The sequence below is a fragment of the Perognathus longimembris genome, chromosome 4, assembly GCF_023159225.1.
Source record: "Perognathus longimembris pacificus isolate PPM17 chromosome 4, ASM2315922v1, whole genome shotgun sequence".
NCBI lineage: Eukaryota > Metazoa > Chordata > Mammalia > Rodentia > Heteromyidae > Perognathus > Perognathus longimembris.
Genome location: NC_063164.1, coordinates 55,727,969 through 55,800,057, shown reverse-complemented (window position 1 = coordinate 55,800,057; position 72,089 = coordinate 55,727,969). Strand labels below are relative to the sequence as shown.

Below are 72,089 nucleotides of genomic sequence, written 5' to 3'. Positions count from 1 at the left end.
ATTGATCAAGTTATAGTTATGCTACTTACATGTCTATAGTTTACTCAATATCAGTTTGATTTCAATAAAAGCATAAAACAATTGAAGGGATATATACCTTCTTTCTTTTTATCTGTTTCTGTTTCTTTCAAGACCACATACAATTCCATGCATTATTTACCTGTCCACATTTTTCAAGTTCTGACTTTGTCAGTTGGATGACATAGAACACAAAGATATTGTCATTTTTCAGCAGTGACAAATTGTGACTCTTTCTCCTTTTGGGGAGTCAATAGTTTGTATTCTGCCATCACACAATAATTCCATAAAGTAAGAAAATGTTGTGCAGAGCCACTGCCCCAGTGCAGTCTCTAACTTATCTCGCTACTGTTAAGCAGAGTTCTCTGAAGAAAGAAACCCATCCATTATGAGAAATATCAGAAAGATAGATTTAATAAAATAGGGATTTTGGTATAATAATTTCTCAGTTTAATTCTTATTGTGTACCAGTAAGATGTCAAGGCTATAATCTGATTTTTTAGAGAGCAAATAACAAACAATGTCTAAATTATCTATTGTAGTAGCACACATTCCTTATTTGGCAAATGACTTTTAATATGCTCATATATGTCTAGCTGGCTTCCAAAATTTTGTTTGTTTTAAATTCTCATATATGAAGCAAAAAAATCCTTTAGATATACTAAGGAGAAATCATTTGAAGAATCTCACACTATTGAAATTCATGTTATTTAATAATGATATAGTATAGCACCTAGGAAGCCATCTTTAGAGACAGGTTGGTTGGACATTAAGAACAGTCGAGATAGTAAGCATCCTGTTAATATCTAAGCTTGATTTAGAAAACAGAAGAATTAATACACCTTGCAGTTACAGTACTGTATATGTCATGAGACAAGTTGAACGTTCCAGGCACCCCATAGACAAATTCAATTATTGCATATCATAATGTCATAGCAATTCATGCTTGTAAAACATATTCTTCCCTGTAATAAGGTGCTGATTAAAGGTATTCATCTCTGTCCTGAAAATGCTAGTAATAAATAACAACTACCATTTCCCAAGACATTCAGATGTCATGCTACTGAAATCACAAAGTGTGTAATCATAGACTGGGAATTAATCATGATTATAACAAACTATTTCATGCAAACCATTGATGCAGTCATGGCCATTTTCGAAATTGTGAAAACATGATATATGTGGGAAATAAGCCCACCTATTATAGACTTGCCATATGTAGTCGCTCCATTGTTTAACATATACATTGATTACTTTCAGTATATGAAGCACCATTCTAAAATCTGGAATATTGCAGTCAAGTCTCTATTTTCAGTTGCCCTTAAAATAGAGATATTATAATTAACAGCTCTGGTTTATCTTTTAAAAGGGACGTGACTCATATTAATGAGAGAGATTCAGAGTTGCAATGTGATGTCATGGGAGGAAAACTCTTCACTGAAGACAAAGAGCTCCATGTCCTGGACCATAGGGATCTTTCAGAGCTAAGAGACATAACTCTGTCTTAAAGGTGAAAGGAAGTGGACTAAACAAAAACTCACCTCAGTTTACCCGGATTTTCAGCATATTTCGAAAAAAAAAGGAATCCATCTATGCCATACCTGGATTTTAACATGTATAAAACTATAGGAGCTATTAAGTTTGCTTCAAATTTCACACAGTAATAGAAAACTAAAATAATATACAACAAGTTGTTTTACTGTGTACTAGAAGCAATTATTTATAAAATGAACAGTTAAGAAATAATCTGTTCATAATAGGATCGATAATGAATACTTGGCAATAAAGTGAATAGAATAGGCATAATATCTCCAAAATGAATAATTAATAACAGCCAGTATTGTGGAGAGAAACCAGAGGTAAACAAATGAATGTGCATATATATTTTGGAATTTACAAGACATATTATTAGAATATGATTATTAGTTTATAATTTCATTGTGATAATAACTAATATCTCCACCGGATTTTGTGTGTGTGTGTGTGTGTGTGTGTGTGTATGTGTGCAATTAAGCAACTTTATTAACAGAGTTACACTCACAGTGAAAAGGATAGAGTATTCACATCAATAATCAAAACAATGGGAAAGTCAAACAATTTTATTTCAAGTTTAGAATATAACTGCTATTTAAACAACATCTTGTTGGTATAAGCATGAAGAAGGTTATCAAATAGAAAGATGGAGAGGTATACAAGCATACCTTGACATAAATAATTTTCAACAAAGCTCGCCAAATAGTTCAACAGAAAGGAACATCTTTTGCTAATGAATGAACTGGATTAAAAAAATATATAATACATCTCCACTCCTGTCTCTCAGACACTGATTTGGTATGATCATTGATAAAAAGTAGAAATTCAAAGCAATTTTTCCCCTCAAGGAACCAAGACGTATGAACAATAAAATAATATCATAAACAAGACTGCACAAAAGTTATCCAACCAGCTTCTCAAAAATACATGAGAAGCAATGAACACTGGGAGGATGTATTTTCAGTGCATATTTAAAAGACTTGTATTCAGGATACATAAAGAATCCTGCCAAGCAATTTTTAAATGATAAATGTAATTTTAATCAGCAAACAAACAAATTTCTCATAGAAGATACGCAAATGTCTACCCCTCATGAAAACCGTAGTCAATGCAACCGCCCATTGAAGAACTTCAAATTAAAGAGAAAATGATTTGCTGTATTACATTTTCTCATGTGGCTGAAACTCAATATCAGATTTTGGTACAAATGCTGAGTATCTTAAACTCTTGCTCATTACTGATGAACAACTGTGATAGTGAGTAAATATTTGAAAAACATTTTAGCAATCGTTTGTGAATTCAAACATCAATTTATCATTTGATTTAGTGATATCATTTGTAGGTGTTTAATACATGAAAATAACATATGTATGTATTGAAAAACAATATAATTCTTAACTCTCCCCTACCTGAAAGTAACACAAATGTAAAAATGACTTGAAAATGAATCAACAAATTGATACAACCAGCAGAATAATATTCAGCACTGAATAAAAAGAGTATAGAAATCTGCATTGGTAAACCACCAGAATATTTTATGGAAAAGAAATAAGATACTTAAGAAAATATATATTGTATCAATTTTATAAAGTTCAAGTAACTTAAAATCGCCTATCACAACAAAAATAGCCACAGAAGAATATTAATTAGAGATGACAGTAGCGAATTTTCTGGAGTGATAGAAATAAAAATATCCCGAACTTTGCTAAAATGTTTGCATGATTACATGCATTACTAGAGCTCATCAAATTAACACTTTCAATCTGGGCAAATCAAAGCATGTGAAACATATTTTAATTAGAACATGCTGCTACTAGGAATTTTAATTAGTGTTCATAGTATTTGTAAAATATTTTTTAAACTTATCTTAAGCTTATATATGAGAAAATTTTATCAGAAAACTATTGATCTTTAATGTGTCTTTAAATGAGTTTTAATATGAATAAGTGTTTCTTTTCAAGTTATACACAATTAAGTGATTAGGAGGGCTTTAGATAGTACCACTCTCTCTGCCGGTCCAGACAAGTTAGCTCAAGTCATTTCAGTCTAGCAGACTAATTTTATTTATGGCTTTATAATTAATTAGGACACTTAAGCCAATATAAATAAGCTTAATTTACACAGTCAATTGACATTTAATTACTAAATCTCAACTTTATTTCTAGGAAACTTTCTTTATACCAATGTAACATGCTATCAAGTTGTTATTTTCTTAAGTATTTACAAGTTCACAGATCAGAGACGTTGACCTACCTTGAACTAATGTAAAAAAAAAATAAAGTTCTTTTTCTAAAAGAAGGTTAAACTACCATGTATCAGAGACAGAGTTCAAATTAAGATCTTCTTCTGTTTCTGTGCTTACCATTAAATCTAACACACACATCTGACCAGTGGATTAAACTCAGATTATTTGTGGGGAAATTCATAAAAGTTAGAAGAGAAAAAAAGTATTTGTGTTTCTATGGAGCATAAGTAAATGTTCAAACTTAAGTTATTAAACAAACAAAATATTTGAGAAAATTTTTGGATGATTTTAATAGAAAAGGTCTTTAGAACAAAATTGCTTGAATGCAAACTATGAAACTTATATCAGAACTAGAGCAATTATGCTTAAGAATGTGCCCAGTTTGCTACAGAATTTCCCTGGTCAGCTGCCTTCAGGCTATTTACAATCTCTATATGGCAACTGTAATGTATGGCTAGATCAAAATAAGCTGGATGAAAATAACAAATACCTCTATATCATGGAAGAAAACTTCAAATGACATGAAAGTGTTTCTAAAAGATGATCTTTTAAAAGATGAAGCTTTTCACAAGCAGAGGACTAAGTATTTCACAAATATAAGCATATATATGTATATGTATGTATATATACTATATATATACACTCATACATACACACACATTCTTCAAAGAAACTATGAGGGAATAGGGATTGCAAATCACTTGGTCAATGAAAAAAAATCTAACATTTTTATTTCAGTTTAAATTTTTAAGCATTTCATGGGCATAGTTCTCAGCTTCCTGAAAGGAATTTCTCAGTATCTCTTGCATCTTTCTCAATATCTTTTGCCAAGTAACCATTTCAAAATTACAGCTCAATTAAAGGGCCTGCCTTTTATTTTTTGTATACTGGAACTCCAATCTTCCCTTAAGAGAGTTTTGAGCTTATGCAATGAGGCATGGCACTTAATTTCATTTGCAGTTTCTGCTGTCCTGCTTTCTACAAATTAAATGCGATCATTCACTGCTTTCTCTGAGGCTAATGCAACTTACATTGTACACTCAGATTTAGTGTTCTGATAGCTTGGTTTCATAATAGAAGGTTTAATAATTAGTCAATAGTGCAACTGAATATACTTTAAAAATAAATTCTTCTTTCTATTGCTGAGACTTTTTCTATCTCAGAGATTTGCACAGCTAGATGCTTTCACGGGTCAATAAAGCTATAAATGTATTAAATAAACTTGAGATAAGAAAACAGACTAGATTTTGCCTAACATGACCTGAAGACAAAGTTCTCTTATTTCATAGAATGACAGCATGAAGAAAATTTAAGTAGGACACACAAATAATATTACAGATAAAATTTGTTCTATAGTATCCCTAGTTTACAAGCTTACTCTTTTGAATTCAAATAACATTGAACACAATAATTTAATCAATTGCCAAACTCATTTATAATCAATAAAATAGTGCCAGAAAATCTATACCAACACAGTCTCTGGGTAGGTTACTGAAACTCATTGTGGGCAGAAAGAGGAAAGGAATATGAATGTTCAAATAGTAGAAAGCTCATAGTACTCAACACTAAATCAACAAATTGAGTAATCTAAAGCTGATCATATTAGTAGGGTTCAGTAGGAAAGCAAGTATATTTTATAGATTAAACTAAGAAAGAATTGTGAACTATAAAAGAGAGTACAAAACAATTTGGGACATACAAATAAACTGACAATTATGGTATTGGTTTTTCTGTTTTAGCTTAAGGCAGACATGACATCTTCAAATAATCCAAGCAAAACTCAAACTGGACAATAACGATTATATTTATATACTGCATGTGGCTTTAGAAATTAGTTGGAGTACAGTGTTGCTTTTAAATTCAAAATTCAGAAAGGAAAACATACAAATTGAATTATTATAAGCAGTGAACATAATTAAGAGATACAGGGAAAGCCATGATTTTTATATCAGCTTTCTATATCCTACGAAAAAGAGGGGTCAAATACAAGCATGTTACCTCATGTGTGCTTTAAAAATCAAATCCTAGAAATGTAATAGTTTTATACCACCGGATGACTTAATGTAGATAACTTTTCTGTTGTAAGGCTATACTAATTCTTGTATTTAATATAAAGGAAAATATACTAATATTGCATATGATGTTGTTTTCAAGTGCTGGTATCATCTAGAGCTAAAAATATAGCTCTGAGGGCAGAACTCCGTTCATAGTGCTACAATTTGTCATTGCTAAAACATGGAACTGACCCAGATGCCCCTCAGTAGATGAGTGGATTAAGAAAATGTGGTACATATACACAATGAAATTCTATACCTCTATCAGAAAGAATGACACTTCCCCATTCATATGGAAATGGAAGGACTTGGAAAAAAATCATACTAAGAGAAGTGAGCCAGACCCAAAGAAACATGGACTCCATGGTTTCCTTCATAAGGAATAATTAGTATATGTGTAGAATTGTCCTAGCAGAAGATCACAATAGCTCAATAGCTATGCCCATATGAACATATAAGATGATGCTAAGCGAAATAAACTTCAAGTTATGGAAAAAAGTGGTATATCACAGTTGTAGTTATTTTCAACATGCTATGTGAAACCGTGTCCTTTTTGTTTGTTTGTTTGTTTTTCATTTCCCTTCATGTGGTTTTATCCCTGATATAACGGTAACTCATTTTAGTACCCTGGATATTGTATATATGTGTATTGGAACTAGGGAAGGGAAATGGACTACCAAAATCGAGAGACAAAGGATAAAAAGACAACCAATGCAGCAGCAATACTTACAAAACTATGTGGTGTAAACCAACTGTACATCTCATGGGAGAAGAGGGAAATGGGGAGGGGAGAGGCAGGAGACAAATGAGGGAGGAGGTAGCAAGTTGGATAAGAAATGTACACACTGCCTTAGGTATGAAACTAACCCCTCTACTTTACTTTGACAATAAAGAGGAAAAAAGAAGGAAAGAAAGAAAAATACAGCTCTGAGTAAGTTATTATATTGTCCATAAATGATCAATTCCCTACAGATTAATGATTCTTTCCCCTCCTGGCTCTTCTATTTCTTCAATGATTAAGCATTTATGAAGCAATTTAGATGGCTAACATTACATTCCAATTTTTATGTTTACAATTTTTTAACTCCAGGAGATATTGTGAACCATGAGTTTCTTGCTGCCCAATAAAGCCATTTTATTGAAAGAAAAAGTAGACTAGACAAATTCTTTCAGATCCAACATTGCAAAGCTTTCTGGTGTCAGAATTATTATATGATTGAAGATTGTAGCATTGGAAGAAAAATTTTAGAGTAAATTAAAGAAAGCAATGAAGAATAGAGCTTTTACCTATACTTGCTGCTGCATTGGTTGTCTTTTTATCCTTTGTCTCTCGATTTTGGTAGTCCATTTCCCTTCCCTAGTTCCAATACACATATATACAATATCCAGGGTACTAAAATGAGTTACCGTTATATTAGGGATAAAACCACATGAAGGGAAATGAACACTTTATGCTAGGCAGTTAAGAATGAAAGAATTAAGTAGACATGAAGTCATTAGTCACATGATTAGTCTCCTTCCACAAAAAGGAGAACAAAATGATGTAACCCAGGAGCAAACTCCTGACACTAGGTTGAAAATGCGCCTCAAAATGCGAGATCTTTGCAGGTTTTTCATATATCTGATAGCATGAATAGTGGAAAACAAATATTTAGGTCATGTACTTAGTATCTGCATTTTTATTTACATAATATTTATTGTCTTTAAGTTGTTCAAAGGAGTTGTACAAAGGGGTTTCAATTAAACATTCCAGTTTATGAGTATAGGGCAGCTTGTTCAATGTTATCCCTTCCATATTTTTCTACATCTCTTCCAAACCTACCATCCCCTTAAGTATCTACATACCAATATTTAGTAAACCAAAAACAAACCAAACATCAGTGACAAGAATTACCTCCAACAGTGCAAACCTTGGAGGATAAAAGATGGCACTGAGACAAATTCTGATGCTAAGTATCCCAATTTGAACTCAGATAAAATTTCTGGTGATTCACGGTTCTGGCAACACAGTACTTGCATGCCAAGGTGATCCTCTAGGTCAACTCTGTTCTGTTCACTTGATGAGTTGATCACTTTATTTACTGATCAGCTAAACATTGCCTGATGAGCTAGCACCTTGAAAACTGATTTATCTAGCCCCACACATATTCAAAGAATTTTCCCATAATATACTCTACAAATCTACCTTGAAGAAAGTGTAGAACGTAATCAAGTAACAAATTGTGAATATAGTTATCCATCATTTAAATCTCCTCAAAATATTGTACTTAAAATGTTACATTGAAGCCAAGTGACCCATAATGGCTAACGTAAGCTCTCCCCATGAAAGTAAGAGCAATTTGCTTGTTCTGGTACTTATGTGCTTCATCGTAAAGTCACTGAAATGAAGTCAATTTTTTTTCTCTTTTTTTATTTTATTATCACATTGAATTACAGGGAGGTAATAGTTTCATACCTTAGGCATTGGATACATTTCTTGTACGGTTTGTTACCTTTTCCCTCTTTCTCCCTCTCCCCTCCTCCTTACCCTTACCCTCCCCCCATGAGTTGTTCAGTTCATTTACACCAAACAGTTTTGCAAGTGTTGCTTTTGTAGTTTTTTTTTTTAACCCTGTGTCTCTCGAATTTGGTATTCCCTTTCAATTTCCTAGTTCTAACACCAGTATACACAGTTTCCAATATACTCACATAAGATGCAGAGGTAGTGTAATATAACAGTCATTTCCATAACATGGAGTTCATTTCACTTAGCATCATCTTATGTGTTCATAAGGGTATAACTATTGGGCTCTTGTGATCCTCTGCTGTGTCTTGCCTCAACATGTGCTAATTATTCCCTATAAGGGAGACCATAGAGTCCATGTTTCTTTGGGTCTGGCTCACTTCACTTAGTATAACTTTTTCCAAGTCCTTCCATTTCCTTACATATGGGGAAATGTCATTCTTTCTGATAGAGGCATAAAATTCCATTTTGTATATGTACCACATTTTCCTGATCCATTCGTCTACTAAGGGGCATCTGGGTTGGTTCCAAACCTCCCATGCTCCTGGATTGGGAGGATTAATATAATCAAAATGGCAATGTTGCCAAAGGCTATCTACACATTCAATGCAATACCCATTATTATCCCAACACCATTTTTTAATGAAATAGAGGAAGCAATCCAGAAATTCATATGGAACAATAAAAGACCCAGAATAGCAAAAACAATCCTAAGCAGAAAGAACAGTTCTGGAGGAATTACAATACCCAACTTCAAGCTGTATTATAAAGCTATAGTAATAAAAACAGCTTGGTATTGGCACCGGAACTGGCCTGAATACCAGTGGAACAGAATTGAAGACCCAGAAATGAACCCACAGAATTACACCTATTTAATCTTTGATAAAGGAGCTGAAACAATAGTTTGGAAGAAAAATATCCTCTTTAACAAATGGTGCTGGCAAAATTGGTTCAACACCTGCAACAAACTAAAACTAGATCCTTATATATCACCCTGCACCAAAATCAATTCCAAATGGATTAAAGACCTCAAAATCAAATAGGACACCCTGAAAACACTAAAGGAAGGAATAGGAAAAACACTTGGGCTCCTTGGCACAGGATGGAACTTCCTTAACAAAGACCCAGAAAGGCTACAAATCAAAGAAAGGTTGGACAAATGGGAGTACATCAAAGTGCAGAGCTTCTGCAGGGCAAAGGAGATAGCACGCAAGATAAAGAGAAAGCCCACAGATTGGGAGAAGATCTTTACTGACCATTCAACAGACAAAGGCCTCATATCTAAAATATATGCAGAACTAAAAAAAAAAAATTACCTTCACAAACAGTACAAGAAATGTGTCCAATGCTTAACGTATGAAACTGTAACCTCTCTGTACATCAGTTTTATAATAAAAGCTTTAAAAGAAAAGTGAAATGAAAAACAAAATTACCTTCATCCAAAACAAAACCACAAAGAACCAATAACCCCTCATCAAGTGGGCTAAAGACTTAAAAAGAGACTTCTCTGATGAAATGAGAATGGCCAAGAGACATATGAAAAAGTGCTTTACATCACTGACCATAAAAGAAATGCAAATTAAAACAACATTGAGATTCCATCTCACCCCAGTATGAATGTCCTATGTCAAGAAAACTAACAATAACAATTGTTGGAGGGGATGTGGCCAAAAGGGAACCCTACTTCATTGTTGGTGGGAATGTAAACTGGTTCAGCCACTCTGACAAGCAGTATGGAGATTCCTCAGAAGGCTAAATATAGAACTCCCCTATGACCCAGCAGCCCCACTTTTGGGTATCTATCCAAAAGACCACAAACAAAATCATACTAAAACCACCAGCACAACAATGTTCATCACAGCACAATTTGTAATAGCTAGAATCTAAAGTCAATTTTTAAATGACAAGTCAATTAAAGTTTTTCTGAGTATTGCTATACATTTTTCCTACACATTGGATAGCTTCTTTAAAAAATATTTACTTATTTATTATCCAAGTGATGTACAGAGTGGTTACAGTTTCATACATAAGGCAGTGAGTACATTTCTTTTCAATTTGTTACCTCTTCCCTCATTTTTCTAACACCTCCTCCCTCCTTTCCCTCTCCCCCTGAGGAGCTGTACAGAAGGTTTACACCAAATGGTTTTGTAAGTATTGCTTTTGGAGCCATTTATCATTTTATCCTTTGTCTCTCGATTTTGATATTCCCTTTCCCTTCCCTAGTTCTAATACAAGTATATACAGTATACAGGGTACTCAGATGAGATACAGTGATAGCAGGGCTACAACCACAGGAAGGGAATACAAGAGAAACAGAAAAGAGCTACAGTTTCAAATGGCTTGTTGAAAATAATTAGAACAATGATATAACACTTGTTTCCACAACATGGAGTTCATTTCGCTTAATATCATCTTATGGGTTCATAAGGGTATAGCTATTATGCTCTTATGATCCTCTGCTGTGACTAGCCTAAAACCATGCTAATTATTCCCCAGGAGGGAAACCATAGAGTCCATGTTTCTTTGGGTCTGGCTCACTTCACTTAGTACATTTTTTTCCAAGTCCTTTCATTTCCTTATGAGTGGGGCAATGTTGTTCTTTCTGATAGAGGCATAGAATTCCATTGTGTATATGTACCACATTTTCCTGATCCACTTGTCTACTGAAGGCATCTGAGTCAGTTCCATATTTTAGCAATGACAAATTTTGCTGCAATGAACATTGTTTTGCTGGTGGCCTTAGTGTGTTCTTGCTTTTAATCTTTTGGGTTAATGCCCAAGTGTGGGGCTGCAGGGTCTTAGGGGAGCTCTATGTTTAACCTTCTGAGGAACCTCCATACCGCTTTCCAGAGTGGTTGAACAAGTTTACATTCCCACCAACAATGTAGTAGGGATCACTTTTGGTCACATCCCCTCCAGCATTTGTTATTGTTAGTTTTCCTGATAATGGACATTCTTACTAGGGTGAGGTGGAATCTCAATGTTGTTTTGATTTGCATTTCTTTTATGGTCAGGGATGTAGAGCACTTCTTCATGTGTCTCTTGGCCATTCTCATTTCTTCTTCAGATAAATCTCTTTTTAGGTCTTTAGCCCACTTATTGAGGGGGCTGTTGGTTCTTTGATGTTTTGTTTTAGAGGAAGTTAATTTTTTTAGTTCTGCATATATTTTAGATATGAGGCCTTTGTCCATTTTATGGCTAGTAAATATCTTCTCCCAATCTGTGGGCTTTCTGTTTATCTTGCAAACTATGTCCTTTGCCCTGCTGAAGCTTTGCAGTTTGATGCAGTCCCATTTGTCCAACCTTTCTTTGATTTGTTGCATTTCTGAGCTTTTATTAAGGAAGTTTCATCCTGTGCCAAGGAGTCCACGTGTTTCTCCTATTCTTTCTTGTAGTGTTTTCAGGGTATCTGATTTTACTTTGAGGTCTTTGATCCATTTGGAATTGACTTTGGAATTGATCCTACATAAGGATCTAGTTTTAATTTTGTTGCAGGTGTTGAACCAGTTCTGCCAGCACCTTTTGTTGAAGAGGCTGTCTTTCTTCCATGCTATATTTTTAGCTCCTTTATCAAAAATTAAGTAGGCATACTTCTGGGTCATTTCTGGGTCTTCATATCTCTTCCATTGGTCCTCTGGCCTGTTCTTATGCCAATACCAAGCTGTTTTTTTTACTACAATAGCTTTGTAATACAATTTGAAGTTTCGTATTGTGATTCCTCCAGCACTGTTCTTTCTAAACTTTGGGTAGCTTCTTAACAGGCTGTCTAATAACTACAGTGAATCCATCAATATTTTCTTCAAATTGTAGTAAGTACATTTTATAGACAAACAAATTTCATATTGATACATATCTGACTTTCTAAACCACAAGTTTCTAAATCCTGTTATTTTAGTTAGATATTAAGGTACATAGACATATTATATAACATTATTAACTAGGTTTCCTAGAATAATCTTTAAATATCAATAGAGTTAACGGGGTAAATCAGGATACAGGCTATACAAAAATCAATTAATTTTTTAATCTTTATTGAAAAGGTGATGAGCAGGTGGGTTACAGTTATCTAAGTAAGATAATGATTAAATTTGTTTTTGAACATGGTTACTCCATCCTTCATTTTCTCCCACTTAACGCCTACTTACTCCCTGCTCCCGACGTTGTAAGATTGATATCAACCTGGTGTCAAGTTAGTGTCATTATTGCATTAGGTAAACCTTTGACCTGCTGTTTCTGTGATTCCCTTTCCCTCCCCTAGTTGAAAAATCTCATATACAAGACACAAGGTAAAGACAATTAAGAGAAATGAAAGGCAAATATATTACATAAATTTAAAAAAAAACTCTGTACAGGATATAATAAGAACCTCTTGTTTCCAAATCTTGGAGTTCATGTTAATGCACTTCATTATATGTGATCCTATGTATTAAGCATTCGGGTAGTTGTGATCCCTTGTTAAGAATGTAATACACATATTATAATCCTTATAAATGAGGGAAAACATGCAACCTATTTTTCTTTGGGTTTGGCTTACTTCACTCAAAATATATTTTTTTTCCTAGATCTTTCCATTTCCTTATTAATGGGACAATGTCATTCTTTCTGATGAAGGCCTACAATTCCATTGTGTGTATATACCACATCTTTTTGAGCTATTCTTCTACTGAAAAGCATTTGGGTTGATTTCAATCTTGGCTCTGGTAAATAATGCTGCAGTGAACATGGTTGTGCTGGTAACATTAGTATGGCCTTGTTTGTGGTTATTTGGTAAATGCCCAGAAGTGGGATTGCTAGATCATAAGAGAGCTCTATGTTTAGCGTTTTGATGAATCTCCATACTGATTTCTATAATGATTTTTTGTATAAAGCCTGAAAAAATATTTGCTAATATCTATCTATCTGCCTTTTATCTATCAATATAGATATCTATATCTATCTAGATTTTAATCTCTCAATAAAGGTATCTATATATAAGTGTTTTACTTGTTCTTTATTTTTCAATGGTCTCCATAATAATCTTAAATATCACATTGAGAGCCCAATCATACCTTATTTTCAGTGATATCTGACTGTAATCATGGCTCGTATATTTTTTGGATTTTTGTAGTATGGTATAAAAACAAAGATTATATTTATATTGTTATAAAGGCTATTATTATGATATAATACTGATATAAGGAAAATAAACAAGAGACCCAAAAAGAGGGAATTTATACATAGGAAATATAGTTCTTTAGATAACCGTTTTATTATTATTATTTTATCTATTGTCAAAGTGATGTACAGAGAGGTTACAGTTTCATACATTAGGCCTTGGGTACATTTCTTGTACTGATTGTTACCTCCTCCCTCATTCCCCCCTCCCCTCTTCCTCTTCCCCTCTCCCCTCATCAGTTGTTCCGTTGTTTTATACCAAATGGTTTTGCAAGTATTGCTTTTGGAGATGTTTGTCTTTTTATCCTTTCTCTCGTAATTTTGATATGCCCTTTAACTTCCCTAGTTCTAATACTAGTATATACAGTTTCCAGTGTACTCAAATAAGATACAGTGATAGTGTGGGTACAACCACAGGAAGGGGATACAAGAGGATCATCAACAATAGAAGGTACGGTTTCACATGGCATGTTGAAAGTAATTACAACAGTGATATAACAGTCATTTCCATAACATGGAGTTCATTTCACTTAGCATCATCTTATGTGTTCATATTGGGCTGTTGTGATCCTCTGCTATGACTAGCCTAAACCTGAGCTAATTATTCCCTATGAGGGAAACCATAGAGTCCATGTTTCTTTGGGTCTGGCTCACTTCACTTAGTATAATTTTTTTCCAAGTCCTTCCATTTCCTTACAAATAGGGCAATGTCATTCTTTCTGATAGAGGCATAAAATTCCATTATGTATATGTACCACATTTTCCTGATCCTTTCATATACTGAGGGGCATCTGGGTTGGTTCCATATTTTAGCTATGACAAATTGTGCTGCGATGAACATTGTTGTGCTGGTGGCTTTAGTGTGTTCTTGTTTTTGGTCTTTTGGGTAGATTCCCCAAAGTGGGGCTGCTGCCTCATAGGGGAGCTCTATGTTTAGCCTTTTGAGGAATCTCCATACTGATTTCTATAATGATTTTTTGTATAAAGCTTGAAAAAATTTGGGCTAATATCTATCTCCCTTTTATCTATCAATGTAGATATCTATATTTATCTAGTTTTTAATCTCTCAATAAAGATATCTATATATAAGTATTTTGTTTATTCTTTATTTTTCAGTGTTCTCCATAATAATCTGAAATATCACACTGAGAGCCCAATCATACCTCATTTTCAATGATATCTGACTGTAATCATGGCTCTTATATTCTTTGGATTTTATAGTATGGTATAAAAACAAAGATTATATGTATATTGTTATAAAGGTATTACTATTATATAATATTGATATATAGAAAATAAACAAGAGACCCATAAAGAATTCATACATAGGAAATATAGTTCTTTAGATAACCTTTTTACTTTAACATGGGTGGAGTATAAGAATTGTTTTCTGATTTCCTAGTAAACATCAAACTTCCTTATATTTTGGAAAGTAAAATGTGAATGTAGACAATAAGAACATTCTCAATATAAACCAAAATAATGGGATACATTGTAAGTAAAATGAAATACCCAAATGAATAGCTTTAACTTAAAGGAAACAATGTGTCTGAATTCCAGTAAGTCTGGCAAACAAGAGAACTCTAACCATCTCAGCCATAAGAGTTCACAAGCCTTTACACTAATGATCTGCCATTACCTCAGGTAGCAACTTATTAGGTTTCTGTTTATCTTAGTTCAAATTCTCAAAGGGGAATCTGATTAATTCAGATTAGATTATAGATTTGTTCCTATGGGGTTGGATAGCTACTCTTGGCTCAATAAGATATGTCAGGGGACTGACATTGTTAATTAAGGCAGAACAAGAAATGTTATTTTTTAGTAGAGATATTTGTGATGTATAGGTACATATTTATTTACATGAAAATTTACAGTAGAAAATAGGCATTGTGGATATTAATGAAATGTTATTAAATGGTTTTAGGAAAACATATTTAAGTGTTAATTGTTCTGAATCCTGCATGTCTAATATCAATAAATGGCAAGACAAAAATAGCTTCAATTAACTCCAGTATTTTTATTAACTTTCATGACACATGGAGTTAATCACCAATTTCTAGGCCTTGTAAACCTTAAACAATATATTTCGGTGGCATCACCCACTAAATCAAATCTTTTACATTAGGTCAAGATAACAGAAGCATGATGCTTGCCTTTTTTATCTTTCAAATCCATCACTGTGCTTGTCACCATTAACCCTGGCTGATGCATCAATTCCATCTTATGAAACCCTATAGACAGAAACTTAGGTAAACTGGGACCACTGGGGGAAAAAGAAGTATGATGTTTAACTGTTATTTTATACTTTAAACTACATGGTGCTATTGATATGAAATGATATTTAATACAGCTAATATATTTTTCTTTCTATATAAAATTGTAAGTATAATTCATGATGAGATCTTGTGTTACATTGTGAAATTTTGGGTTTAATTTCTGCAACAGTGTAGTAATCATGTGATGTATGCCTCACATGGTAGGAGGAATTAGAAGAAGGGTGATTCCAGATCTTTACAACTTTTCTTTTGGTTTTCCTTCCTTGACTCTCAGCCGCTGCCTGGGAAAGATGTAATTAACCTTGGAATGGATTTGAATCTTAGAGTCTCCACAAACCACATTTTGAATAAGAACTACAAACAAAAACCATAAAATACTTGATTATATTATTGCAGCAATAAGAAAGGCTTATATCAGACTAATTTCTGCATGTAGTTTGTGCTACAGACAATGACTGTGAACATATTTATAAATATCTAAACCCATTGTTAATTAGATATTTTAAAACCAAAATATTATTAAGTTTTATAATCATGATAGAACAGAATACAAAAAAATACTAGCCTACCTTACCTCGCCGAAATTTTTCAGTATTTTTTCAATAATTCCTAACAATGTGACTTTAAAGTTTTAAGTATTTATACAAAATCTTCAAAAGTTGCAAGCTATTACATAATAAAACTAAGATCATTATATTATTATTGAACAGTATATAATGTTTAACCAAAATTTTAAAATAGCATTGTTGTTCTTCTGTACTGACAAATGTCATTATTTCATACAAAATTGTCACTGACTACCATAGTGTCCATTTTTGTTAACTGATTTTAATTTATTTAAGAAATTAATATCTGAAAATCTAATTGAAAACAAGATGGAGCATAGAATTTAAAAAGCAAAGCATCATTATTTAGTTGTGTAATTGCTATTACTCTAATGCTTTGTTTAATATAATTTAATAAAACATGTACTATTAGATTTTCTGATTCTATAAAAAGTATATTTGAAATATATAGAAATATTTCATGATGAAAGTCTCAGATATTTGTACAACAATGTTTGGTAACTTAATAACTACTTGTTTGGTGAATTGAGTTTATGTTTGACTAATATTATAATTGACTTCAGTTAAATGAACATAGAATTTTAGTTATAATTACAGTGGAATTCATCATTAAACTGACTATAACCAAAAGGATTTTTAATAATACATATATAATATACATTTATCTTATATCATAATATGTTATACATTTATACCATATACCTTATATTATACACCCTGTATACATATACATACATATATACCATATACTATTATGCCACATACATTATATACATTATACCATATATATATTATATTAACATACACACATACATATAGTTTTATATGTAGTTATGCATACATATGTACACATATATATGTGTATGTATAGATATAGATAGAAAGATAGATAGATAGATAGATAGATAGATAGATAGATAGATAGACAGACAGACAGAGAGATGTTCATTCAGAACTGTGAAACACAAAATGGGTATCAGGTTAATTTCCAAAAAAAAAAAACCTTCATCTTGGGCTTACTCTGACTTGTCAATAATAAGATTTTCCGTATTCCTCAAAACTCCCTAGAATGAAATAAAAAACCGAGTACTACTAAGATACATACTTACTAATGCTTGAGTGCTTGTATTTGCAAACATTGACCTAACAGTGCACAATAAGTTATATGCAGGTTGTAAGTAAAGATTATGGGTGATAAAAATGAAATAAGCTTTAAGCTTATTAAAATGAGGAAGATGAATAAAATATCAGAACAGGATTTTCTAAGTTAAAAATTAATTGGACATAAAAAAACATGTAGATATTAATAGTATTTGAAACTAATTTTAAAAAATAATTGTCTTGCCAAGGCTGAAGTCCTGCATAGGAATTCTATGTATATAAACCACACACATAGCCAGGGCATATCGACCAGATGGCAGCTAAATGAGACACTTATACAGGGCTTTAGAGATTCAATTTCTGATTTTTTCTTTCCTCATCTCATAAAGTAGACTGATATGGCTGCATTCCACCACTCTCCACAACAATGTAAATATAAGCACTTAAAATGGCATTTTCTAAGAATATAGAACAGTCATGTAGCAGAATGATAACATTTTGAATTTAAAACAACAAATTGTACCTCAAAAGTCCTCTGTAATTATGTAGAATGAGTTATGTATGATTCCAAACCAAAATATATTATGTACATATGACTTTTTAAACATAGATCTATTAGATTTACTATTAGAACCAGGTGGAGATATATAAGTACTTGGGAATTTTTTAAGAATTTTTTATGCAATTAAACCTCTTTTGTTATTATTATGGATTGTTACCTAGAAGATATGTAAGTATATGTATTTTGTCATAAATAAATATTTTCAGTATGAGGAAAAGAGTGAAATTAGTAATTATTTAGAGTGAAAAAAGAGAAAAGAAAGATGGAAGAGATAAGTTTGATTAGGGTACAATCTAGTCATATGTGGAAATGTCATTGAATTCCGTGCTTGCACAATATTTTTATGCTAATAAAAATATTTTCAAAAAGATTAGCACAGGTTTAGGCAAGTCACAGCAGAGGATCACAGGAGCCCAATAGCTATACCCTTATGAACACATAAGATAATGCTAAGTGAAATGAACTCCATGTTATGGAAATGATTGTTATATCACAGTTGTAAATACTTTCAACGTGCCATATGTAACTGTAGCCTCTATTATTGATGATATTCCTGTATCAACTTCCTGTGGTTGTACCTACACTATCTCTGTATCTTATCTGAGTATATTGGAAACCGTGTATACTGGTATTAGAACCAGGAAATTGGAAGGGAATACCAAAATCCAGAGACACGGTAAAAAAAAGACGAACAACTACAAAAGCAATACTTACAAACTGTTTGGTGAAAATGAACTGAACAACTGAACAAGTCATGGGGGAGAGGGGGAATGAGGGACGAGGTAACAAACTGTACAAGAAATGTATCCAATGCCTAATGTATGAAACTGTAACCTCTCTGTAATTCAGTTTGATAATAAACATATATATTAAAAAAGAAAATTGAAGAAAAAAAAATCTGTAGTAGTAGAAATATCAATAACCCATGTGCATTTTAAAGAAAAAAGCATCTTATACATCTTATCATTTTGCACATAAAGGTGTACTAGACACCTGATATTTAGTAAATTTAAATCTAATTCACAACCCCTACTCCTTGATTACCTTCCCTTCCCCCAATTCTGGGGCTTGAACTCAAGGTCTGGTCACTGTCTCTGAGCTTCTTTTTGCACAAGGCTAGCACACTACCACTTGAGCCACAGCATCACTTCTGGCCTTTTCTGTTTATGTGGTACTGAGGAATTAAACCCAGGGTCATGCTGGTCAAGCGCTCAATCCACTGAGCCACATCCCAAGGTCCAATTACATTTTTATTAACATTTTTACTATTACTTTTAAATACTTGTACAAAGGATTAGCATTTAATGGAGCTGTTACTAGAAATCATTGTAGTGCTTTGGGAAAGTGGAAACCCAAGACTCAATCAATATAGAAATAGTAAATCTAAGGTTTCTTGCATGGCACAACAGGAAGTAAACTTCAGTGGTTAAAAGTGTAATTTCAAGGGGCTGGGAATATGGCCTAGTGGCAAGAATGCTTGCCTCATATACATGAAGCCCTGGGTTCGATTCCCCAGCACCACATATATAGAAAACGGCCAGAAGTGGCGCTGTGGCTCAAGTGGCAGAGTGCTAGCCTTGAGTAAAAAGAAGCCAGGGACAGTGCTCAGGCCTTGAGTCCAAGGCCCAGGACTGGCCAAAAAAAAAAAAAAAGGGTAATTTCAAGAGGACAAACAGTCCTGTTAAAGAGATGCTTAATGCCCAGATTTTGAACATGTGAACATACAAATGGACAAAGCTGTTGCAGAAATTGGATGAGTTCATAAAGAAAAGATAAACACACTTGAATAAAGTAAGTTGTCTTTCTCTTGAGTATTATTACTTTTATTTATATTACGGAGTCTTTTGGGTATTTTACTTTATCTTTGATTCTGAATAGAAAGCCCCCAGGTAGCTGAACTACTCCTACAAATCTATTTCTGAAAATCAGCAGAAACAAGATGATACACTTTCTGCCGACATCTTGCTGAAAGCTTCGACCTCAGGATTATGCCAATCAGGATAAAAGTGATACTTTCACAAATACAAATTATTTCAAATACTCAAAGGCTATATGGACAAGTGTCAGCAAAAATAGGAAAGAACCATTTGTATCCTAAGAACGTTTATAGAACACACACAACAGCAAATATGAGTACACAAAAACTACCATATCTCACAGACCCATTTTTTATGTAACTCAATGCCTAGAAATAGAAACTGTTCTAATGGAAACTTAATGATATAGAGTAAATCTCAGAGGCAATAATTCCAATTTCAATTTAGGAAATTCATAGTCTCTCCTTTTACAGGCACTGGATGGGTTGATATGGTAATGAACAAAAATTAGAAAAAGGAGAGTTGGGATAGTGAAGAGAGTTAGGTAGAAAGGTAATGAATCACATTTGAAGTAATAGATGTAAAGTTCAAATTATTAGCAATTGTATTGAATTGTGGGTGATAAGAAGACACAAGTTAAAGGTAACAACTATTAATAAAAAATTTTAACAATATGTGGTAATAGAGATAAAAATAATTTCCCAAAGATGACCCTGATTCAAAACTGTCAGTACACTGATTTACATGGCAAAGGGAAAGTTGAAGATAAGTTGATGATAAAAATATTGAGGCAGAGAGATTATCTTGGATTCTGCAAAGGTATCCAAGGCAATCACAAGAGTCTATACAAGAGTCTTTCAGGAGACTCAGCATCAGAAAGGACAAGCCAGGAGAATCCAGTAAAAATAAGAGAATTGTGGAAGCTGAAAGGGCATAATTTATGCTGTGATATGAAGGCTGAGAGCCTCAGATTTTTCTTTTAAGGTCTTGAACTGGCAGAATATGACTCATCCTCATTATAGACATAAATCTGCTTTACTCAATGATTGATTTAAATGCTAGTCATATATTTTAAATACCAATAGAGCTACTTGAGTTTTGTTCTGATGGTTAATAGATGGAAAATTTTGAGAAACTGTACTTGTCTAATTTTTCTTTATTCTGAGTTCTTATTTGAATGCTTTGCTAAATATTTTCTTTACTCTAAAGTTTTATGTCCTATAACTCAGTAATAGATTTCCAGTTCTTTATTTTCTTTATCCATACACTTTCATCCTGTGAAAAGCAATAGGGAAAATTCAAGACTTAAAATAATGTTTACCAAAAAGTTTGCTGGTCATATATATATACATATACATGTAGATGTATGTGCTTGTATTTATTTCCCATTGTCCTGTTTCTTTGGCAAACTATCATGAATATTTATTTTTCTTGGGTAAATATTTTGGAAAAGTAGGAACACATGTTTATATCTCAGAGAGGGCCTTGGTGTAAGTAGTGTAGATACTATTTATTAATTAGGATTTTTATTATGTTCTTAAGTAGTATAAAAGAGTTGCTATTTAACCAAGCAGTTTATGAATACAATGAATCTTGATCAACATCACCTGTTTCAACAATCTCATTACTATTACCCTATCCCTTCTCACATTCTTCTAAATTTTGTGAGATTATACACTAAAGACTTGACTGCATTTTCACCCTCCTCTCCTCCTCATTTGTCTACCACTTTACTCTTGTTTCCAGGCCACCTCATTCAAGTATACACCCTCTGATGTTTATTTTTCTTAAGCTTTGACTATGCCCTTGTAAGGAATTACACTATTTGAGTTTTCCCTTGAATCTACTATATTTGAGTTAATTCGTGTATATGGTTGCATACCATTCAACATATCCACTTGTAAGCTAGACCTATCATCCATGTAAAAGAGAAATATTATTGTATGCATTCTAGGGTGAGTGATGGTGGTTCACACCCATACTTCCAGCTACTAAAAAGATTGAAATCTCAAAATCACAGTTCAAATCCAGTCTGGGAAAGAAAATCTGTGAGACTCAATCTCCAGTTAACCACCAGGAGCCATAAGTGGAGGTATGGCTCAAGTGAGCAAAGCCTTAGTAAAGGACAGTGCTTAATTCTGGAGTTTAAGTCCCAGTAGTACACATGCACATATACACACCCACACCCCTTACACATCCCCCCACATACAAATAGTATTAGTAATAAAAATGTTAATGTAGAATTTTTTCACCCAAGTGAATCATTGCCAATTTGTAGAAAACAGAGTCTCAGGGTTCAGATAAGAGTTTTTAAGCAAAACTGCAATTTTGAGCAGGTGACTGGTTTGTATCAGGTTACTTTCTATAGTATGAGTAAAAGCAAGAGAACCTTCCTATAATGGGCTGTATCTACTTGACTATGGTGACTGTAGGTTGAATCTGATTTGTTGGAACCTACTGCTAGAGGCTACTCCAAGTAACACCTCCCATAATCTCAGAGTGCAGGAAAGGACTCTAACAAATTAGTTTATCCATGATCCCTAAACTTGTTTTAATTCCTGGTGTCTGAACAGTTTCTGATATTGCACTTTTCAGTTAGAATTAAGACTCTAGATATAGAGATATTTTTCTCTATTATCTTGGTGAACCTTGAATGCAATAAGAAATATCGTCCACGAAAGAAGTACCAGAGGATGTTACCAGAGAGAGTAGACAGAGTCTAGGAGAAAACATTATACTGCTTGCTGGCCTTCAATGCACCAAAATCAAAGGAATAAAAGGATGCAGGTATTGAAGCTGAGAAAGACCAGAGAACACATTCTCTCTAACAGCCCAAGCCTGATGACACTTTGCTTTAGCTTTCTAAGGTGAATTTTGCAATTCTGTTCTTCACACCAGTAAAAAAAAAAAAAGTGAAGTTTAGGTTTTTTAAATCAGAGAAATTTGCTCCTCCAGGAATATTAGCTGTTTCAGCAATACACATCTTGTATATCTTACAATAACACAAAAATGCTCATCTTCCTATCATAAAGGGATCAGACTGTGGGTACCACAGAATAAAGACTGATTGCTTATGTGGAGGGGCAGGGCTTATGTGAGAGACAAACAAGCTCCTCTAGGGCTTTTATTGACTAGGGAGTCTCAATTTATACTGAGTAATAAGGAGATTATGTTTTTTACATGTAAATTAGCTAAAGGGTATTCTGGGGTGTATATTTTTCTGATATCAGGAAGAAAATAAAAGGAGAACAGAAGTATTTGGTAGGTAGCTTTGTGAAATTATGTGTAATATGATAAAGATTTGGGTATTAGAAGAAATATGGTAGAAAAAAATGACTGTTATATGCAATTAACTGAAGTAGGAGTTCTCATAATGGAATGTCCCTCTTGTGGGAGTAGCATTTCGATAAAATGTTTAAAATGACTACAAAATGTTGAAAACTGAAGATTAGCAGAACATTACACTGAGAAGAAGCAGTAACTTCCGGGAGAAAAGAAAAATGGGAAAGCTGTTCTAGCGGAGTAGACCAAATGAACCCTGAGTTGAATTAGGCATTCAACATCGAGAGGCCCAACAGAAACAAATCTGATACTGTCATTTTGGTGAATAAGTAACCAGACGGATATGTCTGTGTGGTGGAATTCCAGATGAGAGATGAATTGTCCTAGAACATGATAATGAAAAGAAAAATAGGTTAGAAAAATGATGCGGAAGATAAGAGGGGGACAGAGAGCAGTTACATAAATAGCACAGAAAACTTCCAGAAATGTGATTGCTATTTCACTTTCAAAGTATAGACAAACATAGGATTTCTTCGAGTAAGGAATAGGAATTTTAGAAAAAGAAAAAAAAATGGGGTGGAATTTCTGTGTGTATCTTGTTTAGAACTCATTCTACTGTCACAAAACTTTTGAATTTCTTTTCTGAACTTCATGGTCTGCAGAATTTCTTTGTCTGGGAAGAGTCTCTGATACACTGGTCTCCATATCTGTTGGTGATGAACTAAAATTTAAATCCTTGCTGATTATTGGATCGATTACCTAGGTTTGGAAAACCAAACAATTTACCCTTTTCTTTTTTTGCCTAGTTCCCTATATCCAGACCTGTAAGAAGAGATCACCATAAATTCTGAGTGCTGCATCTCCCCCATATCTTTGTATTTTGTTGGGATAAGAAAAAGTGCCTTTTGAACTTAATTTTGGCTTGAAATCCCCAATTCAAGCAGACAAAATGAGCACATTTTTACATAAATTCTCTTTATTTCTTGTCCTACCCTTTTTCTTTTATTTGTTCTCTTGCTTACTTTTGTTTCATGGAGGAAAGAAAAAGTAACCTCCCCAACTTACTCAAGCAATATTACATGGCTTGGTACATGGGGCTTCCCTTTGAGGGGGATTTCAGATCTCCTGGTATCAATGGAAGAGGGAGTGATGCTCCATTGACCATCATTCCATCTGCCCAAATAACAATTTCATTTTAATTGTGAAGCTACCAGTCTTGAGTAAGGTGTAAAGCGAATCACCATGTAGTTTATTTAGCATGTTTTTGCATTTTTCTGCTAGAGCAAAAATAGAACAACAGATGGGCATAAATTCAGTAAAACTTAATGAGTTGGCAAGTTATGACACACACTAAGTTAACAGAGAGTGTCTTAAATGTCTAGTAACAAAGGAGGAGAAATCTTCCAGAATATTGGTTTAGAAAATAATGCATGTTGTGATTTATACCTTCTGTTTTCTTTTAACCTTCGTTTTCTTTCTTTGCGCATAAATTCTTTTTTATTGTTGTTATAATGATGATGTGCAGAGGAGTTATAGTTACATAAGTCAGGTATGAGTACATTTCCATTTGAAAACTGCCATAACAAAATGCCATAGTCTGCATGGCTTAAGTCATAGAGATCTGTTTTCTGACAAGTCTTGTCTCTTGAAGTTCAAGATCTAGGTGTAGGAATGATATTCTGGTGAGGGCTCTCTTCCTGGCTTCCAACAGTCTGCATTCTGTGACTGAACACACTCCACATATCTCTTCCTCTGCATCCTATGGTTTCTAGATATGGGTTATTCAACTGAAGCCCCAGTCTTCTGACCTCACATAGGTTTCATCATCACCTTATATCCCTGTTTCCACATTCAGTCACCTTAGGTATTGGAATATTAACCTATAGATTTTGAGATGAAAATATTCTGTTTATAGCAATTACAAATCAGAGTCGCTGTTAATGAAATATTGTGATTTGAATATTCAAGGGAATTTTGAGAAAAAATATTGTGCAATTTTCAAGGGAAACTTCATAGAATGTAATTTACAGTAGATAAAGAAAATGGTAGCTGTCTTTGTTTTCCTTTTTTTTTTTTAAATGCAGTTAACTCTAGTTACCAACTGGAAGAGATATTGCTTTGTATTTTTAAGGGTTAGAAAACAATTTGGATAGGCTTAGTAATGCATCCTGTGATCTTACCACTTTGGAGGAAAGTTAAGAAGGATTATAGTTAAGAACAGCCTCAACAAAGCATTACCAAGTTGACCTCTCTCTATATTTTTCTTTTCTTTTTTTTTTGTGCTAGTACTGAGGCCTCATTTACTGGTTTTTCCTCTCACTTCACTCACAGATGGTGCTCTATCACATGAGACATACTTCTAATTCTGGCTTTTGGAAAGTCAATTGGAGAATGATTTTCTGGGATTTGTCTGCCTGAATTGGACTGAAACTATGATCTCAGATTTCAGCTTCCTGATTAGCTAGAATTTTAGGTGTGAGCCATATCTTCTATGGTTTAATCACACTAAAAATGAAGACACATGAACATAGATTTTAAAGGCAATTGTAAAATTAAATAGCAAAATATTGCTACTGGTCACTTGGGTTTCATAAAAAGTTAAATTTGTATAATGAAAATGTGTCAGTATCAGCTGCATCACAAATGGGCCTTGGCAATTATCAGTATTACATCTAACCTGTCACCTTACCTATCTAATATTACAATAGACGAATCCAAGAATTAGGTTAGGTGTCCAACTGATGAATAGACAAAGGAACTGCAGCCAATACATAAACTGGAGTACTGTCAGACTATATAAAAGAAAAGCATAATTTTTTGGAAAATGGATAATACTCTTTTTAAGGAAAATAAGTCAGTATCACAAACAAGTATCAGAAAGGTAAAGGAATGGAGATGGAAGAGGGAGGAAAACAAAGCATAATAAAAGGGGTAAATAAAATTAAATCACATGTATTATATAAGAAAATACCATGGCTGGGAATATAGCCTAGTGGCAAGAGTGCTTGCCTCGCATACATGAAGCCCTGGGTTCAATTCCCCTGCACCACATATACAGAAAATGGCCAGAAGTGGCACTGTGGCTCAAGTGGCAGAGTGCTAGCCTTGAACAAAAAGAAGCCAGGGACAGTGCTCAGGCCCTGAGTCCAAGGCCCAGGACTGGAAAAAAAAAGAAAATACCATGAAGAAACCCCTTACTATATGAAATATAATATGTGCAAATAAATAAAATATACACAAAAATATAATGACAAAAGGATTGACAGGAGAGTAGATCAAGTGATACTGTGTTTGCAAGACCCTCAGTTCAATTTCCAATACTGGAAATACATCCCCTTCCATTATATTTTCTCTGTTAGGTGTAATTGTCTAATGTTCCTACCTAAATCAGGAGATATGTTGTCTATCACACTGTATCTACAGTTGTTACAACTGTATCACAAAAGGAAATTAAATTGATTTGACAAGATTAACTATTTTAAATGTTGAATAATTGGGTAGTGGTGTTTCATGCCTGTAATCTTAGCTACTCAGGAGGCTGTGATCTATGTATAATGATTCAAAGCAGGTATGGACAGGAAAGTCCATAAGACTCCTATAAACTACTAAAAAGGCCAAATATGGATCTGTGGCTCAAGGGGTAGAGTGCTATCCTTGAGCAAAAGAAGCTCAAGACAGTGTCCAAGTCTTGAACCAAAGCTCCAGGATCAGCAAAAAAATGAATACATAAATAAAACACTGAGTAAATTTTATTAAATATCCTATTATGCCCTACATGCTTGCAAACTGACTTTTTATTGATAGGTCTTTGTATATTTCTAACTATAGTACTGGTGACAGGTCTAATTTCTAGATTTGTTACTGATTTCATCTTTTCAAGATGGATAAAGAAATACTCTACGGCACTGAGTTTTTCTAATTGTGGAGGTTGCTTAAGCTTTTTAAAAAAATTCCAATATGTTTATTTAAGGTTCTCTGTTGACTTCGGGAAACATTTAAAAATACTGTTTAAGTCACCAGAATGTGCAGCTCTGGATATGACTTGTGATCATGTCAGCCTTAAAGAAAAATCTTCAGACTTCCGGGAAGATGGGAGAGGAACAGCAGAGCCCTAGCTGAGCTCCCTCTGACATAGAAACTTTTACTCCTAGAAAGACAGCCAGAGTAAGTTCTAACAGTACAGGGATTCTGGACAGGAAGGAAAAATCGACTTTGCTCATCTGAAAACACAGATTTGGGCTCTGGGCGGCATCCGGCCGCCGCGCCAGTGCCGGTGACGGCACAGCACCCAGCACAGCAACCCACACTCCTTGCAGCTAAAGCACACAGCGTAGACCAGGGAGAAATCCACAAGACAGCCTCTGAGCATGAACGACCTGAAATCGCAGAGAAAGCTTGAGTACCCAACGAAAGATATTCTCACTCGCGCCCACAGAGCAGCTTCTGGAAGGCAGCCTTTCCCCCACCGCCAGAGCAAAGTGCCATCTTTGCCACTGGCATAGGGTCAGACCAGATTGGAACTAAAGCGGGCCCGGGGAAAGCAAGGTCAAAGGAGCCATCTTTGAAAAGGGCAAGAGGGACCGACCAGTGAGAGCCAGCTCTGCCCAGGAGAATGCCCCCTGCCCAGGAGAGAGGCGTGTCCTGGGCCTCGGCTGAGCCAGAGGTGCCCTCCCTGCCCACCGGAATTTCTAAATTTAAAGCGAAAGTGGCGAGCAGCTCCCAGCGTCACAGAAACACCAGAAAGGGGAACAAACAGTTCCTGAGACAGTTACACGGTCCCGTCACAGAGGAAGCCCAATTCCCAGCATGAAAAAGAGCTGCATTCCATAGCCACCTCTGCCAAGGAAGCCACCCTGCCCAGGAGGGAGGAGCCTCCCCCAGGCAAGCAACTCTCAGCTGGGTAAAACAGGCCAGAGGTGCCCCGCCCTGCTGAGTCCACAGCCTATTCAAAGCCAGGAGTTAAAGGCAGCGGCCCCACAGCAGACAGAGGAGCCAGGGTTCCCGAGACTGCTCAAGTCCCCATCTACAGAGGACGCCCAAGGCCTACCTGCAAGCAGTGCGAACCACAGTGACCCAGGATCGCACCAACAGGGGAGAAGGGTCAGATCAAATCCACCCCCTGCAAACTGAAATCAAGTCAAACCCAGCCAGTCAGGAAAATAGACTGCAGACCATCGCAAGGAAACCAGACACTGGGGAAACACCACCCAAACAAGGAGGACTCCATTTTTTTTTTTTTCAAACATTTTTTAAACTTTAAAAAATTTTTTTTTTTCACTTCTGAAATGTTGTTGGGTTTTTTTTTGTTTTCCATTTTTACCTGTTTGTTTTATCAAGTTTTTTTCTTTTTTATTTTTCCTTTGGGTTGTTCCTTTTCTGTTTTTTTTTTCCTTTTTTTTTTCTTTTTTAAATAATTTTTCTCTGTTTTGTGCATCTGTCTTCCACTATTTTTACTTTATTTCTCTCTTTGCATTCTCATTCTTTAAAAATTACTTTCCTATGAATAACACCTCCACTTTTTCTGCTAACTCTCCATTGTCTATCATTTTAACCTTGTTCTATCTAATGATTCTACTATTCTCCACATTTCCACATCACTGAAACTAAACCAAAATCACCCCCTGCCCAATACATTTTACTCTATTCTCTTTACTACCTCCAACTTACTCTCCTGACTTACTGCCTGGACGTCCAGTTCCCACTGACTCCTGTTTATTGGACAGAGGGTATCCCAGCTTATTCCGAGTGAATCAAAGGGGTTCATAGAGAAAGCCAGTCCTAAAAGAACTTAATATAAAAACAAGAATTGCTTATAGGGTTGTAACAGTAAATAAGTAACTACTGAATACAGGTCCCAGGATCGGTTGTTATATTGAAATTGTATTCTTTAAGAACACCAAATCTAATTTTATAGACAGGTATACAAGGTATCTGTATATAATTGTGAAATTGTACGATTTACACAACAGTGCTTGGTAAGGGCTGCTTTGGGTCTTAAACGGTGCTCACAGGTGCTGGTAGACTGGCATTCTCAATCCAAATGGGCAGAAGAAACACAAGAAAGATGGCAAACAATGAAGTCTTATCCCCCACTCAAAACAAGCAGGAAGCAGAGCAGTCAATCAAAGACATAGAAGAGAACCCCCAAAATGCTCTAGAAAATCTACTGATAAACATGATAAATGAAAAGTTTGAATCTCTTCAGGCAATTATTCTAGAGTGTGAGGAGGCAAGGCAAAAATTAATGGAGACTTTCATGGCATCCACAAATAGAAAGATAAATGAACTTCAAGAGTCAAATTAAAAGATAGCTAACCAGCTTAAAGATTTGAGAGAGAACACTCAAGACCAAAGTAATGAAGTTAATGAAGTAAAGAAGTCCATACAAGACCTAAGAAATGACATGGAAATCATCAGGAAAGACCAGTCAGAAGGAAAAGAGATTCAAAATCAAGTTGCTAGCCTACAGTCCTGACTAACTGAAGCAGAGGATTGAATTACAGGAGCTGAAGATTCCTTAGATTCTATGGAGAAAGATCAAAAATCAATACAAATCCAGTCCAATCTACAAAACAGATCGCTACAGGAGATTCAAGACACGATGAGGAAGCCCAATTTAAGGATAATAGGTATTGAGGAAAACTTGGAGAAAAAGGTTAATGGGATAGGCAACCTATTTAACAGAATATTAGCTGAGAGCTTCCCAAATATCCAGAAGGAAAGGCCTATACAGATACAAGAAGCATTTAGAACCCCAAACCGACCAGACCAGAATAAGACATCCCACCAACACATTTTGATCAAAACAGGATCAGTAGAGTACAAGGAAAGAATCCTTAAAGCTGTAAGGGAGAAGAAAACAATCAAATATAAACGAAAAGCAATCAGAATTACCCCAGACATCTCAGCAAAGACCATGAAAGCAAGGAGAGCCTGGAATGAAGTATACTAAACACTAAATAAAAATAACTACCAACCAAGAATAATGTACCCAGCCAAACCCTCATTCACAGCCGATGGTCAAATAAAAGTCTTCCACAGTAAGGAAAAACTGAAACAATATATCTCCACCAAACCAGCTGTACAGAAAATCCTCAAAGATGTACTATATAGGGAAAATAATCAAGATCCCAATACAGACAGAGAAATGAACCCTAATTAGTAAACATCAGATCAAGAAATGGGAAGACACAGCTTTAAACAAGATAGTGATAATGAAAGGAACAAACGATCATCTCTCAATCCTAACTCTCAAAATTAATGGACTTAATTCTCCAATCAAACGACATAGGCTCATAAGTTGGATCAAAAATCAAGATCCATCTTTCTTCTGCCTCCAAGAGACACATCTATCCAGCAAAAGTAAACATCTTCTAAGAGTGAAAGGCTGGAATCAAATCTATCAAGCAAATGGCCCCCATAAGCAGGCTAGAGTTGTAATCCTAGTATCAGACAAAATTGACTTCAAATTAAAAAAGGTAAGAAGAGACAAAGAAGGTTGCTACATACTAGTAAAGGGATCGCTCCTACAGTAAGATATAACCATTCGAAATATCTACACACCAAATGCAGGAGCACCCAACTTCATCAAACAAACACTACTGACTATAAAAACACTCATTGACCCAAACACATTGATAGTTGGGGACTTTAACACTCCACTATCACCTCTGGACAGATCAACATGCCAAAAACTGAACAAAGAAACCACAGAGTTAAATAATTGCATAGACCAACTAGACTTAACCGACATCTACAGAATATTCCACCCAGCAAGGACAGAATACCCATTCTTCTCCGCAGCACATGGAACATTCTCCAAAATAGGTCACATCTTAGGGCACAAAGAAACTCTGTACAAATTCAGAAGTCACAAAACCAATCCCTGCATTCTCTCAGACCACAATGGAATAAAATTAGAGCTCAACTCAAACAGTCACCACAGAAAATCCTACAATTCATGGAGACTAAACGACACACTGCAGAACCATCAGTGGGTCATTGAAGAAATTAAAATGGAAATTCAGAAGTTTAAGGAATTCAACCAAGTTGAGGACACCAAGTACCAGTTCCTTTGGGACACAGCAAAGGCAGTACTCAGAGGAAAATTTATATCTCTGAGTGCATGCATCAACAAACTGGAGAAACAGGAACTCAATAATTTAAGGAAGCACCTTAATTTCCTTGAGAGAGAACAACAAGCTAAACCCCAAGTCAATAGATGGAAGCAAATAATTAAAATCAAATCAGAATTAAAACAATTAGAGAAAAAAAACATCGAAAGAATTAACAAAACAAACAGTTGGTTGTTTGAAAAAATCAACAAGATAGACAGACCCCTGGCAAACCTGACCAAAAAACGAAGACAGCACACTCAAATAAACAAGATAACAGATGAAACAGGTAACATCACCACAGAAATAACCGAAATTCAGAAAATAATAAGGGACTATTTTGCAAACCTTTATGTCAACAAATTCGATAACTTGGAAGAAATGGATGATTTCCTAGAAAAAATTCATATCCCCAAACTTAACCATGATGATTTAAACCTTCTAAACAGACCCATATCCATTATTGAAATAGAAACGGCAATAATTGATCTCCCATCCAAGAAAAGCCCAGGTCCAGATGGATTCACTGCAGAATTCTACAAGGCCTTCAAAACAGAACTCATACCAATATTTCTCAAACTCTTCAATGAAATGCAAATCAAAACAACATTGAGATTCCATCTCATCCCAGTAAGAATGTCCTATATCCAGAAAACTAACAATAACTATTGTTGGAGGGGATGTGGCCAAAAGGGAACTCTACTTCATTATTGGTGGGAATGTAAACTGGTTCAGCCACTCTGGCAAACAGTATGGAGATTGCTAAGAAGGCTAAATATAGAACTCCCCTATGACCCAGCAGCCCCACTTTTGGTTATCTATCCAAAAGACCACAAACAAAATCACAGTAATGCCACCCAGCACAACAATGTTCATCTCAGCACAATTTGTCATAACTAGAATCCGGAACCAACCCAGATGCCCCTCAGTAGACGAATGGATCAGGAAAATGTGGTACATATACACAATGGAATTTTATGCCTCTTTCAGAAAGAATGACATTGCCCCATTTGTAAGGAAATGGAAGGACTTGGAAAAAATTATACTAAGTGAAGTGAGCCAGACCCAAAGAAACATGGACTCTATGTTCTCCCTTATTGGGAATAATTAGCACAGGTTTAGGCAATTTATAGCGGAGCATCACAAGAGCCCAATAGCTATACCCTTATGAACACATAAGATGATGCTAAGTGAAATGAACTCCATGTTATGGAAATGATTGTTATATCACAGTTGTAACTACTTTTAACGTCCCATCTGTATCTTTAGCCTCTATTATTGATGAAATTCTTGTATCACCTTCCTGTGGTTGTACCTACACTATCTCTGTACTCTTATCTAAGTATATTGGAAATCGTGTATAGTGGTATTGGAACTAGGAATTTGAAAGGGAATACCAAAATTGAGAGACACAGGGTAAAAAAAGACAAACAACTACAAAAGCAATACTTGCAAAACTGTTTGGTGTAAGTGAACTGAACACCTCAGGGGGGGAAAGGGTAAGGGGGAGGAGGGAGGGAGGTATGAGGGACAAGGTAACAAACAGTACAAGAAATGTATCCAGTGCTTAACGTATGAAACTGTAACCCCTCTGTACATCAGTTTGACAATAAAAAATTGGAAAAAAAAGAAATGTATCCAATGCTAACGTATGAAACTGTAACCTCTCTGTACATCAGTTTGATAATAAAAATTTGAAGAAAAAAAAAAGAAAAATCCTTGTATTACACCTGTATCTTCTTCCAACACCTTAGCTAAGCTGACCTGTAATTTTCAGCATTCAAGTAAGACTTCAGGAACTTACATTTTGAAGTCTTACTGAGCTTCTCAAATATTTATATTATTTATAGTTTTTCAGTTATAACTACTCTTATCTAAATGTGTAAAATTTAAGAAACCATCCTAGTTTAATTTAAGCCACTAGATTTGTTTATGCAAAAAAGGAGGAAGTGTTATCTTTTTTTTTTTTTTTTTTTTTTTTTGGCCAGTCCTGGGCCTTGGACTCAGGGCCTGAGCACTGTCCCTGGCTTCTTCCCGCTCAAGGCTAGCACTCTGCCACTTGAGCCACAGCGCCACTTCTGGCCATTTTCTGTATATGTGGTGCTGGGGAATCAAACCTAGGGCCTCGTGTATCCGAGGCAGGCACTCTTGCCACTAGGCTATAACCCCAGCCCAGGAAGTGTTATCTTAAGTGGTATATAACCAGAACAATTATATATTAGAACTCTCAAACTGCCATAAATTACTATTTAAAGATGATACAAGTTGAGGCTGTGTGTATAGCTCAGTAGTAATGCCTTTGCCTAGCGGGTATAAGCATCTGAGTTATATTCCTAGAACTGAAAAGAAATCGAAGAATGTAATGTTTAGTTGTACTTTATGATAATACTCGATTTGTTTTATCAAACTTATTTAAATTATAGAAAGTTTAAAACATATTAAAAATAATATTTCTCACCAACTATGATTTTTTATGATTTGTAAAGTGAGAAACTTATTTCTAACCATGTTTTGGGTACTAATCACTATGTTTAAAAGCTTTTAGTAAAAGGCAATATCTATTGAACACTTATTCCATACTAAGCACTGTGCTAAATTCTTTATTAATGTGATTTCATTTGCATGTTTCATTATGCCAGGGTTCTGATGAGAGGTACTATTATCTCAATTTTCAAGTGAAGAAACTGGCATTTAATTTCCCTCAGTAATGCGTCTGAGGTTTTATAAGCACTCATGTTTAAGCAGAACTTGAATTCAGTTGGTGTGACTCTGGACTTCATGTGTCTATTCATTCCACTATAACACCAAATCCTTAAACTTAGAGGGACTTTGAGTTTTATATTGATTTATCTTTATTACTGGATCCTAATACTGAATTTAAACTAATATGTAGCTTAGTTATTGAGATCATAAATGTCAAGGAATCAAATTTGTGAAAAGTGAAGAAAAATAAAATAGCATTCTATCAGAAAGTATCTACAAAGAAGTATTTATCTAAGGAGATCTCCATTTCCTAGAAAATTTTTTCAACTGTCCCAATATCTGTGATATATTCATTTTGTCTGTTTATGGATCTCTTAGGTTATTATGAGTCTTTATTGATAATCAACTTACTAGCATCTACTAATTTATCTGCTGAAGATCAAACTGGCTAATTCCAAAATAATGAACAGAATCTGATTCTGATGATCACAAAGTTTCTTAGAACTCATGCCTTTCTCTGTAGTGTACTTATGAAAGTGGGGGTACTTAGAGTGGCCCACTAGCATCTTGCATAAGTGAGAGAGACCCTTCCATAGAGCTAAAAACATGCAGGAAAGGTGGGATATGTCTAGGACAACTGTGTCTCTTTTAGTATTTTTATATCTTTGTGTAGGTAGACAGACAGAGACATGGATAGAAAGAGAGAGAAAGAGAGAGATACTCACCTTTATTTCCTTTCTTTGTTCACTATAAATAAAATGCATAAAATTAGTATAGATGTTGCATCAAAAACTTATTTGGAATAGAACCACTTCTTGATTGACACTCGAAGTCCCATTTAAATATTCACTTTTCTTTATTATGTGAGACATGATTTTATTTGGAGTAGATAGGTGCCCAGGGGAAAACTATATTTCATTTCTCAGACTCCCGTGCAGATTAAGTTAGCTATGTGGCACAATCCTGGCCCTTAAGGAATAGGCAGGGGTTTCTAAAACCAAAATCTGAACAGACATCATTAACAGAAAGCATTGGCCCTTGTACTTTATTTTATCTTAAAACACAGATGCAAATTTTACTGTCATGGTTTCTCCCTTATGTACTAGAGGATGAAAGCTGAGAATATTAAAGAAAGTCTGATAATATAACCTGTCTTGTACTTTCACTTCATCTGAACATGAACCATGCAGAGTACAAATTCTCTTGAAGTCATTTTGCAGAATATTCTGTAATTGGTGGTCACATGAATCATTAACTTGACTCTTCCATGATACTCAGTGACATTGTTTCCCTATTATTTTCATTTGGTGATAGCATCTCAATATCCTTCAATAATGTTATTTTTATCCTAATAAGAACTCTTCAAATTATGTTTATAGACATTTTCAGTATAAAATGGTTGAAAATGTTACTTCTCTCAAGGGGAAGAACTTGGCCTTCCACTCTAAGCAATCCCAAGTCTTTTTTTTTTTTTCCCCACTACTAAACAAGACACGTAAACAAGATTTTTATTGTTTTCTGAAAGCCAGAAAGAGGGGAAGTCACTAACTAGAACCTGAAGAACATCTCTAACACAACAACATTTTGATTTATTTTATACATAAAAGAACATACAAACTCCTTGTGTCTCTTGCAGGAGTGGGGAATGCCTAGTGTACAAGCGATATGAGGCCTGGGAACTCACTTGTTACATACCCATACACATTTACTTTTGGTATCCTTCTCCTCAGGGACAATCTGCTTATACTGATAATTTTCATATGACTTTCAAATTGTGCTTAAAGGACCAGAAAACAGGGAAAAAGGCCTGGTGAAAGTCAATGGTATAGGACCCAAGATACTTTGTAGTAAATGTCAAGAAAATTTACATTCCAGTTGTAAATTAGAAAACTTCTAAGGTACAAAAGAAATTTTGATAAACTGTACTTGCAAGAAGCTGTTTTGCCCAACAGCATCGTAAGAGCTCGTTAATTTGACAATTCATTTTCCTTCGAAAGACTAGACGACTTTGAATGGACCTGTGGCTATCTTTGCGGTTCTCCTCTTGTAGAAGTTTTATGGGCACAGACAAAGATACACAGATTCTACTGTGCTTCTACTCATCTTCAGTGCCCACTGGCAATTCTTATTAGAGGGAAATATTGTTTCTTTGTGTTAGACAAGCTGTAGGTATATCACAATATAGATGAGAAACTCATTAGGAGAACCTTGGGAATATCTAAAAGCTGTGTATGTAGGGCCTGGAATTCAAGACGTGAAGTTTGATGATTGAAAAAGTAAACCAGTATACCTCAAGATGTGGAGAACTCAGAGAAGGAAGACAGTGATCCTAAACTCCATGGAACCATTTTGCTAAAACTAGTCCTGAAGTAACACCTACAGGGCACCTTTTATGTTGGGAAGTGTCTTGGTGTAGAAACATCTTGTTCAACTGAAAGCAATTTGAGGGAATTAGCTTCCCTCAAAGCATTGCTATGAATGTATGTCAGCCTGAACCTTATTTGAGACCTGAGCATAGAACACTACCTGCCACTGAACTCTCAACTCTAGACACACCACTGTGGGCAGCTTTGACCACAGGATAAGTAAGATGCCTTTCCTTCTTCATGTGTCTTTTATATAAAAGATTTTTCTGTCTGTATTATCATCTTGGACACTTTATACTCTCCCAAGGAGTGCTTATATCACATTACCAAAATCAGTGCTCAAAGTAGAGGTGAAAATTTTGAAGTGTTTGAGGAAGTCACACTGGTCTATACTTCCTTCTATTACCATTACACTCATGGAATAACCTGAGATAATTTCTTTGGATGCCACCTTGTTAAAAATAATCTCCCTCAATTTACCTAAGTATGAAGTATGAACCAAGGCCCAGAGAGAATAAATGACCATATTTCAGAATCTTGAAGAGCAATATGCCACTCAGAAGAGTCTCTCAACATTTCTGGGAGTTTCTATGAAAATAATGAACTATCTTATTCCAATTTCATCACTTGCTTTTGCAGTTTCCACAACTAAGTCTGTCCTTAATAGATCATTTATTTTGACTAGAAATTCAGTCTCAAACAAGTTTTAATTGACCTAATAATTATAACTACTTATTCAGTACAGAGTGATGTTTTTAGTAAATGTATAAACTTTGTGACTTTCAAATTAGTATAATTAGCATATCTGTCAACTCAAATATTGATCATTTCTTTGTGGTAAAATTTATTTAATCATGTCAATGGAAAATTAATTTACAACCTTTTAAATAAAATTTTTATGTACTTTGATTGCTATTAGTGGATGAAAATTAGTATATTTCTCAAAAGAAATATTTCTTCTGGTAGTACATAAAGAGATTATTTTGCTCTTGTGAAAGAGTATCACATGCTCACATATTCCTATAAGGAATCTGAAAGGATATGTCCCAGCCATACCAGGAGACCATGTAGAGATAGTCACAGACAGGAGAAGAAGGTGTATAAGGAGGTTTATTAGTGGAACCATATCTCCCATGGGAGAGGGAGCCAGGGCTAAAGGGGAAGTCGGTAGCTGTTAATAGTGAGTAGGAGTGGTCCATTAGGTATGAGTGGATCTGGGGGCTATTGGTAGGAGCTGAGGACCTAAGGCAGAGGAAATGCTAACAGAAGTAATACTCTAATGTTGAGCCAAGAAGACAGTATGAACCAAATTTATCCTCAAGATAATTAAAAATTAAGGCTATGTGGTGGCAGCAGAGCAAACATTTGCAAACCTTGATGTGGTTCAGAATCTGACACCCAGTTTAGATCCCTTTGCTAGCTCAATATTAGCAGGCTGCCCAGATCACATCAACTTAACCTCACCCTCAACCTATTCACTTACTGAATAAGAAGATGGTTTTAATTTTTATTTGTTCATCACTACCGAAGAGAAAAAAAAATATTTTCCAAGAACAAAAATCTTATCTATTCCTTCACTTCCATACTTACAGAATTTTAGCATTAATCCGATTCCATCTACTGTCATGCTTCAGATAAGCTAACATTTGTATTATGTAAGGAATAATCAGGTTTTAATTTTCTTTTGGATTGTGGATGCTTGTGGATGAGAGAAGTGGTATGCTTCCCAATATCATAGGAGGAAAAGTAGCTTTCCTAGAAGGGCTACTTTTTTTTTCTCTTATCATATAAGTAATTTCCAAAAGTTATATTCTATACTATTTATTTATTTATTTGTTTCTACTGGTTCTGGGGCTTGAACTTTAGGGACCTGGGCACTGTCGCTGAGACAAAGACTAGTATTCTACCACCTGTGATACAGTGCCACTTCAGGCTTTATTACAGATAAAAGTCTGATGGACTTTTCTTCCTGGGCTGGCTTCAAACTGTGATCTACTTAGATCTCAGCTTTTTGATTAGCTAAGATTACAGGCATGAGTCACCAGTACCTTGTTTATTCTATACTTTTTTGATCACTGTTTGTTTTTTTAATAATATGGCATGACGTTGTTTTATTTTGGAAAGTTGTACATATAACATGAAATTTTTTGCTTGGATAATTTCTAAGCTTACAGATAAGTAGCATGAAGCACATTTTTATTGCTGTTTAGGCAGCTCAAAACTTATCTCTAGAATTTCTTGATCATGTCACATGGAAATGCTGTACCCATTAAAAGTAGTTGGTGTACCCCTCCTCTTAGCCCCTGGTAACTGCTATTCACTATTCCAGCTTTATGAATTTCAGTGTTCTAGATACCTCAAAGAAGTGGAATCAGTTAACATTTCTCATCTTATTTGCTTGTTGAGATGAAAATTTAAATGTGCATCCATATTTAATCAAATTTTCTTTCTGTGTAAGGCTGAATGTTCATTTCTCCACTTACATGTTTGTCAGGATGATAGGTTCTAGTTACATCTATGTTGTAACAGAATTTTCATATATACTCATATATATGCATACATATATAGAGAGAAAGAGACTCAAGTATATGGGCAATGAACGTTTGTGGATTTTTTTTACATTTTGTCTACTGTGAAGTATTCTGTTATAAGCATTGCTGCACCACATCTGACCACATTCCTAAATTTAACCCTTTTAAGTGTGTTTACAGAAGCAGTATTGTTGTGTCTCTTAGTAGTTAAATGTTTAACTCCTTGAGTATCTTCCATATCATCTTCCAAAGGAGCCACACTTTGCTGAATTTTATTAATGAATCTTATTTCTTTCTATCTTGTCTATTTTTGTCTGGGTAGCAAAGCAACCTGGCTTTCCCCAAATAGGGTGACAGGACTCTATATTGTTCACAACTCACGGGATGGTGATATATAAGAAGAGTACAGGTAATAACAGTGCCTCTCACCAGCCTGTAGGCCTAGTAACTTGGGACTTAAATTTCCTAACAGGTTGGTAGCTTTCCACAATAGCTAAAATTTTGTGCAATTCCTTTTAGCCCTAATATTGAGATTCACATTAAAAACTTTGAGGAAGCAAACTTGAACTGCTGCTTCCCTACAAATGGGTTCTCCATATTACTGTGGTGGAAGCTTCCCATAAGAGAGAGCTTCAGCTTCTGTCTGCATTTCAGGCATTGTTTGGTACACAGGTTGCCCTGGGTAATCCATGAAACATTTAACAAATACCTTCCTTTGTTAAATCCTAATTACCCACATCCTGAAGACAGGTTCCTGAGACCCATTTTGAGATGAGCCAGTTTACTGAGGATTGGTTATTGTTCTATAGAATTTGAAAACAAAAGCTGCTTCAATCAGCTTTTAACAGGTTAAACTTGTAAGCTGAGTACCCAGCACAAGCAGGGGTTATGGTCTATGGTGCACTTCTCTCTTCCACAACTTACTAAATAATGTAGCTCCCAGAGTTGGCTATGAGAGATTTGGTGTCTGGTAACTGTTATCTAGCAACGTATGTCCATCATGCTTCATGTTCATTAGTTAGATGAGATCAGTGAGTTAAAGAACTGTTAAATTTTTGTGTTCCTTTAATGGATACATGACTGTGGCAGCTGAGTCACAGGACAGAAACTTGACAGAAAAGGACATGGAGGTAAGACAAGCTTATTAAAAAATGAAACTTCATAATTTTTTTAATGGTTTGTGCTAGCAAGGTGATTAAGACAATTCACTTAATAAATGTAAGGGGATAAAAGAAAGGAAAAATAAAACAAATGCATCATTCCTATCTTTTTCTTTATGTGTATGAATGATGCATACATCTTATTAGTGGCAAATAAAGCAATGTACTGTTGGGTACATTTTTAGCAGGAAACTAATTGAAAAATCTGTTTTGATGAGCCTCAAACAGCCAGAAAAATTAGTGGAAATTCAAACTTCCAATTTTAAAGCTATAAGTGGCTTTTCCTTAATATTGAAAGTGCCATTTCTTTGAAACTCAATTCATTTCTCTTATATCCTTCTCAGGTTTATGTTCAGCAACGAGCTGATGATATTAATTTCTACCTCCATATCAGCTAATTATTTTTTGAACCAATAATTTTAGTTGTTGCCATTAGAAAAATGTTTCTTTGAAAAAATAATACTGTGTGAGAATATTTCTCCATCACAACAAAAATACTAAATGATTGGTAGCAGAAAATAAAAAGAAATATACATTGCTTTAAAATTAGCATTCTATACTTAACCTTTTGAATTCTTAGCCTTCTGTGTAGGCGCTAATTCGATGTTTTTCACTAACCCTTATTAGAGTTCTACAGCTGTAAGACTAAGGTTTTCCTTGACAGAGAGTTTGGCTTAGTGACAACGTGAATTTGGCAGGTCCATGGAAACCTTTTGTTTTGTAGTTTGAAACTGCAGATTGCTAATACTGATACACCTCAAGGTCTTCTAATGTTCTGTCATTTTGTTGAGATCATTAGCCGATGTTTTAAAGGAACTTAAAACTCTTTTCACTTAAGCTGAAAAGCTGAATAAAAAGCTTTATCCCATAACAGGTTTTCATTACATTTGGATGTTTTCCTTTTTCAGTTTTCATATTGGCAGGGCCTTCATTTTGATAAGAAGGTGTCCTGATTTTATTAGGTATGAAAATTGTTCAATTTGATGGATGAACAAAAATAATTGCAGTCATAGTTAAAGGTCCTCAGGAGAGACGCTCTGATTCCTGTGCAATGGGCAGCAAGATGTGTGTGTGTGTGTGTTTTGGGAAAATGAGAGCTGACAGAAACCACTAGAAACAATGAGAATGACAAGTGACATTTCTTGTTCTTTCTTGAAAAAAAAAAAAGGAAAAAGATTTATGATTGAAATTATTCTGCAAAACAGTGCTGGCATGCGACCCAGGCACCCTGTGCCATACTATGTTCTCAAACTTCAAAGTCAACTTTAAATTATTGCAGAGAGCAAAGCAGCGTTTAACAACCTCCTGCAGAACTCTACCTGCCTACATCTGAGGAAGGCTTCCTGTAAATTTCAGTAACTGGCTAATCATTCATGTCCCCAGAGCAAATATTTTGTGATGGCTTCTTAAGTTCCTCAAGCTATAATATATTCTTCTTCAGTATAAATTCCGTTTAGTAACTTGGCATAGAATACCATATTTTTAGACAATGATACTGACAAAACATGAAGTCTGACTTACGTATCCCCTCACAGAAGTAGGAAAAAGTGAGAGGGGGCAGTGCATGCTACTTCAGGAGGAGGTTTGTTGGTGTTGTAATTTAAAACGGAGATGATTGCAGTAAACTGACTCTTGGGCTTAAATTACCTCCAATGGCCGGCCATTCAATGGCCATTCCCTGCTCACTGAAAAATGAGAATATTAGAATTTGAGTAGTTGAGTAGTTGAGTAGTTGATGAGAATTTTAAAAATATACCAGAAAAGACTAAAATTGTTTTAAAATGTTTTTCTCTCATTGGTAGAATTGCATGATTTAAACTAACACTACTGAAGAAATTACTTATTTTTCTTTAAAAGTATAGAAAATAATTCTTAAATCCCAATACACCATCAGAGTTATCTTCTTTTTCTAAAATACTTTCAATTCTTGGGCATGTATGCATGTATTTTAGTTTAGTTTAGTTTTTAATTTGGCTCTCCTATGGAAATCACACTTTCCTTTTAGCTCTGGTGCCTGTTTTTACAACATCTCAGGACTCCCAAGAACAAGCATTCCATGTTGTCTGCTTGTTGGGAAGTAGGGTCACTGGGAAGGTTTGCTCTGCTGTAGAATGCTCTTCTGCTCAGATTCTTTTGACCTAATTAACACTCAGTTCTGAAAGTCTATCTCTCCCTTCTATCAGACACACACAGATGCCTATTCTCTTAGAAGCCAAGGTCAGCGTAGACAGAGTGGAGTTTCCATTGCTGCCCCAAATCCTCTCTAGGTGTTTGTTGTTCAAGGATAGCTCAGTGAATTTCTTTCTTTTTTTTTTTTTGGCCAGTCCTAGGCCGTGAACTCAGGGCCTGAGCACTGTCCCTGGCTTCTTTTTTGCTCAAGGCTTGCACTCTGCCACTTGAGCCACAGCACCACTTCTGGCCATTTTCTGTATATGTGGTGCTGAGGAATCGAACCCAGGGCCTCATGTATATGAGGCAAGCACTCTTGCCACTAGGCCATATTCCCAGCCCTTTTTTTTTTTTTTTTTTGCCAGTCCTGGGGCTTGGACTCAGGGCCTGAGCACTGTCCCTGGCTTCTTTTTGCTCAAGGTTGGCACTCTGCCACTTGAGCCACAGTGCCACTTCTGGCCTTTTCTATATATGTGGTGCTGAGGAATCGAATCCAGGGCTTTATGTATACGAGGGAAGCACTCTTGTGACTAGGCCATATTCCCAGCCCAGCTTAGTGAAGTTCTATGTAGGGCCTAGAGATGACTTGTCCTACAAGAAGTGATGAGCCTGGAGGCAAGGGCCTGGTGTGTGCTAGTGAGGAGAGAACCCAGCTTCCCCTGCATGATGGACCAGCTGCAGGAAGATGAAAGGATGAGTTGGGTAGAAAAAACTAGGTCTCCATGTGGACAGACAGAACATGATGGAATTAGGCATAAAGAATATGTAGCTCCAAATGAATGAATTTTGATAACATAAAATGCATACTCTGTTGAGCATTTCTCCCAATTGATATGCCTTATTTTCATTTCAATATTTATAAGTCATTTTTATATTTGCCAACTCAAATGACTATAAAATTTCAGTGTGTGTGGTGAGATCATAACTTACCAAAACATTCCTTTTAGTTTGAAATTTAAGATTTTATTTCATAATTGTTATATGTCACAAGGCATATAAACAAAGTTGTTCTATTAGGCTGCTCCTTCAACGTAAGTATTCTATTTTAGAAATATACATGAAAAGCATCAGAGCTTTTGGTATTCTTGCATTCAGCACATGGTTTAAAACATTTCACTCATTATCATTTTGCAATAATCATGCATTTCTTAGATTTGGAAATACATTTCCACTTCATAAATAACTATGCTTTCAATTTGAAACACTTTCAGTATAGAAAAATATTCCAAAGTATGTCTTCCAACACAAAAGCAAGATTTAGGATTTGTAAGAAGCCTTAGTAAATCAAGCATATGAGACTATTTACAAAGCTTGCTAACAATTAGATGCTAGGGAGTATTAGAAAAATAAGAAAACATTTTAAAATGTTTCTTTTGTCAAAAAACATATTGAAAATCAAGTTAGGTGTTTATGGTTGGTTTTGTTGTTGTTGTTGTTGTTTTGTTTTGTTTTTGAGCAAACTGTGTTGGACAAGGCAAATCTTTGTTCCTGTTTTGTGCAAAAGTCTCCAAGTCTAACACTATAACAATGATTAGAAATGTGTTCAATGTTACACTTGATTCAGGAATTGAATCTTACAATAAGAAATCATAAGACATAAGAGACTTCTGGAAGAATCCAGTCTTCAACACACTTTCACCTTCATTTTGAACAAGGTTACCCTTCCCTTACCTAAAAATTCTCCCTATATATACCTGGTACTCTTTCCCACAAGGTCACAGATAATCTGGCAATGGCATGAAATACAGCCTTTAGAAACTTCTGATGAGCTATGTCCTTTGCCCTGCAGAAGCTCTGCAGTTTGATGCAGTCCCATTTGTCCAATCTTTCTTTGATTTGTAGCCTCTCTGGGTCTTCGTTAAGGAAGTTCCGTCCTGCGCCAAGGAGCCCAAGTGTTTCTCCTACTCCTTCCTTTAGTGTTTTCAGGGTATCTGTTTTGATTTCGAGGTCTTTGATCCATTTAGAATTGATTCTGGTGCAGGGTGATATATAAGGATCTAGTTTTAGTTTGTTGCAGGTGTTGAACCAGTTTTGCCAGCACCATTTGTTAAAGAGGCTATGTTTCTTCCAGACTATTGTTTTAGCTCCTTTATCAAAGATGAAGTAGGCCTAATTCTGTGGGTTCATTTCTGGGTCTTCAATTCTATTCCATTTGTCTTCAGGCCTGTTCTGTTGCCAGTACCAAGCTGTTTTTATTACTATAGCTTTATAACATAGCATGAAGTTGGGTATTATAATTCCTCCAGCACTGTTCTTTCTGCTTAGGATTGTTTTTGCTATTCTGGGTCTTTTATTGTTCCATATGAATTTCTGGATTGCTTCCTTTATTTCATTAAAAAATGGTATTGGGATATTAAGGGGCATTGCATTGAATTTATAGATAGCCTTTGGCAACATAGCCATTTTGATTATATTAATCCTCCCAATCCAGGAGCATGGGAGATTTTTCCATTTCCTTAGTTCTGACTTAATTTCATTTTTTATGTGCTTAAAGTTCTCATCATAGAGGTCTTTCACTTCTTTGGTTAAGGTTATTCCTAGGTATTTTCTTTGGTTAAGGTTATTCCTAGGTATTTTAAGTTTTTTAAGGCTATTGCAAAAGGAGTTGCTTTCCTGATTTCAGGCTCGGCCTCCGGGTCATTAGCATATAGAAAGGCCATTGATTTTTGAGGGTTTATTTTATATCCTGCTACTTTGCCAAAGTTTTGGATCAGCTGTAGTAGCTTGGGGGTAGAGTCAATGGGGATCTTTAGGTATAGGATCATGTCATCTGCAAAGAGAGAAAGTTTAACTTCATCTTTTCCTATTTGGATCCCTTTTATATTTTCTTCTTGCCTAATTGCTCTGGCTAGGAATTCTAGTACTATGTTGAAGAGCAGGGGAGAGAGCGGACATCCCTGTCTTGCTCCTGATTTTAAAGGGAATGGCTTTAGTTTTTCACCTTTAGAGTTATGCTTGCTGTTGGTTTGTCATAGACTGCCTTGATTATATTCAGGAATGTTCCCTGGAATTGCAGTTTTTCCAGGGCTTTTATGATAAATATGTGCTGGATTTTATCGAACGCTTTTTCTGTATCCAAAGATAAAACCATGTGGTTCTTTACCTTGCTCCGGTTGATGTGGTGGATTACATTAATTGAATTGTGTATATTGAACCAACTTTGCATCTCTTGGATGAATCCAGTTTGATCGTGGTGTATGATTTTTTTTTTTTGATGACCTGTTGGTGTCGATTGGCCAGAATTTTATTGAGAATTTTTGTGTCTATGTTCATCAGGGAAATCTGTTCCCTATAGTTCTCTTTCCATGATGAGTCCCTGCCTGGTTTTGGGATGAGGGTTATACTGGCTTCATAGAATGTGTCTAGTAGTGAATGTTCTCTTTCAACTTCATTGAAGAGTTTGAGAAAAATTGGTGTTAGTTCTGTTTTGAAGGCCTTGTAGAATTCTGCTGTGAATCCGTCTGGACCTGGGCTTTTCTTGGAAGGGAGATCACTTATTGCCGTATCTATTTCAATGATGTATACGGGTCTGTTTAGAAGGTTTAAATCTTCATGGCTGAGTTTGGGGCTATGGATTTTTTCTAGGAAATAATCTATTTCTTCCAAGTTCTCGAATTTGTTGGCATAAAGGTTTGCAAAATAGTCCCTTCTTGTGTTCTGAATTTTGTTTTTTTTCTGTGGTGATGTTACCTGTTTCATCTCTTATTTTGTTTATTTGAGTGTGCTGTCTTCGTTTTTTGGTCAGGTTTGCTAGGGGTCTATCTATCTTGTTGATTTTTTTCAAAGAACCAACTCTGTGTTTTTTTAATTCTTTCGATGTTTCTTTTTTGTCTCTAATTGATTCAATTTTGATTTGATTTTAATTATTTGCTTCCGTCTATTGATTTGGGGTTTGTCTTGTTGTTCTCTTTCAAGGAAATTAAGGTGCTTCCTTAAATTATTGAGTTGCTGTTTCTCCAGTTTGTTGGTGAATGCACTCAGAGATATAAATTTTCCTCTGAATACTGCCTTTGCTGTGTCCCAAAAGGAGTTGGTACTTTGTGTCCTCATCTTGGTTGAGTTCCATAAACAGTTGAATTTCCGTTTTAATTTATTCAATGACCCACTGATGGTTCAGCAGTGTGTTGTTTAGTCTCTGTGAATTGTAGGATTTTCTGTGGTGGCTGTTTGAGTTGAGCTCTACTTTTATTCCATTGTGGTCTGAGAGAATGCAGGTAATCGTTTTGGTACTTCTGAATTTGTACAGATTTTCTTTATGCCCTATGATATGATCTATGTTGGAGAATATTCCATGTGCTGCTGAAAAAAATGTGTATTCTGTTGTTGCTCGATGGAATATTCTGTAGATGTCATTTAAGTCTAGTTAGTTTTGGGTATCTATGCAAAAGACCACAAACAAAATCACACTAAAGCTACCAGCACAACAATGTTCATCACAGCACAATTTGTCATAGCTAGAATCTGGAACCAACCCACATGCCCTTCAGTAGACGAATGGATCAGGTAAATGTGGTACATATACACAATGGAATTTTATGCCTCTATCAGAAAAAATGACATTGCCCCATATGTAAGGAAATGGAAGGACTTGGAAAAAATTATACTAAGTGAAGTGAGCCAGACCCAAAGAAACATGGACTCTATGGTCTCCCTCATAGGGAATAATTAGGAAAGTTTTAGGCAAGTCACAGCAGAGGATCACAAAAGCCCAATAGCTATACTCTTATGAGCACATAAGATGATCCTAAGTGAAATGAATTCCATGTCATGGAATCAATTGTTATATCACTGTTGTAACTACTTTCAACATGCTATGTGTAACTGTAGCTTCGATTTGTTGATCTTCTTGTATCCCCTTCCAGTGATTGTACCTACAGTATCTCTGTATTTTATCTGAGTATATTGGAAACCATGTATACTGGTATTAGAACAAGGATATTGAAATGGAATACCAAAATCGAGGGACACAGGGTAAAAAAAGACAAACAACTACAAAATCAATACTTGCAAAACTGTTTGGTGTAAACCAACTGAACAACTCATAGGGGTGAAGGGAAAGGGGAAAGGGTCTGGGGGGAATGAGGGATGAGTTAACAAACAGTACAAGAAATGTGTCAAATGCCTAACGTATGAAACTGTAACCTCCCTGTACATCAGTTTGATAATAAAAATTTTTTTAAAAGGAACCTCTGATGAAAGCGTCGACTCACATGTAATTCCTAAATCCTGACAGATTTTATCCATGTAATTCTATGTAAGCCATTTGTGTTTCTCAACGTGTGGATTTCAGACCACATTTCTTCAAGTCACCATAGATGGTTATTTATTAAAATGTACTTAATTGATCCCTGTCAAACACTTAAATTTAAGTTTATTATAGCAGAAACATTGCATTGAATACAGCCTAGATCATGATCACACCTCTACCTTGCTCCTTTTTTTCCCTTCTCAAATTTCTCCCATCAAGTTTCTTTGTTTCATTTTCACACATGCATATAAAGAATGTTGTGTATGTTTGTCCTCCTTACCACTCCCCATTTATCAACTAATACCAAAACAGAGAGACAAAGGATAAAAAGACAAATGATTCTAAAAGCAGTACTTACAAAACCATTTTGTAGAAACCAACTGTACAACTCATTGGCGGGGGGAAGGGAAAAATGGAAGAGGGAGAGGCAGGGGTGGGATGCAGGAGGAGGTAACAAGTTTGATAAAAAAAAAATATATATATATATATATACTTACTGCCTTATATATGAAACTGTAACCCCTCTGTACTTCACTTTGACAATAAAGGAAAAAGCCTGAGAATAAAAAAATGTTACATATAGTATAGGATATTCATAGGAAAAACTTAAATATTTAACTTTGGATCCCTACTCTGCTAAATATTTATTGAGCCCCAATTTGTGCAAGGCAGTGACAGAGCATAAAGATCAACTGCTGAATGATGAGACAATTACATCACTTTAATAGAATATGCAAATTAAGTTAGGAAATGGACATTAACAGAATAGCAGCACAAACAAATTCAAACCTGTAACTGTGATAATCTATATCATGAAGATCATATTGCGAGAGAGATCAAATACTGACATTCTACAGCCTTAGCAGGATGGTTCTCTGAGGGAATAATGCCTAAACTGAGAAGAGAAGTATGATCAGCAATAACCGAGATTCCAGGAGTGAGAGGAGTATTCAGGCAAAAGAAACCTCATTAATGTTCTGTGGATAAGCCAAGCTCATACGTATATTAGAACTATTGAAGGGAAAGGGAATACCAAAATTGAGAAACAAAGGATAAAAAGACAAATGATACTAAAAGCAGTACTTACAAAACCATTTATTGTGGTGCTGGCAAAACTGGCTCAACACATGCAACAAACTAAAACTAGATCCTTATATATCACCCTGCACCAAAATCAATTCCAAACGGATTAAAGACCTCGAAATCAAAACAGACACCCTGAAAACACTAAAGGAAGGAGTAGGAGAAACACTTGGGCTCCTTGGCACAGATTGGAACTTCCTTAACAAAGACCCAGAAAGGCTACAAATCAAAGAAAGGTTGGACAAATGGGACTGCATCCAACTGCAGAGATTCTGCACGGCAAAGGACATAGCTCGCAAGATAAACAGAAAACCCACAGACTGGGAGAAGATCTTTACGGGCCAATCAATGACAAAGACCTCATATCTAAAATATATGCAGAACTAAAAAAATTACCTTCTTCCAAAACACAACTGCAAAGAACCAATAGCCCCCTCATCAAGTGGGCTAAAGACTTACAAAGAGACTCCTCTGATGAGGAAATGAGAATGGCCAAGAGGCATATGAAAAAGTGCTCTACATCACTGGCCATAAAAGAAATGCAAATCAAAAAAACATTGAGATTCCATCTCACCCCAGTAAGAATGTCCTATATCAAGAAAACTAACAATAACAATTGTTGGAGGGGATGTGGCCAAAAGGGAACCTTACTTCATTGTTGGTGGGAATGTAAACTGGTTCAGCCACTCTGGCAAGCAGTATGGAGATTCCTCAGAAGGCTAAATATAGAACTCCCCTATGACCCAGCAGCCCCACTTTTGGGTATCTATCCAAAAGACCACAAACAAAATCACAGTAATGCCACCAGCACAACAATGTTCATCGCAGCACAATTTGTCATAGCTAGAATCTGGAACCAACCCAGATGCCCCTTAGTAGATGAATGGATCAGGAAAATGTGGTACATATACACAATGGAATTTTATGCCTCTATCAGAAAGAATGACATTGTCCCATTTGTAAGGAAATGGAAGGACTTGGAAAAAATTATACTAAGTGAAGTGAGCCAGACCCAAAGAAACATGGACTCTATGGTCTCCCTTATTGGGAATAATTAGTACAGGTTTAGGCAAGTCATAGCAGAGCATCCCAAGGCCCAATAGCTATACCCTTATGAACACATAAGATGATGCTAAATGAAATGAACTCCATGTTATGGAGACAATTGTTATATCACAGTTGTAACTACTTTCAATGTCCCATGTGTATATGTAGCTTCTATTACTGATGATGTTCTTGTGTCACCTTCCTGTGATTGTACCTACACTATCTCTGTAATCTTATCTGAGTATATTGGAAACCATGTATACTGGTATTGGAACTAGGAAATTGAAATGGAATACCAAAATTGAGAGACATAGGGTAAAAAAAGACAACTACAAAATCAATACTTGCAAAACTGTTTGGTGTAAGTGAACTGAACACCTCAGGGGGGGGAAAAGGAAAGGAGGAGGGGAGAGGGGGGTATGAGGGACAAGGTAAAAAACAGTACAAGACATGTATCCAATGCCTAACTATGAAACTGTAACCTCTCCGTACACGAGTTTGATAATAAAAATTTGAAAAAACAACAACAACAAAAAACATTTGTTGTAAACCAACTTTACAACTCATAGGGAAAGAGGGAGGGGGAAGGCGGGTGGGGGGATGAGGTAGAAGGTAACAAGTTTGACAAGACATGTACTTACTACCTTATGTACATAACTGTAACCCTTCTGTACTTCACTTTGACAATAAAGGAAAAAGAAAAACAAAAGTCATGATTTCCCTCATACATGGTGTCAGATCCAAAATATAAATATATATGCAGGCACATAAAAGATTGTGTGTGGGTGTGCGTGGGTGTGATCAATCTGACTGATTTATTGTTGTATATGCATTTGGAAGACACTATGATAAAAAAACTTTTGAACAATTACCATGTAGTCAACATAAAAGCATATCACTAAGTTGAAACAAGTCTTGTCTGGGCATTAGTTGAAGGGGTCAGATTAATGGAGAGTGGGAAGGAGGACAAACATACACAACATTCTTTATATACATGTGTGAAAATGGAACAAAGCAACTTGATGAGAGTAATTTGGAAAGGGGAAGAAAGGAGCATGGTAGAGGTGTGATCATCATCTAGAAGCTTTGTGTACATAACTGGACTTGTCCAACTAATTTGTTTTAATTTAAAAGGAAAGCTTGGTAGGAAAACAGGAAATTAGAAGAAATAGGGAGACTAAAAGAACAGAGATTCACTATTCTGAGAAGGGAATCTGGTTAAATGAGCTATCCTTCAAATTACCCAAACCATTGCCTGACAAGAAAAAAATCAGGAATCTACTATTACCATACTTTAGAAATACCTTGTTAAAAGGAAAAAAAAACCCACAGATATCATTTACTTCCAACAAACCATTTTGTATGTCTTATGTGACACTCCAGGAGAGGTCATTTTCCTATTGTGTTATATACCCAGGTACTTTCTTTTTGTATTAAACTTGGAGTTTCTACCAAGATTCATCCTACATCTGTTTATATTTGCACAGCCTCAGATTCAGTGTCTGAACATATTAGAGCAAAACTTTATGGAAGACAACGAAATATCAATTTTCAAAATTCCTGAACTCAACTTGTTCTTGAACCATATTGACCAGGTAGCTACATAAAGTGCCCAACAGGCCACAGCTACTCGGTCACAGTTGTTCTGAACACCTGTGTAGCCACTTCAAACAGATTCTCATTTTGTTTGTTTTCAAATTTCTTTTGGAATATATGTTAAAAGATACACCTACATGAGTTAAATATTCAAACACATCCAGAAATTAAATATGTCAGGTAATCCTTTGAATGATGGGAACATCTCATTTTATTCATAACTTGCAATTTATCGTGTCAGCTTTTAGCAAATGCTGAAATACTTGATAGAATAAAACTATCAAACATAATGTAATGAGGATTAACATAAACACATTCAAAGAACTTGCCAAATTTTTGACTGAGTCAATTTTGAGTAATCAATATATAATTGGTTGGTTACATACATAATATATATTACACATATGTGTATATCATATATATGTGTATATATATTTCACACTAAGGAGGAAACTGAGGCTTCTTTTATAATTAGTGGGTTTTATAATGGGATTAACAGAAAACAACACCTAAAATGTTATTCACAATTTGCAATAAAAGATTCCCTTGAAAAATAAATTCAGAGTAGTCTTAATTTACTTGGCTTAGTTTTCTGCAAACTTTTGGTAGTATCCAATACAGAAGCAAATCTTATGAATCCCCCCAAGGTAGAATATAGACCATTTCTTGAACTCATTTATTCTTTATAATCCTTCCTGTTTTCTGAAAAATAACATATAAGACTCATGTTAAAAGAAACACATTTAGGAATATGTTGCCCTCTGTGCTGCTGGGTGTAATTCCTTGATTATGAAATATGAAAGAAGAATGGTTTCACTTATACATCATACCCCCCAAACAATAAGATAGTAAGGGGAACAGTGGGAAATAAATCATCCACAAAGATACTGAAAATATGCCAGAGTGAATATATTTTGAGTTAGAGAGCAAACATCTCTGAACAAGAGTATCATAACATCTGTTCTAATTAGGAAATAGACACAAATTATGTAATAAATAATGGTAACAACTTACTAATACGAGGAAAATCTACATGGTAACCCAAGTATGTGTGAGAGCATAGGAAAAACAAATATATAAAAGGCTGGGACCTCATTAATGTAGGGGAGGTTAGGGCTGTTGGAAAGTAGGGGAACTTTCCAGTTTAGCCAGCAGAGTTGGTCTGGAGTTTCTAGAAACAGTAGATCACCCCTGAGAGAAAAATAGAGCTTATAATTACTGAGCAAATTTATGCAGTAAGAACAAGAGTGCCTGTGCATGCAGGCGGCCTTTCAAATATGGAGATTATGCCAGGGCTCACAGAGGGAGCTACAGAACTGTGTCTATCTCCTGGGCCAGAGGTAGGCTGTGTGTACAATGCTCAGGAGCTTACAGAATGCTGTGTGAACTTCTCACACACAGGAAGTTATGCAGCCTCTGTTCATACTGAGAAAGCTATAGAAAGTTTGTCCATAGGCCAAGAATGTAATGTCAGGATTTCTCTCCTGCTTCTGTAGTGGGAATGCCCTGTTAGCTATTCCAACATTGGTGACTGGTGGTAGACAGCCCAGGCAGTGAGTGCATTTTACAAAGCCTCTTCCTCCAGAAATGTTCTTCTAATGTCCTCTGTGGAAAATCACCAACATTGTCTTCACCATTAGTAATTTATCACAGAGCATTTATTGAAAAGCACACTTGGAACTGAGGCAGCGAATTGATAACTGACCAAGGTGTGCATTTCATCATTCACAAAGGTGTTTTTCAACGCACATTGCTGCAAAATGTACAGGTACTGCTACCACCTGTTTCCCACCTTTCCTACATGTGGAATAAAACCTGGTAAATAACAAATGAGTTATTTATGTATCTGTTTGGTTTTTAACATTTTATGTGGAAGTCAATATTATACTCACAGGAATTTGCAATGACACTACTCAATGATTTCATCAAGTGTTTAGCCAATTTTTCCAATTGTATCTTACACAATTATAGTGAATAAAAACTAAACAATTCATATTGGCACAATATGTATACATGTGTGTTTGTGTTCATTCAAATATATATGTGTGTAAACATATACATATATCTATACATACATATAAATATACACATACCTTCAGCACACACTACGCACATATGTAAAGTTCGATGTAGTTTGTCATCACCAACTCAGTAGTGAAAAATCAGAACTTTTCTTCCACCACAAGTGACTATCCATTCACAGTCTAGCCTACCCACCACTTACAGTAACCAATAATTTGTTCTTCGTACTTATAGTCTCACCATTTTAAGAATGTTATGGACCTGGAATTCTACAGTATGTTACCATTTGAAATTAGCTTCTTTTCACTCAGTGCAATATTCTTTCTTATGGAGTGAGATAATACTGTTGGTTGTTTTTATTTACCTTGAAATCTCAATCTTTTACTTGGTATATTTAGACTATTTTTATGTGATATTTGAATTTGGGGGTTATATGTACCATGCAGTTATTTTTCTTTGCATTCCATGCTATCATCTGACCATTGATTCTAATAGTCCAATTTGGACCAAAAGTTTTATTCATTTTTTGTTTCTATTTTCCCTTTGTTGTAACACTTGACTAATTTTATCATTTTTACTGAGTTCAATGGTCTTTCCTTATGTTCAGTCCATTCCACTGAGACCAATGAGATTTAAAATTTTAGTTTTTCCTATTAAGAATCTAAAATTGCCAACTGTTTTATAAATATATCCTATAATGCATTTTGACTTGTAGATAATGTTATTAATGTGTCTTTTATATAATAGATTTAAAGTGTTTTCTCCAAGTATCATATTAAATACATATTTTTGTGAGAGTGTGTTGCTATTAGAATTTTGCTAGTTTGAGTGCAGTACAGAATATTACCACCTTTATCCACTTATCCTCCCTAGTTTACAGCATAACAATGTTAGATACATTTTCCATAATTATTGAGAATCACATTAGGTAATTTTGTTTTATGTCTTGCTTCAGTTATTATTATTTCAAATGTTCAAGAAGAGAGAAAACACTGTTTTATCTTTAATGTGCTCTTTCTGTTCATTCTTAATTCCTGAAGTTCCAAGATTCTTTTTTTTTAATCATTTTTTCTGGCTTTCAAGGACTTCCCTCTACCAATCTGTTTGCTAAATTGGTTGCTACCATTTCTTTTCTTTTCCTTTGTCTGAGAATACCTTTGTTTTCTCTTCATCTCTGAAAGATTATTTCACTAGACATTGATTTTAAGGTTGGCAATATTCTCTTTTAGCCCTTGAAAAAATACTGTTACTTCTTTTTGACTTCCAAGGTTTCTGATGAAAAATCAGCTTTCGTTTGATTGCTTTTCCTCTGTAGGAAGATGTCCTTTGTTTTTTATTCCTTTTAATATTTTTAAAGACATTTTCCCTGAAATTTCATGTGATGTCTGTGGGGGATTAGTTTGGCCCCTTGAGTCAAAAGGCTTGTCTTACAAAATTTAGAGAGTGATAGTTCACCCTGATACTTTGAATTTTTTTGGCTATTATATCTTTGTCTTCTTTTCCTGCAGTTTCTTTTTCTTCTTTTCCTGCAGTTTGAAAGACACAAGTATTACATGTTTATTTTTTCCATACTTTTTAAATTTGCATCTGTAGTTGTAATGGGAAGGGTTATTTTGACATATCCATATATACATAAAATGTATCTTTACCAGACTCATCCCCTTACTTAGGGACAAAGAAGAGTATAGCGTATCCCTAAGATTATGTTTATCTTTTCATATTTTGTCTAGGTTGAATGAAATTCTTTCTCATTTTATTTTATCTCCACTCGTCTTTCTTTATGTTCTTTCCATTCTACTGTGATCATCCAGATAATTTATAAATTTTAGTTATTTCATTATTTTAAAATTTTCTTCTTTTGTTCTTTGTATCTTCCTTTTCTGTGCTACACCTTTAAAAATTGCAAGCATATTCATAATCCACACTAAGCCAGTTTTATATTGACTAAGTCTCTTGTCAGATGATTCCAGCATCTGTGTCTCCTCTGTGTTGTTTTCTGATGATTGTGTTTCTTGGAAAGAGTGATTTTTCACTAGTGTTTTGTATATCTGCAATTATATTTGAGACTTTAGATCTTACTCAAATGTGTTTCAGAACATGAATAGGAGAGTTTTTCTGTTATTGCCAAGTAGAAGGATGCTAAAAGTCTTAATTCACCAATTAGCCTGCTCTGACTCTCGGAAGAGACGGCTATGCCACTTCTGCCTGGTTGCGGCAGAGTCCTTATGAATCCGCTGGCATGTGTGGCTTCCTGGTAAGAGGTTAAGACCTCACTTTACTATTCTCCACATGGTTTCTATTGACACCACCACCACAGGGAGGCCTCGTTGCCAGTGGATAAACTTGTCATGACCTTTTGCTCAAAAATGGGCAGAATGCCAGAATAGAAGTACGGGATGGCTTTCCCATTTTTGAGAAAGGTTATGTTACCGTCAAATGAGAAGAAAGTCCTGCTCTTCTAAATCTTCTCTGATAATATGAAGTGTTTATGTATAGGGAAAAGAATAACAATAGAGAAGTCTGAAATTTTTGACTTACCACTCAGATTCAGCTGAAGGGCAAAGGGTGTTTCTGATTTTTGCCTGGCATTTGCACAGGCTACAGTATTGAGCTAAAAATTTTCTGTCTTTCCAGTTTGCATTATTCTTGCTCTTCTGAGCAACCAAGTGTAGGTTATCCTTGGGAGAATATTCTTTAGATGCTTTCACTAGGTTCCTTGAATTTCTATCTCTCCCAGAATGAAGTGGAATTGCTATATATTTAAAGGAAAAAGGAAATTCAGGAACTCACTACCATATTTTTCTCTGGTTTCAAGGCTCCTCAGGAATTTGCATTCTCTCTATCCTTTACCAACTATTTTTTTCCAAATAATTTCTAGGGTTTTAAGCTTTACTCAATGGGAGGAATTGAGAGATGCATGTCTATTCCATATTAATCCTTGAACAGATGCTTCAAGTCAGTTTTAATTATTAGAATTTTGTTCTCTGTAGTTTTCATCCCTGGTGAACCATTTTTCCCTCTTTCTCCAGTTTCCAATTTATATAAGGTTGGCTTGAAAATTTTATTTTCTTAAATAACATGAAGTCACTACTTCCAGCTCTTGTGGTGTCTCAATCTTGCCCACGTTAACAAGGTTTTTCTGTAGTGTACTTCTTACATGTGAGGCACAAACATTGGCAGTACACGTTGATTAAATTCTCAACATATGTTAGTTTCCCAAATCAATATCCAGGTCTTTCTTGGCATTACTAGGCCTTTTTTCCCTCAGAATTTCTATACTCAGTGACCAATCCAAATGTATTAATTAATACTATTTTGATGCCAAACTTTCCAGTCTGTTTAGACTATGGATATGTGTCATTTTTTTTTTTACTCCCAAGCTAGGAAGAACAGTGTAAATACTTAGAAATTAGTATGTTATTTTTGAAAGTTGGAGTTTGGAATTTAGAGGCTTTTTATTATGAGTGTCAACTGGCATATATAGATTGTTCTTATTTATGGGGTAGTAAGTGATTTTATATAGTGTAAATTGAAATCAAGGTAAGCATGTCTATATCCAAAAAAGGTGAGCATTTCTTTTAGATATTAACACTCAGAATACCCTTGCTTTTCACATTTAATGTAGCCTCAGTTGGTGTAGAGGGGGTTGATTTTGACACGTCTACACCTTCACAACATACATGCATGCATCATTCACCTTCAGCCAATACTTCCACTAGAAGGAGTACCTAGGACAGGAACTATTTCACATTTTTATCAAATTCTAAGTGTATGTTACTTGTTCAAAGAGAACTCACAGTAGCATCTCACACTTCAGTTCTTAATCTCACAAACCCCACACCTATTACTCCCTATTATTCAATAGCTTTTAAAGAGTTTTATTTGCCATTCTCATTCACAAATGCAAGAGATTTGGGGGTTGTTCTCCCTTTCACATTCTCTTTGAGGATCCACTCTTTTACCTTTAAAATATGCTAATTTATCCTAATCTGTAGTCCATCAGGTATCCTTGAATGAAACAAAATACAAGAAAAACACCTTCCTCATGTATGCAACTGAAAAAAGTACATTTTAATGTACATTGAGAATAGATGGATAGTTATCAAAGGCTGGAGAAAGGAGTAAAGAAAAATAGGGAAAATTTGTTCATTAAATATTAAGTAACACTACCTGTTTTAAGTGTATTTCCTCAAAATAAATTCATAAAATGCATTTTACCAATGGTTTCTCATGCTCTCATGTTTAGTAAAACCAAACCTTGGCTTGAAGACTGTAAGTATAGAACTAGCCAACATTTGTACAGTGCACTAGCCCATCGTTCAATTCATTTAATAGGTGGCTCAATATTTTTAAATCAGGACATTTTGCATATTGTAGGAAATATTATTTCAGGAAAACAAAGATGTATTGAGTTCCAGTGCATTGAATAATTTTCATAACAGGATTGGTTATCAAAGAAGTCTAGGGATATTGTGTTAGGTGATCTTTTGAGATATTTGCTGGACTTACTGTAAACAATATTATTTATCATACCTACTGTCATTATACTTTCCCATGAAAACACATGATCCTTCAAGAGAAAAAAAAATCATGTTTTAATGTCTGGAATTTTCCATGAAAAATATCTCTAGGTTAGAAGTGAAAGCATTCATATATATATATATATACATACATACATACACATACACATACATATACACATATATGTATACATGTATATGTATGTGTATGTATATGTATGTATACATGTATGTATATACATACATATGTATGGTATATACATATATGTGTATATGTATATATACATATGTATGTATATACATATATATACTTGCTGATTATGATTTGCTATTTTCTCTTCTACCCTCCTACCTTCTCCTACCCTTCTCTTCTGTTTTAGCAAGCTCTGAAGTTGCTCTTCTTCCTCCTCTTCTTGCATTATACCCATCTCTCTCTCCCTCAGTTTTTATTCTCTGTATTTATTTTGACATTTTTTCTTAATTGTCAAAATTAAGCTTCACAGTGAGAAGCACACAATAAAAGTACAAATGAGGTTGAGGAGGCAGATTCCTAAATTAGTTAGATACATATTCAATCCAGATTTGTCATGAAGAAGACAGGAAATGACAATTCTATTTCATTGTCTTTTTAATAAGTGACCTTTTCTCAGAAAGTGCTAAAGCAATGAATAAACAAAGCTAATTTCTCATAGAAGGAAAAGAAAGACAATCAAATTTACTAGCTCTTCTCTACTTAGGTGCATATAGCCATGTCTATGAAAATCGGTCATCTCCTTCATCTGTCTAATTTGAGTTTAACTGACATAATATTGTAGTGGCATGAGGTAAAAATATAGCAATGCGTGTTGCTGGTTTTTGTTGTTGTTGTTGTTGTTAGTCATGGGTCTGAACTCGGTCTTGTGCTCTGTCCCTGATCTTTTTCTATAAGGTCAATGCTCCACCATTTTGAGCCATAGCACCACTTCCTCTTTAGCTCTTGAGTGAGATGTTTCTAAAGCCTCAATCATTTGAGCATGTCTTAATGAAGGAATTCTTACCATTACAGGAAAACACGGAGACACCTTTGTTCCCCATACAAAAGGGCTCCCTGAATCTCCTGAGGCAAAAATGGGAATCCAGCGATTACCAGAGAAGTGAATACTGCCCTGGAGATACTTGGTGCAGGCTCCCTCAGCCCAGGGAAAGCAAGTTGCTTCAAACAGAACCAGACATTCCTTTGGCCCCAGAAACTCCAGATCCCCCTAGTATGGCCTGCAGCCCAGGGGAGGAGATGCTAAGCGCAGAGACTGTAGAGGAGAGTCCCAAGGATGAGAGCGAGCCCTCCAGGGAATATGGCCAGCCTGAAGTTCTGAAGGAAGCTTCTCTGATTGGACGCCGTAGGATCGAGCGCTTTTCCATTGCCCTGGATGAGCTCAGGAGTGTCTTTGAGGCTCCCAAATGTGGAAGCAGATTGACTGGACCAGCTCAATACACCGGAAAGGTAAGGGGACATTGATTAAGTTGAGTGTACAGTTGACAAGGTACGCAGCTTGCTTGGGCTGACATTTATTCCCAAGTACTTAATCTCGACCATACTCCAGGCAGATGTGGTGGAAGCATTCGTGATATGCACTCTGAAATGTGCCATCTTCTATTATTGACTTCAACTGTGATCTCTTCCAGTAGGGACCTGGCTTCCTTCCATTACCACAAAAGCAAATCTGACATCCCTCTTTTTTATTGTTTCTTCACGTGTGTGCCTTGTTTCCACAATGAGCTTGTCAGTTCCTTGGAGACTGTGACAATTTCTAACCACTGTGGTTAAGCCATGGTGGTCAAGTTCAGCAAGAACTGTGGGAAAGTCTCATTTTTTTCTTCTTTTCCTCTCAAAGTTTGATAAATGTAGCATGTAGTAAATAAGCTGATACGAGACTATCAGAGGAATTTGTTATTGGCCTAAGCCCAGGACTTCCACATACAAAATGAGACCCACACAAGGGCTATAGTTAAAGCTTAAATAGCATTCAGAGTACAGGACAAAATAGTGGCATCAGGTGGCTGATGAAAGAGTGGCAACAAACAATGGGAGCTGAGGAGAAGAATATAAAGAAAACTCTGTTCTATTATACAGACAAAGTCCAACTAGCTATTATCAGCAAATTACCTTGATCAGTTCTCTCTGTGGCAGATGTTAGCATCCCAATCTTTTCATTCTACAAAAACATCTTCTTCTAGACATATTAAGGGCTATCAATTGAAAATTTTGCTGCCTGTGTGTCTGATTTATACTCTTATAGACACAAATTTATCTATTTATTTATTTTTAACCAAAGGAAAGCTTTACAGGGCAATTCTTGTATTTGCAGAGGTCTGACTTTTTTTTTTTAAATAATGAACCCAAAATGTGTTTAGATTGGAGTACTGTAATCTCTTTCATGACTTGTCAGTAGTGATGGAATGGAACAAATGAAGGCTTTGAAACCACAGTGACCTGGGTTAGAAACCGAAAACCTGCCATTTGCTTCCATAACTGGATAATACTTAACTTGGCAAACACAAATGTTTTAATCTATCACTTGTTTTTTTTTTTTTTTTAGAGGATTATAGTAATCTCTTTAACCCACTAAGCATAGAGTCTGGAGAATTTGTGATGATCATACCATAGTAATTAGGATCCACTATAATGTTTTATATGAAATAAGTCTACTAGCTAAAGGGGGCATTTAGTCAAATTCAGAACATATAGTTAAGATTATTAACTAAGACTACATTTATACTTCTGTTGTGAACTAAAAGCAATTATAATTGCAAGTAGAATGAATGTGATTGGTAGGGTCCCTACAAAGCAAAGGTTGTAGTAGAGTTTCATGAAGAATTAATAAATAGTCTCAGGTTTGCAGTGGAAGGGAAGCTCCATGTTTGATGCTTTTTTATTTTTTTGCAAAATCAGGTATCAGAAAAATATACAGTCCCATTCTTGTAAAGTGATAATTGGTGTACATAAAAGGCATAATAAGAATAAAGAAACTTTAAAACATTATTTCACCATAATTTTTGTCAAGTTTCTCTCTGGGAATATATGGCATGATCTGCCCTTCTTGAACATTAAATAAGTATTTGTGTGAGAAAAGGGTCATGGAGATATATCTGTGTGGTTGTGTTGAATATAGACTATTAAACACTTGCTGACCACTGACTAGAAGGTTTCTTTCCCTCTGGTTTAGTCATAAAGTTACAATTTATTTTGTCCCTGTTTGTTTTTTATTAGCTAGAGACTGTGGTACACAAAGTATTTATGATGCCATTTTTTTACCTATATGAATTAGAGCAAAATAAAGTAGTTTTGTTTAATGTGTTGACTCCCAATATGGACATTTACTCAAGATAATTGGCAAAAGAGGTGGCCAAATATCAAAAATTCATCTTTATGAATTATTATTTTATAATCTTTTATGTGAATGGTATGTAACTACTTGAATGTAGCAATAAGAAACCAAAGCCCTAATTAGGTTTTGTTGCAATGTGTGGTCATTCTTACTCATATGCTATGTGCTTTGTCATGTAATAATGACAAAGATTATGAGGACTTGGTGTAGTGGTTCAGAATATCTATAATTTCAAGTACTTGAGAAGAGATTTTCGTCCATACAGATCATTTACAAGAAAAAGAGATAACAATGTTAACAAAATGTACTTTGTATATGAATTTTAGATGAGACCTACAAAGGAGAAACATGGAAAGAAAAGAAAGGAAGTCAATGAGGAGTTAACTTACTTTTGCCTCTACATGCATTTTGGTATGCTATTTGGCTTGTGAAAACAATTTCAACTAAATTTGAAATGATGTGTTTCCCCCTTGCATAGTAATGATATACAACCCCACACTTAGTTACTTAGTTTCTCTAGACCTTTTCTTCTTCCTCGTATCAACACTTTATGTTAGTGTCATTATAAAGTAATGAGATAATGTGTATTTGCATAAATCATGCAAAACCTCTAGCCACTTTATAACTATGACATTTATATTTATGGAGACTATTGGAATATAGATGAAGTGGGGAAAGTTATTCAATATTTATAACATTTAATGCAAGGACAAAAATAAATTCAAACAAGGAAAATTGTTTACAATGAACAAATCATCCTAACAATAAGAGACAATGAGCTGCATTTTGATGCAGCTACAGAAGGGAGCACTTTGGCAATAAGCACTTGATTTTAAAACATTATGGAATTAGTGGGGGCGGGGGGGTTTGAGAGGCTTTATAACTTTGAAAACTGTAGAATAGCATCTATGTAATATATCCACAAATGTATGCACATGTATGTCAATGTGCATGAATACATACACACATATGTATTGTCAGAAATATTTTGGGAAAACATCTTTGAGACATTTTTTTTTTGCCAGCCCTGGGGCATGAACTCAGGGCCTGAGCACTGTCCCTTGGTTCTTTTTGCTCAAGGCTAGCACTCTATTACTTGAGCCACAGTGCCACTTCTGGCTTAAATGTGGTGCTGAGGAATCGAACCCAGGGCTTCATGTATGCGAGGCAAGCACTCTACCACTAGGCCATATTCCCAGCCCGAAAACATCTTTTATTAACACATCTTTTACTCAAATGTGTGATTTGCCTCTGAAAATAATTTATTGCTAGGAATAAAGAACTAGAAAACAACAATCTCTTCTATAAGCATGCAATGCCACTAAAAGAAATACCAATCCCTATCAATTTTACCATATTCTTAAACTATTGTTAAAATAAATTTTCCTAACATAATTAATTGCAAGAGAAAAATCAAGTGATATAGCATAATTTTATCTGGTTGATAAGTTGTAATTTTTTTGAGGAACAATACTTTTTGTTATCATTTTTAAGACATATTGTTAAATAGGCATAAAATGAACTCAAGCTGGAATATTTTTATGTTTACAAGGTAGTCAGAGATATAAATTCACAATCCCAATAATATATGTAAAAACTAATTTCACAAGTTTTTAAGTTTTTTTAAGAATATGAGAATATAAATGTTACAAAAAAGAGTAAATGACTAATTAAACTGACTTTGCTGTCCAGAATTGTATTATAATTAATGTGAAAGGAATTTTAAATGTGCATGGATATATAATAGGTTATTATAGCAGCAATATTATAGTAATGCAGCTAAATGGAATGTTCTTTAATCATTGTTTTAAAATTCTTGGTAATATATTTGGAGTTTCTTTTCTTCTTCCCTGATAAACATATATTTCAAAATCATGTCTTGACTTTCTTGGGTTTACAGTCAACGGTTCAAATGCTGGTCTTATTTAATAATCGAAAGATGTATGACTTAGTTTCTGAGAATCTATGTTGACCTGAGAAACATAGCAACGAAAAACATTAATATATAGGGAGAAAATTTATTTTTTTAATGAAGAAAATCTATCAGAAAGAAAGGAAAACAAAAAAAAGCAAGTGTGACTCACTGGATTTGTTTTATGTTTTCTTCTACAATCTAAGTAGGTTGTATAATTAATCTTCAAATAAAGTTAATGTAAACCTGGCCAGTTGTTTCTGAATAAAGGGGTTTGGAATGAAGGGTTTGGACTAACTTGGAGTAGAACAGTAGGGTTAAGTTTCTCCTTGTACTTCAAAGCTCACACTTGCTCCCCACAAGACTAAGATTGTGAAGCCCCTAAAAGCCTCTCTCAATGGTTACTTCATTCAGCCATCTGTGTGTTCTCAAGGTTGATTCCACTAATCAGTCATGACTTTAGTTTCTTTGGAAGCACAAAGGGAAAATTTATCTGCTGTAGTAATTTACTCCATCACTTCTTATGTTTTCCATGTAGAAATGTGGCTGCCTCAAAATCATTCATTTGGTGGGATGTACTAATATTGAACAGCGAATGTTTCTTATTATTTTAGGTCCCAACATTTTTTTTTTTTTTTTTTTTGGCCAGTCCTGGGCCTTGGACTCAGGGTCTGAGCACTGTCCCTGGCTTCTTCCCACTCAAGGCTAGCACTCTACCACCTGAGCCACAGCGCCACTTCTGGCCGTTTTCTGTATATGTGATGCTGGGGAATCGAACCCAGGGCCTCATGTATAGGAGGCAAGCTCTCTTGCCACTAGGCCATATCCCCAGCCCAGGTCCCAACATTTTGATAAGCACAATTCTAACATTAAATGAACTTAACTGACAAAAAGGGAACTTCTATCCTTATGTATACTGGACATGCTACCTCAACAATGCATTTATTCAATCTGTAGTATAATTGGAAGCAAGACAATACATATTTTCATGGAGGAAATCATGCAAATGCAAAGCTAAAGAATCATGACCTACCTGTGGACCAGTGATTAGGCAGATTATAAATAATGAAGGATGCTGTACTTTGCAGCATATGTTGTTTTTATTCACTCTAATACCCTGTTTTTTCATTTAATGACCAATCTGTCATCTTCAGTTTTTAGTTCTGCACAGTATCAGGCAATTAAAATCACAGGTGAAGCAGGGCTTACCGTCTGGCTTTCACAACAAAATTATTTCACTAGATGCTGAGTTTATTATATTTACTTATTAAAGCTAGGCATTTGATGCCTCTGGCTTTATTTGTCTGTGCTGAGAGAGCCAGAGCAGTACTTCTGTTCTACTCAATCACTTTCCTCTGTCATAAGTTTTTATTCTGTCTCCCACCTTCACTTCTTATCCTTTTTTTTAAAATTTATTTTTATTTATTTATTTTTTTTGCCATTCCTGGGCCTTGGATTGAGGGCCTGAGCACTGTCCCTGGCTTCTTTTTGCTCAAGGCTAGCACTCTGCCACTTGAGCCACAGTGCCACTTCTGCGTGTTTTCTATATATGTGGTGCTGGGGAATCGAACCCAGGTCTTCATGTATACAAGTCAAACACTCTTGCCACTAGGCCATATTCCCAGCCCCCACCTTCACTTCTCATCAGATAATTTCTGTCACATGTCATATATTTTGTGAAAGTTTTTAACTGGACAAAGACACAAACTCCTGAAAATTAGTTCTAGAAATCTAGCCAACAAACCCACATAAACATGTAAAACATAAATTAAGATCAATAAACAGGAAAATAATAAAATTAAAAGTCTTTCCTTAGAAGAAAATTTATAGATTTTCAAAGAAGTATTTCCTTTGCTTGAACAATTGGCAAAGTTATGTATTTCAAAGCTAAAGTATGTAATTTAATGAGAACAATCACTTCTTTTTAATATGTAGAGACAATTCGATCATTCTCATTTCAGCTTTAAGAGCGGAATATTTGATGACAACGGGTCACTTGGAAACTGGTTCAGCAACTTTTTCATTGTCTTAGCTTGAATGAGTTATTTCATCTCGTTAAACCTTCATTTCCATATCATAAAAAATAAATTAATGCAACGTGAGATTTTTGTGAAGACAAAGTAATATTATACCTGATGAGATTTTACAAGGGATCACCTTGAGAAACAACATCAAAATAGCAGAAAGAGATACTTCTTATATTTTCTGGTCCTTGTAAAAACAAGGACCACTTACTACATGTCCTTGGGGAAAATACTTTGTCTCAATGAACATATGTGGTTTCACCTATATAGGAGGACATGATGCATACTTGATGACCGCTACAGGTACTGTGGGCAAGGCCATCCCCCTATCACACTTGACAGGACCTTGTCCTTCCCTGTGAGAGGAAAGTTCCCCTCTAGACAGTGGGAGAAATGTTCATGAAGACTCCTGTTTTGAAAAGATGATATAAAAGAATTACAATTCATTACACTGCAGTTTCTAAAGCTGTTTTAAAACTTCAGAGAGAGAGAGAGCGAAAGAGAGAGAGAGAGAGAGAGAGAGAGAGAGAGAGAGAGAGAGAGAGAGAGAGAGCTCCCACCTTCATAGTTCTCTCCAGTTAAATGCTCATCATCATTCAGACTAGAAGTCCATGTCCAATAGGAGTGAAACTGGGATGGACTGTTGTTTGTGATAATCATAGGCACTCATGTGAATACACACAGGAGCAAATAAACTTAAAACTGAAGGATTCACAAGAATGAATGGTAATATTATTAGGCTGGATTTCTGTTTGTGTTATAATTGTTATTTTTATAAATGTGGTTAATGTTTTATTTGCTCTTTTAATCATTTCCCATGTGTGTTGTTTTGCTGGCTTGGTAAGTGCTGTATTTTAGCTGAAAAACAAAGTTGGTAAAATCCCCAACTGAACTGAACTGAACTGAACTGAGTTTATGACTTTCACAGGAAATTGCCTTCTCATCTGATTTGTGTGTTACTGGGATACATAGAGTGTCAATATGATATTGCTAAGGATTGCTAATGACCACAGAAAGATGTGACGTGATTATGATTTACCTTCAACCAGGAAAATGCTCTTAGTTCATTAATTGGCCATCTTTGATATTTTTCTTTTTGGAATAGTGAGAGCTTTTGTACTAATATTCCTTTCTGGAGCCTGCTTCTTCTACCCATACTAGCATACCCCACCCCCAGTGTTTATAAAACATTTCTATTTACTGATAGTATTTATCTAATAACTCTCATTTCTTCCATTTCATTGAAAAAATTACCTTAATTATATGATTAAAGTTAATATCACTAATGGTAACATATTAACAACAAAGTTTTCCACCTCCTATAAAGAAGTCACTCTATAACATAAGTGGTTATTGCTCTTACAAATTGGCAAGGCTATATACACCCGAAGGACCAAGAAACTATCCTAAGGCAGAGAGCACCAGATTGCATGAAAATCAAATGGAATGTATAATTTGTACTGAATCTTTCAACAGAAAAGAGGACTTTAGTGGAAAGAGGTGAAAGTTGAGTTAAATTTATTCCTTACATTCAGAATGATACTTTGTTTGAACAAGATTTTCAGATTAGTGAAGATTTCTTCCTTCTGTTTGCAGTCACATTTTGGATGCCTGTCTTAATTCCTTAAGCTCCCTGGTCTGGTCTCTCTCATTGCCAAACAAACCCAGAAATGATACACAAATCATATTTAAAATATTTGGTCATTTTTACTTCTAGAACCAATTTCTTCACCTGAATTTAGACTGTGATATTTTCTTATGGTTGAAATTAAGGTAGTGATGTTTCACAGTACATAAAGCACAAGTACCACCATGCTTGCTCTTCATCCTGGAGTCCAGCAGTCTTTTGGGAATCTAACGATGCCATTCTTTTAGTACCTGTTTAGCATTTACTGTATTTTGTATGGAGACTGGATGCTTAACTCATTTCTTGCTTGGAAAACTATTCATTTATCTGTTTAATGTGTAGTGGTGAGTAAATGTAATGAGTTCCAAACACCTGAAACAAATTCAAGCTTCATTAATATTTCTCATCTGCACTAACTTCCAAATACTATGATTTATGGTCCTTAATAGTGTACTAACTTGTTTCTTGTCAATGTAAGTTGTTTATTGGATGCCATGAGACAAATAGCTCTCACGCATGGCAATGTATCATAATGGATGCAGTAGTCCTTTCCCCTCCCCAAGCAGTCTAAATGGGAACATATATTTAACCTAATCAAAATATGATTTCAACATTGATTATATGCCATATTTTTTGTTATTAAGGATAAAAATGATACAAAAATTCCATTTCTGATTATTGATGATTTTATGATGTAAGTTTTAAACCCTTTATTTGGTGAGGGGGTTAAGAACATTTTTTATTATGTTTTCCAATACATTAGTTTGAAAATTTTATAGGAAAGATAGTTAATTGTATTTGAGGGGAAAAACATATCAGTACCATAAACAAACCTCTCTCACAAACATGCACCTATATACTAGCACAGAACTATGAGATAAATGTTATGTTCCAAGGTAAAATTCAGAGGTTGCTGGTCTTATGCATCAATGTCTTTAAAAATATTTATTCAGAACAGGAAAAGCTCTTTTTACTGACATTCATTTCATATCTACTCGTTTAGTTTATAGTTACTAATCTTAAAAAAAATAGCTTGAGGTTTTCTCTGAGTGCCTTGCTTCATCCTGCGACCAACTAGTCATTTGGCTCCTAGACAATGAAGTCCTCATATGATATTATGGCTAATAAGTAGTAAATATGGGACACAAAATAAAATAAATATGTGACATTAAATAAGTGGTTCATCCTGCTATGGACTAGCCATTTGGCTACTAAGAGAAAAAAAGCAGTGTTATAATATTATATCTAGTAAGTAGTAGATACGGGTGCTAAATATTTCCTGAGTTCTGTGCTCAAGGCCTCATAGGTATTTGACTATTTTAATTCACTTAAATATATATAGATAGATAGGTAGATATATATTTTTTCAACAATGGGGCTTGAACTCAGGGCCTGGGCACTATCCCTGAGCTCTTCAGCTCAAGGCTGGCACTCTACCACTTGAGCCAGAGTGCCACTTCGATTTTTCTGGTTATTAGTTGGACATAGGAGTCTCAAAGATTTTCCAGCCCAGGCTGGCTTTGAATCACGATCCTCAGATCTCAGCCTTCTGAGTAGCTAGGATTGTAGGAGTGAGCCACCAGTGTCCAGTTCAATGAAAACTTAACAGGCAGGACCATCATTATTTCTATTCTATAGATACAAAGCACTAGAGAAGTTAAATGACCTCCCGAAGATTACACCATTGGCTAGGAATAGTGTATAGATTTCAACATAAGTTATCTGCTTTGAGAACTGACAATGTTACATATTCAGGCAGTCTTGAGTCTATCTGTGTACTTTCAGAATTCTTGTTGTCTATTTTTGTTGTTGTTGTTGTCTATTTTTATACAAGACCTCTCAGCCATGTTTCTGGTATGAATGGATCCTGGTCAGTCTCAAAATTCAGAAACATTCTTAAACTTTGAGTAACATGCACACTACCATATATTCCATACTAAAAGGAATGAATATTTTTTCCAAATTAAGATCTTTAATTGTCTGTACATTTCAAACTTTGTCATGATTTCATCCCTCTCTTAGAGGAGCATTGAATAATGATATCATTTCAATTTTGATAAAATGTGGAACAATGAAAACAAATATTATGTGTAAGTATACCAAAGAAGATTATTGGAGAGTCAGTGTCTGAGTTGTGAGGCAGTCTGAGTTCAGAAATCTTACTCTTAAATATTAAAGAAGCTAGTATTTATGTTTTTAAATTGTACTCATAATAGAAGGATTTTGTTTTGTTTTGTTATGATTTTGAACTCAAGGCTTGAGTGTTGTTGTTCTTTAGCTTTTCCACTAAAGGCTGATGCTGTATCACCTTGAGCCACAGATCCACTCCTACCTTTTTGGTAGATAATTGGAGATAAATGTTTCATGAACTATCCTGCCCAGGCTGGCTTCATATCTAGAACCTCAAATCTCAGCCCCCTCATTGTGAGCCATCAGTGACTGGCCATTAAAAAAATTATGGATTGCTGACATTTTCTAGTCTAATTCATAATTAACTTCAAGTAAAATAATTTTCACACTAAAAGGAGTTTTATAAAGAAATGAAGGTTATAAACAATGGTTGCTTTGGTTGGGAGAAAGCCATTCTTTTTTTTTTTTTTCTTCATTTGAGAATTTAGGATAGGGACAGACATCAATTTACTAAAACTGAGCCCCAAAAAATATTTTTTCAGAGATATTTGAAGGAAAAGATAGAGAAAAAAGAAAACATTTTAAAAGTGAGATGAACTTTGAAGTTTATTTTAATCTTCATTCAATGGCAAAGCTTTTTTGTATTGATTTAAAAAAACCAAAATCCAGAGAAAAGTTTATGAGAATTGTTGACAAATAAAAGTTACTAGGGAAGACATTGGAAGATAAATAGCCAATTCTTGATCCCCTCCTCTTATTCTGGACTTTAGAACTGCTGTTGGCTTAGACTAGTCTACGTCTACCTCTTTCCACTCTATACAGGTACCCAGATTTTCTGTGTCTGACTTTCTCTTTATTTTCCCCAGAGTATGTACTAGGAAACTATCCCAGCCACAAGTGAACCAAGGGTTGGAAAAGGCAAAGCAACTTGAATATGCACGGAGACATATTTGTCATGGATGTTAAACAGTCCCTGGAACTACTGTAAAAGATGGGAGATTATACACACACACACACACACACACACACACACACACACACACACATCTCCTTCCTTCCAGGGTTCACCGCTTGTCCCACAGTTTATGTGTTTCCCCTGCCCCTCCCTGAGTCAGATAAAAAAAAAAAAAAAAAAAAAACAGTGACAAAAGGTAATATACCAAAGGGGGGGAAAAAAAAAAACCAGACAAAAGAACCACCAACAGTACAATAAAAAACCTCTTGTTTGCACTTTAGGAGTTCATTTCTGTAAGCACCATTTTATATGATCATATGCACATAACTATTGAGCCCTTGTGATCCTCTCCTAAGAATATCCTCCTTTGTTCTTGCTGTGTGAATGTTTGGAATGCTGTTTAATCATATGCAAGTATAATTATTTCTCTTTTAGTATCCATTCGGTTTATTCGATTTATAGGCACATTTTAACTATTACAAATGAGGAAAACTATGCAGCTTATGTTTCTTTGGGTCTTGCTTACTTTATCCCAGGGTTCAGTGTATACTAATCAATAAATGCAACACATCAACAGCAGCAAGGACAAGAACCACATGATCCTATCAATAGATGCAGAAAATAGCATTTGACAAGTTTCAACACGCACCTCTTTATGATAAAACCTACAGAGAAGCTAGTAATCTATGGAACATTCCTCAATCTAGTAAAGACTAAATATGACAAACCTACATTCAGCATTATATTTAGTTGTGAAAAGTTAAAACCATTTCCTCAAAAACCAGGAATGAGACAAAGAGGCCTACTTTCTCTACTCCTATTCAATATAGTACTGGAATTCCAATTAGAGAAATAATGGAAGGGACAAATATAAAGAGGATACAAATGGGGAAAGAAGAAATAAAACAATCTCTATTTGCAGATGACATGATCCTGTTTTTAAAGTACACCACAGATTCTTCTCCCAAGTTATTTGAGCTGATCCAAAACTTTGGCAACATATCAGGGTATAAAATATACCCACAAAAGTCAGTAGCTTTTTTGTATGCCAAGACTCACAAAGCTAAAATCAGGAAAGCAACTCCATTTTTAATAGCTTCATTACTATTTTAAATTCAATTTCAAAAGATTATTTAAGCATGGAAGGCTATATATGTAGCTCAAAGACAGAGCAATAGCATAGCACATGCAAATATCTCTGTTCAACCTCCAGCTTTGTAAATGCAAGTTTTATTTTTCAAACATGGATTATGAATATCTTATCTATAAGGCAACCATATATCCACTTTGTTGCAAATGATCCTAGGTTATTTATGTTGCTTGAGAATAACCATTAAATATCCTTTCCATTCAAAGCTGTCCCAGTTTGACTGATATACTATATTTATCATCCTTAGTGAATATGCACCTTAATTATAAGGCATAAAATGCATCTGCTGTCTCTGCATGGTTTTTGCCTTCTCTGCATGGTTCTTTTATGAAGTGCTAAGCGTAAGATAGATACAGAGTCCTTGAGTACCTTGGGCCATAGGTAAATGGAAGATCTTGGCTATGTCAATTCGTATTTGGATGACCTGGCACTGTCAGTGTCTACTTTGCTCTCAAGTTCATGTGCACTAGCACTGTATCCTGTTCACTGGGCTTCTGGATCACCCAGTTCAGCAGCCCATCCCACCTCTAGTTGTTTCCCATTTGCTCATCTTCCAGAAGTTATTTGGTAACCTGATGTCTTTTGTCCCTTACATATGGTTAGTGTAAGACTAAGTAATATCCACACCTACGGATCTGTTACTCTCAGTTCTTTGCCCTGTCTTGCCACTTTCATGCCATATAAAGGACACTGATACAAGAGTTGAAGGAATCAAGAAACCACTTATTGACCTTTCTTTTTAAAGTCTGTAATGTGACGGTCCTTTGACATTAAGCTGACTACCAGCCTCCCAAAGGACAAACTACCTTTGGAATGCATATTCATTCCATTTTCCTAGTGAATTATTGAACAGTGGCCTGGTTATACAGCTAGTTTCAAAAACAGCTTGCATTTCTTTTTTTGCATAAACTCTGTGTAGAGCACCTCATGAAATATAAACCTGAACAGAACCTGCAAACCAATGTCATCCTAGAAAACTTGCTCTTCCTGTGATTTCTTGTTATTTTTCAGGTTTCTTTTCTCAGTCTACAAAGTGTTGGGCAATAATTATTACATGTTCTTTATGAGTCATTTCAGCCACAGAGAAAAGGATGAAAACATAGTCTTCATCTCTTTTCAACACAGCATCAGAAGTAAAGTGATGAGTATATAATGACCCTTAGGTATTGAAGTCCTTTATGTGTGTACCTGAAGTCCTTTATATGTGTAACTGAAAGTTATTTTGTCTAGCAAAAGTTTTATATGAATGTCCAAAT

The 72,089-nt window shown here is 35.1% G+C and overlaps 1 protein-coding gene across 1 annotated transcript; it reads left to right on the top strand.

The window, feature by feature from the left end:
- The first annotated feature begins 39,901 nt into the window (after positions 1 to 39,901).
- LOC125350869 lies at positions 39,902 to 64,984 on the top strand. Its single transcript, XM_048345754.1, has 4 exons — positions 39,902 to 39,955; positions 55,315 to 55,404; positions 58,716 to 59,150; positions 64,883 to 64,984. The coding sequence occupies exons 1-4, from the start codon at positions 39,902 to 39,904 to the stop codon at positions 64,982 to 64,984; spliced, it is 681 nt and encodes a 226-aa protein (XP_048201711.1).
- Positions 64,985 to 72,089: the final 7,105 nt, after the last annotated feature.

Coding starts and splice junctions, on each gene's coding strand:
- LOC125350869 (XM_048345754.1), top strand. CDS start 39,902: ATGACTGTGGCAGCTGAGTCACAGGACAGAAACTTGACAGAAAAGGAC. Junction 39,956..55,314: donor TGACAGAAAAGGACATGGAG/GTAAGACAAGCT, acceptor TTCACCAATTAG/CCTGCTCTGACTCTCGGAAG. Junction 55,405..58,715: donor CTGGCATGTGTGGCTTCCTG/GTAAGAGGTTAA, acceptor TTACCATTACAG/GAAAACACGGAGACACCTTT.